At 46.9% G+C, this 72089-nt stretch overlaps 3 protein-coding genes across 3 annotated transcripts; all 3 read left to right on the plus strand.

The window, feature by feature from the left end:
• Positions 1-31679: 31679 nt before the first annotated feature.
• LOC310824597 (uncharacterized protein) lies at positions 31680-32987 on the plus strand (the record flags this gene model as incomplete). The annotated part of the gene is made up of 2 exons (XM_083697862.1): positions 31680-31920; positions 32121-32987. 2 exons carry the CDS (start codon positions 31680-31682, stop codon positions 32555-32557), a joined length of 678 nt encoding a protein of 225 aa, XP_083553988.1. The 3' UTR covers positions 32558-32987.
• A 3517-nt stretch (positions 32988-36504) lies between these two features.
• On the plus strand, positions 36505-37812 carry LOC310824598 (uncharacterized protein; the record flags this gene model as incomplete). The annotated part of the gene is made up of 2 exons (XM_083697863.1): positions 36505-36745; positions 36946-37812. The coding sequence occupies 2 exons, from the start codon at positions 36505-36507 to the stop codon at positions 37380-37382; spliced, it is 678 nt and encodes a 225-aa protein (XP_083553989.1). The 3' UTR covers positions 37383-37812.
• A 3517-nt stretch (positions 37813-41329) lies between these two features.
• LOC310824599 (uncharacterized protein) lies at positions 41330-42637 on the plus strand (the record flags this gene model as incomplete). Its single annotated transcript, XM_083697864.1, has 2 exons — positions 41330-41570; positions 41771-42637. 2 exons carry the CDS (start codon positions 41330-41332, stop codon positions 42205-42207), a joined length of 678 nt encoding a protein of 225 aa, XP_083553990.1. The 3' UTR covers positions 42208-42637.
• Between the last annotated feature and the right edge of the window lie 29452 nt (positions 42638-72089).

Genomic DNA, 72089 nt, shown 5'->3' on the forward strand with positions numbered 1-72089 from the left:
AGAAGGCAGGGAGTTATCTGGGGGGGAAAAAAAACCAAAACTGGAGCTGTGTTCACACTACAGCACTGTTCAAACTACAGTGGTGATACAATAGTACACCCTACTGGTCGAAATAAGGAAATGCTTACTGCACCGGGTATTCCCAGGCGGTCTCCCATCCAAGTACTAGCCCGGCCCGACTCTGCTTAGCTTCCGAGATCGGACGAGATCGGGCGCGCTCAGCGTGGTATGGCCGTAAGCGAAGGAACCAGCCCTCTGCACTGTATATAAAGTCGAGGAAAGGAGACGCCCGCCACTTGACAACACAAACAATACTGCAGTTGATACGCAGAAGGCAGGGAGTTATCTGGGGGGGAAAAAAAACCAAAACTGGAGCTGTGTTCACACTACAGCACTGTTCAAACTACAGTGGTGATACAATAGTACACCCTACTGGTCGAAATAAGGAAAAGCTTACTGCACCGGGTATTCCCAGGCGGTCTCCCATCCAAGTACTAGCCCGGCCCGACTCTGCTTAGCCTCCGAGATCGGACGAGATCGGGCGCGCTCAGCGTGGTATGGCCGTAAGCGAAGGAACCAGCCCTCTGCACTGTATATAAAGTCGAGGAAAGGAGACGCCCGCCACTTGACAACACAAACAATACTGCAGTTGATACGCAGAAGGCAGGGAGTTATCTGGGGGGGAAAAAAAACCAAAACTGGAGCTGTGTTCACACTACAGCACTGTTCAAACTACAGTGGTGATACAATAGTACACCCTACTGGTCGAAATAAGGAAAAGCTTACTGCACCGGGTATTCCCAGGCGGTCTCCCATCCAAGTACTAGCCCGGCCCGACTCTGCTTAGCCTCCGAGATCGGACGAGATCGGGCGCGCTCAGCGTGGTATGGCCGTAAGCGAAGGAACCAGCCCTCTGCACTGTATATAAAGTCGAGGAAAGGAGACGCCCGCCACTTGACAACACAAACAATACTGCAGTTGATACGCAGAAGGCAGGGAGTTATCTGGGGGGGAAAAAAAACCAAAACTGGAGCTGTGTTCACACTACAGCACTGTTCAAACTACAGTGGTGATACAATAGTACACCCTACTGGTCGAAATAAGGAAAAGCTTACTGCACCGGGTATTCCCAGGCGGTCTCCCATCCAAGTACTAGCCCGGCCCGACTCTGCTTAGCTTCCGAGATCGGACGAGATCGGGCGCGCTCAGCGTGGTATGGCCGTAAGCGAAGGAACCAGCCCTCTGCACTGTATATAAAGTCGAGGAAAGGAGACGCCCGCCACTTGACAACACAAACAATACTGCAGTTGATACGCAGAAGGCAGGGAGTTATCTGGGGGGGAAAAAAAACCAAAACTGGAGCTGTGTTCACACTACAGCACTGTTCAAACTACAGTGGTGATACAATAGTACACCCTACTGGTCGAAATAAGGAAAAGCTTACTGCACCGGGTATTCCCAGGCGGTCTCCCATCCAAGTACTAGCCCGGCCCGACTCTGCTTAGCTTCCGAGATCTGACGAGATCGGGCGCGCTCAGCGTGGTATGGCCGTAAGCGAAGGAACCAGCCCTCTGCACTGTATATAAAGTCGAGGAAAGGAGACGCCCGCCACTTGACAACACAAACAATACTGCAGTTGATACGCAGAAGGCAGGGAGTTATCTGGGGGGGAAAAAAAACCAAAACTGGAGCTGTGTTCACACTACAGCACTGTTCAAACTACAGTGGTGATACAATAGTACACCCTACTGGTCGAAATAAGGAAAAGCTTACTGCACCGGGTATTCCCAGGCGGTCTCCCATCCAAGTACTAGCCCGGCCCGACTCTGCTTAGCTTCCGAGATCGGACGAGATCGGGCGCGCTCAGCGTGGTATGGCCGTAAGCGAAGGAACCAGCCCTCTGCACTGTATATAAAGTCGAGGAAAGGAGACGCCCGCCACTTGACAACACAAACAATACTGCAGTTGATACGCAGAAGGCAGGGAGTTATCTGGGGGGGAAAAAAAACCAAAACTGGAGCTGTGTTCACACTACAGCACTGTTCAAACTACAGTGGTGATACAATAGTACACCCTACTGGTCGAAATAAGGAAAAGCTTACTGCACCGGGTATTCCCAGGCGGTCTCCCATCCAAGTACTAGCCCGGCCCGACTCTGCTTAGCTTCCGAGATCGGACGAGATCGGGCGCGCTCAGCGTGGTATGGCCGTAAGCGAAGGAACCAGCCCTCTGCACTGTATATAAAGTCGAGGAAAGGAGACGCCCGCCACTTGACAACACAAACAATACTGCAGTTGATACGCAGAAGGCAGGGAGTTATCTGGGGGGGAAAAAAAACCAAAACTGGAGCTGTGTTCACACTACAGCACTGTTCAAACTACAGTGGTGATACAATAGTACACCCTACTGGTCGAAATAAGGAAAAGCTTACTGCACCGGGTATTCCCAGGCGGTCTCCCATCCAAGTACTAGCCCGGCCCGACTCTGCTTAGCTTCCGAGATCGGACGAGATCGGGCGCGCTCAGCGTGGTATGGCCGTAAGCGAAGGAACCAGCCCTCTGCACTGTATATAAAGTCGAGGAAAGGAGACGCCCGCCACTTGACAACACAAACAATACTGCAGTTGATACGCAGAAGGCAGGGAGTTATCTGGGGGGGAAAAAAAACCAAAACTGGAGCTGTGTTCACACTACAGCACTGTTCAAACTACAGTGGTGATACAATAGTACACCCTACTGGTCGAAATAAGGAAAAGCTTACTGCACCGGGTATTCCCAGGCGGTCTCCCATCCAAGTACTAGCCCGGCCCGACTCTGCTTAGCTTCCGAGATCGGACGAGATCGGGCGCGCTCAGCGTGGTATGGCCGTAAGCGAAGGAACCAGCCCTCTGCACTGTATATAAAGTCGAGGAAAGGAGACGCCCGCCACTTGACAACACAAACAATACTGCAGTTGATACGCAGAAGGCAGGGAGTTATCTGGGGGGGAAAAAAAACCAAAACTGGAGCTGTGTTCACACTACAGCACTGTTCAAACTACAGTGGTGATACAATAGTACACCCTACTGGTCGAAATAAGGAAAAGCTTACTGCACCGGGTATTCCCAGGCGGTCTCCCATCCAAGTACTAGCCCGGCCCGACTCTGCTTAGCTTCCGAGATCGGACGAGATCGGGCGCGCTCAGCGTGGTATGGCCGTAAGCGAAGGAACCAGCCCTCTGCACTGTATATAAAGTCGAGGAAAGGAGACGCCCGCCACTTGACAACACAAACAATACTGCAGTTGATACGCAGAAGGCAGGGAGTTATCTGGGGGGGAAAAAAAACCAAAACTGGAGCTGTGTTCACACTACAGCACTGTTCAAACTACAGTGGTGATACAATAGTACACCCTACTGGTCGAAATAAGGAAAAGCTTACTGCACCGGGTATTCCCAGGCGGTCTCCCATCCAAGTACTAGCCCGGCCCGACTCTGCTTAGCTTCCGAGATCGGACGAGATCGGGCGCGCTCAGCGTGGTATGGCCGTAAGCGAAGGAACCAGCCCTCTGCACTGTATATAAAGTCGAGGAAAGGAGACGCCCGCCACTTGACAACACAAACAATACTGCAGTTGATACGCAGAAGGCAGGGAGTTATCTGGGGGGGAAAAAAACCCAAAACTGGAGCTGTGTTCACACTACAGCACTGTTCAAACTACAGTGGTGATACAATAGTACACCCTACTGGTCGAAATAAGGAAAAGCTTACTGCACCGGGTATTCCCAGGCGGTCTCCCATCCAAGTACTAGCCCGGCCCGACTCTGCTTAGCTTCCGAGATCGGACGAGATCGGGCGCGCTCAGCGTGGTATGGCCGTAAGCGAAGGAACCAGCCCTCTGCACTGTATATAAAGTCGAGGAAAGGAGACGCCCGCCACTTGACAACACAAACAATACTGCAGTTGATACGCAGAAGGCAGGGAGTTATCTGGGGGGGAAAAAAAACCAAAACTGGAGCTGTGTTCACACTACAGCACTGTTCAAACTACAGTGGTGATACAATAGTACACCCTACTGGTCGAAATAAGGAAAAGCTTACTGCACCGGGTATTCCCAGGCGGTCTCCCATCCAAGTACTAGCCCGGCCCGACTCTGCTTAGCTTCCGATATCGGACGAGATCGGGCGCGCTCAGCGTGGTATGGCCGTAAGCGAAGGAACCAGCCCTCTGCACTGTATATAAAGTCGAGGAAAGGAGACGCCCGCCACTTGACAACACAAACAATACTGCAGTTGATACGCAGAAGGCAGGGAGTTATCTGGGGGGGAAAAAAAACCAAAACTGGAGCTGTGTTCACACTACAGCACTGTTCAAACTACAGTGGTGATACAATAGTACACCCTACTGGTCGAAATAAGGAAAAGCTTACTGCACCGGGTATTCCCAGGCGGTCTCCCATCCAAGTACTAGCCCGGCCCGACTCTGCTTAGCTTCCGAGATCGGACGAGATCGGGCGCGCTCAGCGTGGTATGGCCGTAAGCGAAGGAACCAGCCCTCTGCACTGTATATAAAGTCGAGGAAAGGAGACGCCCGCCACTTGACAACACAAACAATACTGCAGTTGATACGCAGAAGGCAGGGAGTTATCTGGGGGGGAAAAAAAACCAAAACTGGAGCTGTGTTCACACTACAGCACTGTTCAAACTACAGTGGTGATACAATAGTACACCCTACTGGTCGAAATAAGGAAAATCTTACTGCACCGGGTATTCCCAGGCGGTCTCCCATCCAAGTACTAGCCCGGCCCGACTCTGCTTAGCTTCCGAGATCGGACGAGATCGGGCGCGCTCAGCGTGGTATGGCCGTAAGCGAAGGAACCAGCCCTCTGCACTGTATATAAAGTCGAGGAAAGGAGACGCCCGCCACTTGACAACACAAACAATACTGCAGTTGATACGCAGAAGGCAGGGAGTTATCTGGGGGGGAAAAAAAACCAAAACTGGAGCTGTGTTCACACTACAGCACTGTTCAAACTACAGTGGTGATACAATAGTACACCCTACTGGTCGAAATAAGGAAAAGCTTACGGCACCGGGTATTCCCAGGCGGTCTCCCATCCAAGTACTAGCCCGGCCCGACTCTGCTTAGCTTCCGAGATCGGACGAGATCGGGCGCGCTCAGCGTGGTATGGCCGTAAGCGAAGGAACCAGCCCTCTGCACTGTATATAAAGTCGAGGAAAGGAGACGCCCGCCACTTGACAACACAAACAATACTGCAGTTGATACGCAGAAGGCAGGGAGTTATCTGGGGGGGAAAAAAAACCAAAACTGGAGCTGTGTTCACACTACAGCACTGTTCAAACTACAGTGGTGATACAATAGTACACCCTACTGGTCGAAATAAGGAAAAGCTTACTGCACCGGGTATTCCCAGGCGGTCTCCCATCCAAGTACTAGCCCGGCCCGACTCTGCTTAGCTTCCGAGATCGGACGAGATCGGGCGCGCTCAGCATGGTATGGCCGTAAGCGAAGGAACCAGCCCTCTGCACTGTATATAAAGTCGAGGAAAGGAGACGCCCGCCACTTGACAACACAAACAATACTGCAGTTGATACGCAGAAGGCAGGGAGTTATCTGGGGGGGAAAAAAAACCAAAACTGGAGCTGTGTTCACACTACAGCACTGTTCAAACTACAGTGGTGATACAATAGTACACCCTACTGGTCGAAATAAGGAAAAGCTTACTGCACCGGGTATTCCCAGGCGGTCTCCCATCCAAGTACTAGCCCAGCCCGACTCTGCTTAGCTTCCGAGATCGGACGAGATCGGGCGCGCTCAGCGTGGTATGGCCGTAAGCGAAGGAACCAGCCCTCTGCACTGTATATAAAGTCGAGGAAAGGAGACGCCCGCCACTTGACAACACAAACAATACTGCAGTTGATACGCAGAAGGCAGGGAGTTATCTGGGGGGGAAAAAAACCAAAACTGGAGCTGTGTTCACACTACAGCACTGTTCAAACTACAGTGGTGATACAATAGTACACCCTACTGGTCGAAATAAGGAAAAGCTTACTGCACCGGGTATTCCCAGGCGGTCTCCCATCCAAGTACTAGCCCGGCCCGACTCTGCTTAGCTTCCGAGATCGGACGAGATCGGGCGCGCTCAGCGTGGTATGGCCGTAAGCGAAGGAACCAGCCCTCTGCACTGTATATAAAGTCGAGGAAAGGAGACGCCCGCCACTTGACAACACAAACAATACTGCAGTTGATACGCAGAAGGCAGGGAGTTATCTGGGGGGGAAAAAAAACCAAAACTGGAGCTGTGTTCACACTACAGCACTGTTCAAACTACAGTGGTGATACAATAGTACACCCTACTGGTCGAAATAAGGAAAAGCTTACTGCACCGGGTATTCCCAGGCGGTCTACCATCCAAGTACTAGCCCGGCCCGACTCTGCTTAGCTTCCGAGATCGGACGAGATCGGGCGCGCTCAGCGTGGTATGGCCGTAAGCGAAGGAACCAGCCCTCTGCACTGTATATAAAGTCGAGGAAAGGAGACGCCCGCCACTTGACAACACAAACAATACTGCAGTTGATACGCAGAAGGCAGGGAGTTATCTGGGGGGGAAAAAAAACCAAAACTGGAGCTGTGTTCACACTACAGCACTGTTCAAACTACAGTGGTGATACAATAGTACACCCTACTGGTCGAAATAAGGAAAAGCTTACTGCACCGGGTATTCCCAGGCGGTCTCCCATCCAAGTACTAGCCCGGCCCGACTCTGCTTAGCTTCCGAGATCGGACGAGATCGGGCGCGCTCAGCGTGGTATGGCCGTAAGCGAAGGAACCAGCCCTCTGCACTGTATATAAAGTCGAGGAAAGGAGACGCCCGCCACTTGACAACACAAACAATACTGCAGTTGATACGCAGAAGGCAGGGAGTTATCTGGGGGGGAAAAAAAACCAAAACTGGAGCTGTGTTCACACTACAGCACTGTTCAAACTACAGTGGTGATACAATAGTACACCCTACTGGTCGAAATAAGGAAAAGCTTACTGCACCGGGTATTCCCAGGCGGTCTCCCATCCAAGTACTAGCCCGGCCCGACTCTGCTTAGCTTCCAAGATCGGACGAGATCGGGCGCGCTCAGCGTGGTATGGCCGTAAGCGAAGGAACCAGCCCTCTGCACTGTATATAAAGTCGAGGAAAGGAGACGCCCGCCACTTGACAACACAAACAATACTGCAGTTGATACGCAGAAGGCAGGGAGTTATCTGGGGGGGAAAAAAAACCAAAACTGGAGCTGTGTTCACACTACAGCACTGTTCAAACTACAGTGGTGATACAATAGTACACCCTACTGGTCGAAATAAGGAAAAGCTTACTGCACCGGGTATTCCCAGGCGGTCTCCCATCCAAGTACTAGCCCGGCCCGACTCTGCTTAGCTTCCGAGATCGGACGAGATCGGGCGCGCTCAGCGTGGTATGGCCGTAAGCGAAGGAACCAGCCCTCTGCACTGTATATAAAGTCGAGGAAAGGAGACGCCCGCCACTTGACAACACAAACAATACTGCAGTTGATACGCAGAAGGCAGGGAGTTATCTGGGGGGGAAAAAAAACCAAAACTGGAGCTGTGTTCACACTACAGCACTGTTCAAACTACAGTGGTGATACAATAGTACACCCTACTGGTCGAAATAAGGAAAAGCTTACTGCACCGGGTATTCCCAGGCGGTCTCCCATCCAAGTACTAGCCCGGCCCGACTCTGCTTAGCTTCCGAGATCGGACGAGATCGGGCGCGCTCAGCGTGGTATGGCCGTAAGCGAAGGAACCAGCCCTCTGCACTGTATATAAAGTCGAGGAAAGGAGACGCCCGCCACTTGACAACACAAACAATACTGCAGTTGATACGCAGAAGGCAGGGAGTTATCTGGGGGGGAAAAAAAACCAAAACTGGAGCTGTGTTCACACTACAGCACTGTTCAAACTACAGCACTGTTCAAACTACAGTGGTGATACAATAGTACACCCTACTGGTCGAAATAAGGAAAAGCTTACTGCACCGGGTATTCCCAGGCGGTCTCCCATCCAAGTACTAGCCCGGCCCGACTCTGCTTAGCTTCCGAGATCGGACGAGATCGGGCGCGCTCAGCGTGGTATGGCCGTAAGCGAAGGAACCAGCCCTCTGCACTGTATATAAAGTCGAGGAAAGGAGACGCCCGCCACTTGACAACACAAACAATACTGCAGTTGATACGCAGAAGGCAGGGAGTTATCTGGGGGGGAAAAAAACCCAAAACTGGAGCTGTGTTCACACTACAGCACTGTTCAAACTACAGTGGTGATACAATAGTACACCCTACTGGTCGAAATAAGGAAAAGCTTACTGCACCGGGTATTCCCAGGCGGTCTCCCATCCAAGTACTAGCCCGGCCCGACTCTGCTTAGCTTCCGAGATCGGACGAGATCGGGCGCGCTCAGCGTGGTATGGCCGTAAGCGAAGGAACCAGCCCTCTGCACTGTATATAAAGTCGAGGAAAGGAGACGCCCGCCACTTGACAACACAAACAATACTGCAGTTGATACGCAGAAGGCAGGGAGTTATCTGGGGGGGAAAAAAAACCAAAACTGGAGCTGTGTTCACACTACAGCACTGTTCAAACTACAGTGGTGATACAATAGTACACCCTACTGGTCGAAATAAGGAAAAGCTTACTGCACCGGGTATTCCCAGGCGGTCTCCCATCCAAGTACTAGCCCGGCCCGACTCTGCTTAGCTTCCGAGATCGGACGAGATCGGGCGCGCTCAGCGTGGTATGGCCGTAAGCGAAGGAACCAGCCCTCTGCACTGTATATAAAGTCGAGGAAAGGAGACGCCCGCCACTTGACAACACAAACAATACTGCAGTTGATACGCAGAAGGCAGGGAGTTATCTGGGGGGGAAAAAAAACCAAAACTGGAGCTGTGTTCACACTACAGCACTGTTCAAACTACAGTGGTGATACAATAGTACACCCTACTGGTCGAAATAAGGAAAAGCTTACTGCACCGGGTATTCCCAGGCGGTCTCCCATCCAAGTACTAGCCCGGCCCGACTCTGCTTAGCTTCCGAGATCGGACGAGATCGGGCGCGCTCAGCGTGGTATGGCCGTAAGCGAAGGAACCAGCCCTCTGCACTGTATATAAAGTCGAGGAAAGGAGACGCCCGCCACTTGACAACACAAACAATACTGCAGTTGATACGCAGAAGGCAGGGAGTTATCTGGGGGGGAAAAAAAACCAAAACTGGAGCTGTGTTCACACTACAGCACTGTTCAAACTACAGTGGTGATACAATAGTACACCCTACTGGTCGAAATAAGGAAAAGCTTACTGCACCGGGTATTCCCAGGCGGTCTCCCATCCAAGTACTAGCCCGGCCCGACTCTGCTTAGCTTCCGAGATCGGATGAGATCGGGCGCGCTCAGCGTGGCATGGCCGTAAGCGAAGGAACCAGCCCTCTGCACTGTATATAAAGTCGAGGAAAGGAGACGCCCGCCACTTGACAACACAAACAATACTGCAGTTGATACGCAGAAGGCAGGGAGTTATCTGGGGGGGAAAAAAACCCAAAACTGGAGCTGTGTTCACACTACAGCACTGTTCAAACTACAGTGGTGATACAATAGTACACCCTACTGGTCGAAATAAGGAAAAGCTTACTGCACCGGGTATTCCCAGGCGGTCTCCCATCCAAGTACTAGCCCGGCCCGACTCTGCTTAGCTTCCGAGATCGGACGAGATCGGGCGCGCTCAGCGTGGTATGGCCGTAAGCGAAGGAACCAGCCCTCTGCACTGTATATAAAGTCGAGGAAAGGAGACGCCCGCCACTTGACAACACAAACAATACTGCAGTTGATACGCAGAAGGCAGGGAGTTATCTGGGGGGGAAAAAAAACCAAAACTGGAGCTGTGTTCACACTACAGCACTGTTCAAACTACAGTGGTGATACAATAGTACACCCTACTGGTCGAAATAAGGAAAAGCTTACTGCACCGGGTATTCCCAGGCGGTCTCCCATCCAAGTACTAGCCCGGCCCGACTCTGCTTAGCTTCCGAGATCGGACGAGATCGGGCGCGCTCAGCGTGGTATGGCCGTAAGCGAAGGAACCAGCCCTCTGCACTGTATATAAAGTCGAGGAAAGGAGACGCCCGCCACTTGACAACACAAACTTGATACGCAGAAGGCAGGGAGTTATCTGGGGGGGAAAAAACACCAAAACTGGAGCTGTGTTCACACTACAGCACTGTTCAAACTACAGTGGTGATACAATAGTACACCCTACTGGTCGAAATAAGGAAAAGCTTACTGCACCGGGTATTCCCAGGCGGTCTCCCATCCAAGTACTAGCCCGGCCCGACTCTGCTTAGCTTCCGAGATCGGACGAGATCGGGCGCGCTCAGCGTGGTATGGCCGTAAGCGAAGGAACCAGCCCTCTGCACTGTATATAAAGTCGAGGAAAGGAGACGCCCGCCACTTGACAACACAAACAATACTGCAGTTGATACGCAGAAGGCAGGGAGTTATCTGGGGGGGAAAAAACACCAAAACTGGAGCTGTGTTCACACTACAGCACTGTTCAAACTACAGTGGTGATACAATAGTACACCCTACTGGTCGAAATAAGGAAAAGCTTACTGCACCGGGTATTCCCAGGCGGTCTCCCATCCAAGTACTAGCCCGGCCCGACTCTGCTTAGCTTCCGAGATCGGACGAGATCGGGCGCGCTCAGCGTGGTATGGCCGTAAGCGAAGGAACCAGCCCTCTGCACTGTATATAAAGTCGAGGAAAGGAGACGCCCGCCACTTGACAACACAAACAATACTGCAGTTGATACGCAGAAGGCAGGGAGTTATCTGGGGGGGAAAAAACACCAAAACTGGAGCTGTGTTCACACTACAGCACTGTTCAAACTACAGTGGTGATACAATAGTACACCCTACTGGTCGAAATAAGGAAAAGCTTACTGCACCGGGTATTCCCAGGCGGTCTCCCATCCAAGTACTAGCCCGGCCCGACTCTGCTTAGCTTCCGAGATCGGACGAGATCGGGCGCGCTTTTTTTTTTTTTTTAACTTTTTATTATCAAAAATACATATTACAAAGCATATTTTACATTATTTACAAAAGGTGTTCAATACATCTAACATGGACATGACATAAACACACTACATTAAACGTGACGGACATAACACACACAGAACATTTGTGAAAATGTATTCAAAACCCCAAAACCAAATCAAAGAACTAAAGAAAAGTGCCCAATGCTACACATTAAAAACTAAATCCCCAAATCCGGTTGCTGTTATCAGAGTGCTGTTTTTTACAAAGTGTTTTTCAAAATCCACCCTCCCAAAAGTGTACACTAATCTAATATTCTTTTTAAAAAGTGACACAAACAGATCCCACACCCTCATAACTCTCACCTCATAATGTGCTACATTCCTCCTACATACAATAGCATACCTTACATTACTCATTATTACATTCACCAAATTAACATTAACATTTTTCTTTATTCCACACATTCCAAACAACAATAGTTTCTTCCATTCCTTTTCATTTCCGACTTTCACCCCACAGTGTACATTCAACAAATTTTTCACATTCTCAAACAGTACAGACAACATTGAACATTCAAAAAATAAGTGATTAAAATTTTCATCTTCTCTTTTACATACATCACATTCCCTACATACATTCTTGTCAATTTGGTGCAAAACAACATTTGTGTAAACCCTATTGTGCCTAATTTTAAAATCATTGTGCTCACAGTCAATACTATTATATTTTACATTCAAATTTCCCCATACCTCTTTGACATTTAACCCCTCAAAAACCTTTTCCCACACCTTTTCCGACGCTGGCCTCTCCATCCCATCACCCAGTAAATCCGTGTATATACATTTAGTTGTGACATTTTCAAATTTAACCCTAAAACCCTTCCTCTCTACACTCAACTCTACCATCCTGTTTGATTCACCTACCTCTCCCTGTCCTAACATTAATATTTTCCACCCATTACTAATGCTGTCCCTAATTCTCTTGTACATCCCTATAATAACCTGCCTTCTTACATCCCTATCTACTCTTCTTATTCCCTGTATGATTTCCTGTTCTGATTTGAAATTGTTATTGCTTTTGGATATTAAATGTTTGACCTGTTTTATTCCTGCTTTTTCAAAATGTTTATTTACCAGAATTGCATTGTTGTGAGTTATTTTTGTGTTGTGAAAGATTGGTTGATTTAACACCTCCCCCTTGTCCACACACTCATACTTTACATGTTTTAAATATTTCCCCCACGCTTCAAAAACCTCCTTATAAAAATCTGATACTCCCTCACACCTTGGTTTGTTAAAAATCATACAAAGACCATTCACACCACATCCACCACACCTGTGCAAGTAATCCTCAAAAAAACCCATCCAACAATACTCATCCCTACTATATAAATATTTTTTAATCGTTTTAACCCTCAAAGCCCTTTTTTTCACCTCTACATCTATCAATTTTAACCCTCCATCCTTAAACCCATTCATTAATACCCTGTGCCTAATCTTTGCCTGCTTCCCATCCCACAAAAAACTATTAATGGCCCTATTTAACTCATTTACAACCCACAACGGCAGCTCTAGTGCACTCAACACGTGATTCACCCGTGATAAAATTAAACAATTTACTACTATCACCCTGCCCCTCAACTTTAACTTCCTCATTTTCCATAAATTCAAATTCTGCTTTACCTTATTCACTACCCCTGCCCATGTAACATCCCTTGCTTCCTTTTCATTCTCACCTACATTCACTCCTAACACTTTTATCATCCCTTTCGCAACTTTCATTGGTACCTTAAATTCCCTCATATCTACCTTCCCTACACACATAATTTCTGACTTCTCTATGTTCATTCTCGCCCCTGATGCTTTCCCATATTTCTCTAATAAATACATAACCCTATTTAAACTGCCTACATTTTTCACTGTTATGTTTGTATCGTCTGCATATTGATGAATTAAACTCCTCCCTCCCCCTGGAATATTGATGCTTTGTATGTGTTGATCTTTTTTTAACATGGTGGCTAATGGTTCTGCTGTTATGCTGTATAATAAAGATGATAATGGACACCCCTGCCTAACTGATCTTTCTAAACTAAAACTATCTGTCACTACCCCATTACACTTCACCCTACTCTTTGCGCTACTATACAATAATCTAATCCAGTTCACTAATCTATTTCCAAACCCAAATCTCTCTAATGTCCTAAACATAAACTCGTGTTCTACTCTATCAAATGCCTTGTTGAAATCTACACTCAAAACTATACCTCCCTCTTCCTTCATATGCCTCACTACATCCCTGACTGACCCTATCGTATCTGCTATATCTCTCCCTGGAATACTGTATGCTTGTGTTGATGAGACTATGGACCCTACTACTGACTTAATTCTATTTGCTAATACTTTTGCTAATATTTTGTAATCCGTATTTAATAAGCTAATCCCTCTGTAATTCCCTAACTGCAACTTGCTACCCTTATTCTTATATAATACTGTAATTAAACCTGTTGACATTGTTTCACTAACCTTCCCTATCCTTTCCATTTCCCTATATACCTTTAACAAAATTGGACTAAATAACTCGCTAAAACATTTATAAAACTCACCTGGCAGGCCATCAGAGCCTGGGCTTTTGTTGTTAGATAGACTTCTGATGGCCGCATTCACTTCAAATTCTGATAACTCACTCTCACACACTCCCCTATCACTATCTGATAACCTATGCTCAACTGTCCCTAATACCTCATCTACACTATCTTTATCTACACTACCTTTCTTAAATAAATCGCTATAAAACCCCTGTACTGTTTCCAATATCCCTACATAATCATTCACTATCTCTCCTCTTTCATTCTCTATTTCTTCTATATAACTCCTACACTGTGTCCGTTTCTCTAACCTCAAAAAAAAAGATGTGCATTTTTCCCCTTCCACCGCATATTGTGCCCTACTCCTAACTATTGCTCCTTTACATTTTTCTTTTTCATGTGCTTCTAATTCTCCTTTGATACCTATATATTCTGCTATGTTTCTATTCGGATTCCTATCTATTTGTCTTAGTTCTTCAGCCATTCTTTCTCTCAATACCCCTTCTTTTCTCTTTCTTGCTTGATTCCTTTTCCTACAATACCTCATACTTAAACTTTTCACTTGCTTTTTTACACATTCCCACCATTCACACACATCCTCCTCATATTTTTCACACATACTTTGCTCCACAACACACTTCATCACCATCTCTCTATACTCCTTTTCTGCTAACACACTCGCATTCAAACACCACACTCCCCCCCCTTTCCCTTTCTGCCTGTTTCCAAATTGAAATGTGATTGCTGCATGATCGCTATATCCTGTAAATGTGTACTGTATATTAGTTATTTCCCTTGTGATTTCTTGAAAAGCTAAAACTAAATCTATCCTACTCTGTTTCAAAACCCCATTAACTATCTGCCTCCTTGAAAATTCCCTTTTACTTGCATTTCCCTCCCTCCATACATCTATCAAATTCCTAACCTCAATCATTTCTAATAAGCCCCTCCTCCCTGAATCTTGCTTAAAACTATCTACCCTATATGTATCTAACTTGGTGCAACATACATTGAAATCCCCCACCAGAATACAATTTCCCTTACAGTGCACACCCAGTGAAACAAAAAACTCTCTCTTTTCAATCTCCCTATTTGGTGCATACACATTTATCAATCTATACTTTACATTATTGACATCAAACTCTACACCTAGCACTCTCCCTTTCCCATCATTCAAAACCTCTGTTATATTTTGCACCACATTTTCTTTTACAAATATTGCAACCCCACATGATTTCCCCAATCCACAATTTACAAACAACAAACCCCTCCATTTTCCCTTGACTTCTGTGATTTTATCCGTTGACCACTTCGTTTCTTGTATTAGTAATATGTCTGTTGTAAATCTTACCAGGACTTCCTCTAATTTCTCCATGTCATTTAGACCATTGACATTAAGCGAGGCAATCGTGACCATTATAAACAAGTTAAATAGAGTGTATGTCATTTTCAATATCATTTTTTCTTTTTCCCTTTCCTCCTTTCTTTGATTTTCTGCCAGCTGGCCAATTTGTTCGGTTGTCCTGCATATGCCCTCTTTCTCATTCCTTTTCCCATCAACATTTCCTCCTCAGACCCACTGTCACTCTTCTCCTCCTCAGTTACCATTGACACCATCGAGTCAGACATTTGGGGTGGGGGAGTTTTAGGTATTCCACCTCGCCAGCTAGCCGTTTCGTCTAGCGTGGGTGTATGGGTCGCCTCTCTAGACTCCATAGCTGCTTTCTTCCCTTCATTCGGGCGCACAGTTCTCGGAGGCAAAGGCTCCCATTGAGATCCTCTCCCTCCGGTCTTCTGTCCGCCCCCTTCACCCCCTGTTGCCGGGTCCACCAATGCAGCTACTTCCTCATCTAGGCTCGACCCTATACCCCACTTCTCCCCCGTCTGCTCCTCCATCTGGGTGTCTGGCACACCTATCACCCCTTCATTAATTGAGTCCTCTACCACTGCCCCTTCCTCATCCTCCTCACTCCCCGATTTACCTTCCTCCTCCGTCTCTACCGCGAGAGCGCTTCCCTCCTCCTCCCCTGCTTTACATACACAACCCGCTTCCCTATTTCCACACACTCCACACTTGTTTATAATGGTCACGCATTCCCTCGCATAGTGTCCCTGGTCCCCACATTTCCTACATAGGAAGTCCGGACACTCACGTACAATGTGTCCTGGTTGTAGGCACATCCTACAAACTTTGACCTGTCTATCATGAATAACGCGGAAAAACTCCGCTCCCTTTTCTGTATCGAATCTTGTTGAATACGGTAAAGACCTAACTACGTCGTTGAATTTTACTTTGACAAACCTTGTTCCTTCACATATCCTCGTCCCCGGCCACATTCTCCTTTTTATCGGCGACACTGCCATCACTCCCCAGTCCATAAGCTTCTTTAAGATTTCTTCGTCCGTTGTGTATACAGGCAGCCCCAGGAACGATACCACCATCTCATCGCTCGTTAGCTCCTTAGCCATGATCCTGGTCTCGCGGATTTTGAAGCCGTCCATCAGGCGCCTCTTCCCATTAGGGTGACTCATAGTCAGTTCGTATTTATTTATTCCAATGAACCGACATCCAACCACCAGCCCACATAAATCCTTCGTCGTTTTCAGCATCTCCATCATCGTAATTTTCTCTTCTCCTACTAATTCCAACAACACCGTTAAATCTTTGCTGTAGCTTGGCTCGTCCGCCGCCTTTCCGTTCTCTCTTACTCTCTCTCCTTTCTCCGCATTCACCGTCTGTCTCGCCTCCACTCCAGCTTTCTCCACCACTCTCGCCTTCTCTATGTTTTCGCCATTCGTCTTGCCGTCATCCGTGTTCTTAGCCATGTCGTCTGTCGTTGTCCTGTTCGTATCCATTTATCCAATCCGAAAACAAAACTACACTCAAACTGAAACAGATATCCCCCCAAACAGCAAGCTGTTGGGGGAATACACAAAACAAAACAAAACTCACTTCTTTTTTTCTTTTTTTCACTATTTTTCACATAAACAAACAGAAAACACTAATCTCCACAAACGCTGTTTCAAATTCTCCCGCTTCCAAACGCTCTCGACTTCCCAGAATCCTTTGCACTGTGACGTGTTCAGGGTGGTATGGCCGTAAGCGAAGGAACCAGCCCTCTGCACTGTATATAAAGTCGAGGAAAGGAGACGCCCGCCACTTGACAACACAAACAATACTGCAGTTGATACGCAGAAGGCAGGGAGTTATCTGGGGGGGAAAAAACACCAAAACTGGAGCTGTGTTCACACTACAGCACTGTTCAAACTACAGTGGTGATACAATAGTACACCCTACTGGTCGAAATAAGGAAAAGCTTACTGCACCGGGTATTCCCAGGCGGTCTCCCATCCAAGTACTAGCCCGGCCCGACTCTGCTTAGCTTCCGAGATCGGACGAGATCGGGCGCGCTCAGCGTGGTATGGCCGTAAGCAAAGGAACCAGCCCTCTGCACTGTATATAAAGTCGAGGAAAGGAGACGCCCGCCACTTGACAACACAAACAATACTGCAGTTGATACGCAGAAGGCAGGGAGTTATCTGGGGGGGAAAAAACACCAAAACTGGAGCTGTGTTCACACTACAGCACTGTTCAAACTACAGTGGTGATACAATAGTACACCCTACTGGTCGAAATAAGGAAAAGCTTACTGCACCGGGTATTCCCAGGCGGTCTCCCATCCAAGTACTAGCCCGGCCCGACTCTGCTTAGCTTCCGAGATCGGACGAGATCGGGCGCGCTCAGCGTGGTATGGCCGTAAGCGAAGGAACCAGCCCTCTGCACTGTATATAAAGTCGAGGAAAGGAGACGCCCGCCACTTGACAACACAAACAATACTGCAGTTGATACGCAGAAGGCAGGGAGTTATCTGGGGGGGAAAAAACACCAAAACTGGAGCTGTGTTCACACTACAGCACTGTTCAAACTACAGTGGTGATACAATAGTACACCCTACTGGTCGAAATAAGGAAAAGCTTACTGCACCGGGTATTCCCAGGCGGTCTCCCATCCAAGTACTAGCCCGGCCCGACTCTGCTTAGCTTCCGAGATCGGACGAGATCGGGCGCGCTCAGCGTGGTATGGCCATAAGCGAAGGAACCAGCCCTCTGCACTGTATATAAAGTCGAGGAAAGGAGACGCCCGCCACTTGACAACACAAACAATACTGCAGTTGATACGCAGAAGGCAGGGAGTTATCTGGGGGGGAAAAAACACCAAAACTGGAGCTGTGTTCACACTACAGCACTGTTCAAACTACAGTGGTGATACAATAGTACACCCTACTGGTCGAAATAAGGAAAAGCTTACTGCACCGGGTATTCCCAGGCGGTCTCCCATCCAAGTACTAGCCCGGCCCGACTCTGCTTAGCTTCCGAGATCGGACGAGATCGGGCGCGCTCAGCGTGGTATGGCCGTAAGCGAAGGAACCAGCCCTCTGCACTGTATATAAAGTCGAGGAAAGGAGACGCCCGCCACTTGACAACACAAACAATACTGCAGTTGATACGCAGAAGGCAGGGAGTTATCTGGGGGGGAAAAAACACCAAAACTGGAGCTGTGTTCACACTACAGCACTGTTCAAACTACAGTGGTGATACAATAGTACACCCTACTGGTCGAAATAAGGAAAAGCTTACTGCACCGGGTATTCCCAGGCGGTCTCCCATCCAAGTACTAGCCCGGCCCGACTCTGCTTAGCTTCCGAGATCGGACGAGATCGGGCGCGCTCAGCGTGGTATGGCCGTAAGCGAAGGAACCAGCCCTCTGCACTGTATATAAAGTCGAGGAAAGGAGACGCCCGCCACTTGACAACACAAACAATACTGCAGTTGATACGCAGAAGGCAGGGAGTTATCTGGGGGGGAAAAAACACCAAAACTGGAGCTGTGTTCACACTACAGCACTGTTCAAACTACAGTGGTGATACAATAGTACACCCTACTGGTCGAAATAAGGAAAAGCTTACTGCACCGGGTATTCCCAGGCGGTCTCCCATCCAAGTACTAGCCCGGCCCGACTCTGCTTAGCTTCCGAGATCGGACGAGATCGGGCGCGCTCAGCGTGGTATGGCCGTAAGCGAAGGAACCAGCCCTCTGCACTGTATATAAAGTCGAGGAAAGGAGACGCCCGCCACTTGACAACACAAACAATACTGCAGTTGATACGCAGAAGGCAGGGAGTTATCTGGGGGGGAAAAAACACCAAAACTGGAGCTGTGTTCACACTACAGCACTGTTCAAACTACAGTGGTGATACAATAGTACACCCTACTGGTCGAAATAAGGAAAAGCTTACTGCACCGGGTATTCCCAGGCGGTCTCCCATCCAAGTACTAGCCCGGCCCGACTCTGCTTAGCTTCCGAGATCGGACGAGATCGGGCGCGCTCAGCATGGTATGGCCGTAAGCGAAGGAACCAGCCCTCTGCACTGTATATAAAGTCGAGGAAAGGAGACGCCCGCCACTTGACAACACAAACAATACTGCAGTTGATACGCAGAAGGCAGGGAGTTATCTGGGGGGGAAAAAACACCAAAACTGGAGCTGTGTTCACACTACAGCACTGTTCAAACTACAGTGGTGATACAATAGTACACCCTACTGGTCGAAATAAGGAAAAGCTTACTGCACCGGGTATTCCCAGGCGGTCTCCCATCCAAGTACTAGCCCGGCCCGACTCTGCTTAGCTTCCGAGATCGGACGAGATCGGGCGCGCTCAGCGTGGTATGGCCGTAAGCGAAGGAACCAGCCCTCTGCACTGTATATAAAGTCGAGGAAAGGAGACGCCCGCCACTTGACAACACAAACAATACTGCAGTTGATACGCAGAAGGCAGGGAGTTATCTGGGGGGGAAAAAACACCAAAACTGGAGCTGTGTTCACACTACAGCACTGTTCAAACTACAGTGGTGATACAATAGTACACCCTACTGGTCGAAATAAGGAAAAGCTTACTGCACCGGGTATTCCCAGGCGGTCTCCCATCCAAGTACTAGCCCGGCCCGACTCTGCTTAGCTTCCGAGATCGGACGAGATCGGGCGCGCTCAGCGTGGTATGGCCGTAAGCGAAGGAACCAGCCCTCTGCACTGTATATAAAGTCGAGGAAAGGAGACGCCCGCCACTTGACAACACAAACAATACTGCAGTTGATACGCAGAAGGCAGGGAGTTATCTGGGGGGGAAAAAACACCAAAACTGGAGCTGTGTTCACACTACAGCACTGTTCAAACTACAGTGGTGATACAATAGTACACCCTACTGGTCGAAATAAGGAAAAGCTTACTGCACCGGGTATTCCCAGGCGGTCTCCCATCCAAGTACTAGCCCGGCCCGACTCTGCTTAGCTTCCGAGATCGGACGAGATCGGGCGCGCTCAGCGTGGTATGGCCGTAAGCGAAGGAACCAGCCCTCTGCACTGTATATAAAGTCGAGGAAAGGAGACGCCCGCCACTTGACAACACAAACAATACTGCAGTTGATACGCAGAAGGCAGGGAGTTATCTGGGGGGGAAAAAACACCAAAACTGGAGCTGTGTTCACACTACAGCACTGTTCAAACTACAGTGGTGATACAATAGTACACCCTACTGGTCGAAATAAGGAAAAGCTTACTGCACCGGGTATTCCCAGGCGGTCTCCCATCCAAGTACTAGCCCGGCCCGACTCTGCTTAGCTTCCGAGATCGGACGAGATCGGGCGCGCTCAGCGTGGTATGGCCGTAAGCGAAGGAACCAGCCCTCTGCACTGTATATAAAGTCGAGGAAAGGAGACGCCCGCCACTTGACAACACAAACAATACTGCAGTTGATACGCAGAAGGCAGGGAGTTATCTGGGGGGGAAAAAACACCAAAACTGGAGCTGTGTTCACACTACAGCACTGTTCAAACTACAGTGGTGATACAATAGTACACCCTACTGGTCGAAATAAGGAAAAGCTTACTGCACCGGGTATTCCCAGGCGGTCTCCCATCCAAGTACTAGCCCGGCCCGACTCTGCTTAGCTTCCGAGATCGGACGAGATCGGGCGCGCTCAGCGTGGTATGGCCGTAAGCGAAGGAACCAGCCCTCTGCACTGTATATAAAGTCGAGGAAAGGAGACGCCCGCCACTTGACAACACAAACAATACTGCAGTTGATACGCAGAAGGCAGGGAGTTATCTGGGGGGGAAAAAACACCAAAACTGGAGCTGTGTTCACACTACAGCACTGTTCAAACTACAGTGGTGATACAATAGTACACCCTACTGGTCGAAATAAGGAAAAGCTTACTGCACCGGGTATTCCCAGGCGGTCTCCCATCCAAGTACTAGCCCGGCCCGACTCTGCTTAGTTTCCGAGATCGGACGAGATCGGGCGCGCTCAGCGTGGTATGGCCGTAAGCGAAGGAACCAGCCCTCTGCACTGTATATAAAGTCGAGGAAAGGAGACGCCCGCCACTTGACAACACAAACAATACTGCAGTTGATACGCAGAAGGCAGGGAGTTATCTGGGGGGGAAAAAACACCAAAACTGGAGCTGTGTTCACACTACAGCACTGTTCAAACTACAGTGGTGATACAATAGTACACCCTACTGGTCGAAATAAGGAAAAGCTTACTGCACCGGGTATTCCCAGGCGGTCTCCCATCCAAGTACTAGCCCGGCCCGACTCTGCTTAGCTCCCGAGATCGGACGAGATCGGGCGCGCTCAGCGTGGTATGGCCGTAAGCGAAGGAACCAGCCCTCTGCACTGTATATAAAGTCGAGGAAAGGAGACGCCCGCCACTTGACAACACAAACAATACTGCAGTTGATACGCAGAAGGCAGGGAGTTATCTGGGGGGGAAAAAACACCAAAACTGGAGCTGTGTTCACACTACAGCACTGTTCAAACTACAGTGGTGATACAATAGTACACCCTACTGGTCGAAATAAGGAAAAGCTTACTGCACCGGGTATTCCCAGGCGGTCTCCCATCCAAGTACTAGCCCGGCCCGACTCTGCTTAGCTTCCGAGATCGGACGAGATCGGGCGCGCTCAGCGTGGTATGGCCGTAAGCGAAGGAACCAGCCCTCTGCACTGTATATAAAGTCGAGGAAAGGAGACGCCCGCCACTTGACAACACAAACAATACTGCAGTTGATACGCAGAAGGCAGGGAGTTATCTGGGGGGGAAAAAACACCAAAACTGGAGCTGTGTTCACACTACAGCACTGTTCAAACTACAGTGGTGATACAATAGTACACCCTACTGGTCGAAATAAGGAAAAGCTTACTGCACCGGGTATTCCCAGGCGGTCTCCCATCCAAGTACTAGCCCGGCCCGACTCTGCTTAGCTTCCGAGATCGGACGAGATCGGGCGCGCTCAGCGTGGTATGGCCGTAAGCGAAGGAACCAGCCCTCTGCACTGTATATAAAGTCGAGGAAAGGAGACGCCCGCCACTTGACAACACAAACAATACTGCAGTTGATACGCAGAAGGCAGGGAGTTATCTGGGGGGGAAAAAACACCAAAACTGGAGCTGTGTTCACACTACAGCACTGTTCAAACTACAGTGGTGATACAATAGTACACCCTACTGGTCGAAATAAGGAAAAGCTTACTGCACCGGGTATTCCCAGGCGGTCTCCCATCCAAGTACTAGCCCGGCCCGACTCTGCTTAGCTTCCGAGATCGGACGAGATCGGGCGCGCTCAGCGTGGTATGGCCGTAAGCGAAGGAACCAGCCCTCTGCACTGTATATAAAGTCGAGGAAAGGAGACGCCCGCCACTTGACAACACAAACAATACTGCAGTTGATACGCAGAAGGCAGGGAGTTATCTGGGGGGGAAAAAACACCAAAACTGGAGCTGTGTTCACACTACAGCACTGTTCAAACTACAGTGGTGATACAATAGTACACCCTACTGGTCGAAATAAGGAAAAGCTTACTGCACCGGGTATTCCCAGGCGGTCTCCCATCCAAGTACTAGCCCGGCCCGACTCTGCTTAGCTTCCGAGATCGGACGAGATCGGGCGCGCTCAGCGTGGTATGGCCGTAAGCGAAGGAACCAGCCCTCTGCACTGTATATAAAGTCGAGGAAAGGAGACGCCCGCCACTTGACAACACAAACAATACTGCAGTTGATACGCAGAAGGCAGGGAGTTATCTGGGGGGGAAAAAACACCAAAACTGGAGCTGTGTTCACACTACAGCACTGTTCAAACTACAGTGGTGATACAATAGTACACCCTACTGGTCGAAATAAGGAAAAGCTTACTGCACCGGGTATTCCCAGGCGGTCTCCCATCCAAGTACTAGCCCGGCCCGACTCTGCTTAGCTTCCGAGATCGGACGAGATCGGGCGCGCTCAGCGTGGTATGGCCGTAAGCGAAGGAACCAGCCCTCTGCACTGTATATAAAGTCGAGGAAAGGAGACGCCCGCCACTTGACAACACAAACAATACTGCAGTTGATACGCAGAAGGCAGGGAGTTATCTGGGGGGGAAAAAACACCAAAACTGGAGCTGTGTTCACACTACAGCACTGTTCAAACTACAGTGGTGATACAATAGTACACCCTACTGGTCGAAATAAGGAAAAGCTTACTGCACCGGGTATTCCGAGGCGGTCTCCCATCCAAGTACTAGCCCGGCCCGACTCTGCTTAGCTTCCGAGATCGGACGAGATCGGGCGCGCTCAGCGTGGTATGGCCGTAAGCGAAGGAACCAGCCCTCTGCACTGTATATAAAGTCGAGGAAAGGAGACGCCCGCCACTTGACAACACAAACAATACTGCAGTTGATACGCAGAAGGCAGGGAGTTATCTGGGGGGGAAAAAACACCAAAACTGGAGCTGTGTTCACACTACAGCACTGTTCAAACTACAGTGGTGATACAATAGTACACCCTACTGGTCGAAATAAGGAAAAGCTTACTGCACCGGGTATTCCCAGGCGGTCTCCCATCCAAGTACTAGCCCGGCCCGACTCTGCTTAGCTTCCGAGATCGGACGAGATCGGGCGCGCTCAGCGTGGTATGGCCGTAAGCGAAGGAACCAGCCCTCTGCACTGTATATAAAGTCGAGGAAAGGAGACGCCCGCCACTTGACAACACAAACAATACTGCAGTTGATACGCAGAAGGCAGGGAGTTATCTGGGGGGGAAAAAACACCAAAACTGGAGCTGTGTTCACACTACAGCACTGTTCAAACTACAGTGGTGATACAATAGTACACCCTACTGGTCGAAATAAGGAAAAGCTTACTGCACCGGGTATTCCCAGGCGGTCTCCCATCCAAGTACTAGCCCGGCCCGACTCTGCTTAGCTTCCGAGATCGGACGAGATCGGGCGCGCTCAGCGTGGTATGGCCGTAAGCGAAGGAACCAGCCCTCTGCACTGTATATAAAGTCGAGGAAAGGAGACGCCCGCCACTTGACAACACAAACAATACTGCAGTTGATACGCAAAAGGCAGGGAGTTATCTGGGGGGGAAAAAACACCAAAACTGGAGCTGTGTTCACACTACAGCACTGTTCAAACTACAGTGGTGATACAATAGTACACCCTACTGGTCGAAATAAGGAAAAGCTTACTGCACCGGGTATTCCCAGGCGGTCTCCCATCCAAGTACTAGCCCGGCCCGACTCTGCTTAGCTTCCGAGATCGGACGAGATCGGGCGCGCTCAGCGTGGTATGGCCGTAAGCGAAGGAACCAGCCCTCTGCACTGTATATAAAGTCGAGGAAAGGAGACGCCCGCCACTTGACAACACAAACAATACTGCAGTTGATACGCAGAAGGCAGGGAGTTATCTGGGGGGGAAAAAACACCAAAACTGGAGCTGTGTTCACACTACAGCACTGTTCAAACTACAGTGGTGATACAATAGTACACCCTACTGGTCGAAATAAGGAAAAGCTTACTGCACCGGGTATTCCCAGGCAAATGCTCCTCCAAGTCCCTATCCGATCCTCAACCGACCAATGGTTATGCGCCGTTTAGTAAAGTTGATGCAGTGGTTATGCGCCGTTTAGTAAAAATGATCTCTAACCCACCAATCATTATGCGAGGAATTTCAAACGTCATCTAATTTATACGGCTCCGGCGGCCACTATCGGTGAATCTCATTTACGACGTCCCTGTTACTCAGGTAAGTTTCATCCTCTTCATCCTTTGCTAGTTAGACATTTGTTAGGCATGTATAAAGCTGTGCCGATTTTGTCAAAAGATAAAATATTGTCTGGAAATCAGCAACTGACCATACCATCGTTTGCGGGATTTGGCTTGTTAATGTGTAATGACAACGTATTGACAACCTGTCAGTAGGCTAGCTGGCTAGCGCTAACAGCTAACGGGTCCCATAAAAAGTGTACCCACACACTTAGAACAACGCTTTCTTAAAGGAATAATCCATAATACGTTGCAATTATTTTGAGTTGGGGGCTATCAACAAAGTTTTCTGTCATGGTTCATCCGCCCCCCCAAGCCGTGTCATCCGCCCCCCTCCCCGCCACCAGTGTGCTGAACGAGCGGGGCCAGTTCTTGACGACAGTGGTGGTGGCAGCTGAGTCCGAGGGGTGCTACGCGCGCATGGCGAGAGGTCTCATTGCCCGGTTTCGACGTGCCAATGCTCCTGCGCCAAAAGTCTTGCAGACAACTGCTGTCGGTAAGTTTAATAACAATTCCATTGAAACCTATGATGAAATTGATAATCCAAGTGATGTACATATCAGTTAACTTCATATAATTTTTTTGCAAGACACACATGGATAACACAGTTATAAAAACATGTAACACATGTACACAAAATGTTGATATAATTTCATTGACAGCGGTTCATCCTTCCTGGAGAATCTGTTTGGTGACTGGGTTGCAGAGGGGTACTGTGGTCAGACTGGACATCCGACACCGGCTGCACCGCTGGGATGCTGTTGTCATCAAACAGAGCCACGCCAAGTATGGGGTGTTCATGAGTGCCTTGGCAGGTGCGGTGCTCGCCTACAACAAGGCGGACATGATGCTCCTAGTCCAGGCGGTCAGGAGTGGCAACCAAGAGCTGTACGCCAGGTATTCGGACGAAGAGATGATGGCGTTCCTCAAGCCTCACCAGGTCAGGTTGTATGTCAGGCGCATTACCCGTGGGGTTGTGGTAAGTGTGATATTGATCCATGTTTGAATTTCATGAATAAGAAGCAAACATACTTGCTTATTTGTCAATATGGATTCAACTGTACTGGACTAAGGTGTCACTCAGATCTAGTTTTGAAAATACATGTAAGATCATTAGGAGTAACGACTGATTTAACACTGTGACGGCCCGCTGGCCTGTGCCTTTCCCTTCACCATATTTAACCCTCTGTTTGCCCTCGTTGTTTCTGTGAGTGTTCCAGGTGTGCAGACTCTACCTGTGTCATGCTGTTTCCTTTGTTTTGCCTTTGCTATCTTTTGTCTTTGTCATTTGGTTTTGGTGCAGACGTTTCGCACATTTGTTTGTTTGATAATTGCACCATATGGGAAAATAAAGCCAGTTTTGTTATTGGTAAAACCTACTCCGTCCATCAGTTGTGTTACACTCATTCTAGTTGTGACAACACTCAAAGCTGAGAATATATATGTTACAGGAGACCGCTTTGGTGATTGAGTCCATCATTGCAGAGTTCAGGGGACCAGCAGGCCTTGACATTGACGGAATCCACCTGTTCAAGTCGACAGAGGCAGTTGATGCTCACTGGGCAACTGCAAGCAAGCATCTCCGTTGCATGCAGGTGGGTTCATGTCTTTGCAGTCATCGTGTGTCATTATAAAACCATTCAAACTTGTATGGCAAAAATTTCAAAGGACACCAGAATAAATAAGGAACTTGCAATTCGTTGTGCTTTACAGTATCCCCCTGGCATACAGCTCTATGTTTCTGTGAAGGTGGTGGTGCTGAATGGCGTTCGGCTGAACAAGCACAGGTGCCGGCGAGGCAGTAACTCTTTGGAGGGGTTGCACGCACACCTGTACAATGCCATTCCTTCACAGAGATGTGGGATTATGCCATTCCAAGTGAGTAATTAAAAAAAAAAAAAAAAAAACACTTCGATATAGCGTAGTTTCAATGATGCATTTTATTTCACAGTTTTAGTCATCACTTCTAAGCATATACAATAACAGTCAAAATGGTCATGTGTTTCAGGTATACCTGATGGCCTTTGCTGTGCAGTGGAACAACCGCATGGCATCACTCCGGGTTGCTGGTGGTCAGACGTCGTGCATGGACGTGCGACAGATCCAGCGCATCAATCAGCAGGCCGAGGTTCTCTTCGGCAAGGATCACGTCCTGGAGCCCAACTTTGCTGCTCCAATGCCCGTCCCTGATGCGTACGAGCACCCAGACGAGGAGGAGCTCCTTGGCGTGGAGGATGCCATGTGCCAGTCCACCAGCTTCACTGCTAGGGACTACTATGTCCAGAAAGGTACAGTACTTAATCACACACTTACGCAAGGTTATCCATAGTTTTTCATGCATATTCTAGCAATGACGACAAACATGGTATAAAGTTAAGTTTTAAAAAGCAAAGAAGCAAAGAAACCGTGCATATTATTGAATGAATCCACAAGTGGTTGTTGTAACTACGCAGACACATTTGTGATTAGTACAATTACATATTTGCAGTTGAGGAAGAGCAGTCTCGTGAGGAGTCGGAGTCGGAGTCGGTTGAACAGGAACAAGGTGAAGATGAGGAGATGGCAGACGAGGGTCTTGGCATGTCTGCAGAGTCAGAGGAGGATCCTATCGACAGCGTCTGTAGGAAGCATGCCGTCCTAACCCAGGCAGAACAGGTGGAGGAGGAGGATAGTCCTGCTCTGCAAGATGTGCTTATGAGCCAGAGACATCTGCATCTGCCAGGAATAGAGGAAGTGGAGGCACTGGCCTTGCTGCTTCTAGAACTGGCAGACAACAGCGACCTCCACCTAGTGCCAGCCGACCTCAGGCAGAAGATCGCCACCGCCGCCAGCTCTCTTCACGAGCACGACAAGACCGCCGCCCTATTCGTCAAACAGTATGAGTCCAGGTGGGGCTACACCTTGTTTGGTCGGTGCCTTGTTTGAGTCAAAGTGTTTCAAAGTGTTTTAGCAAGTAGAGCAATACAGTCAGCCTATTTATTTATATTGTAGTTAAAAATGCACTTTGTTGTATCTTTTTTATACAAACATGTTCTGGTCTATGTCCAATATCCGGTCCAATCTAACCTCTGTTTCAATCTAACACAATTCATTTACATACCCTTTATTGTTAGTTTATGTTCAATTAATCTGTGTTTTTGTCATGCGTGTCCTCGTGCCGTTTTTTTGCGTGCATGTCCTTGTGATGTTTGTATGTCTTTGTCAGCTCCATGTTTAACTAAATGTTTGCAAATGTTTGTAAATGTTTGTCTCTCATCATCTCACTCATGGCCTGTACCTTGACGTGGTGAGTGGGCTTTCAACTAAACAGGTCTGCCTACTTGTGTTTGTGTGTCATAAAAATAATATATCTGTGCCCCATACATGGAATCTGAGTGCATATGTAGTAAATGGAAAAATGTGCATGTTGAAACCTTTACATTGGGTTCTTTGTAAATTTTGAATGCATTTTCGTTTCACAAAATGCACTGTTCTCATGTCTTATTCAGTAACTGTTGGTGACCATCTGCGGCATTTTAGCAACCACACTCTCGCAGTTCGTTGGGACGAAACACATTCTAGTTAAAGAATAAAACTGTAATACTATTTGGTAATTTGTGAATAACACTTTTAAGTAATAGTATAAATAAAAGTATTATAAAAGTATTTCAAGTATTTTGGAGTCTCTGTATGCTTGGGTTTCAGAAAAAAAGAGGAGGGTGGGACATGTCAAAAATGATTGTAGGTCAAACACCTAGAGTATAAGCTCTAATAAAATACTTTTACCAACACCCAGTTTATTAATTATGGGCTGTATGGTGAGTAGGATGGTGGGGCATATCTCATGTCACACATCATAACACGAGGTGCAAGCATTCATAAATGGTATGGTTTGTATGATCAGTTTCCCCTTATAAAGGGGAAATACACTATGCTATTTTTTGGTCAAAGCAATGCATCAATGGTGATCAAGTATTATAGACTACAATTTAATCTGACTCCAATAAGATTAGTAGGTTGACCTCGAATGTAGTTTATCAACTAATAACACATGAGTAAGGCTAAGAAGGGCTACGGAGGAAAGAGATATGAATGGTGGTTTATTTAACAGTTACCAATAACCATAAATGTAACCAAGTAAACCAAATGAAAGAAATCAAGTTACATAGGTTAAAACCGGATAAAACAGAGAAGTTGTCTTTGTGTCTTCTCCCAGACTCAGAAGTGTCAATATGCATTGCTAATTAGATTGTGCTGACTGCACCCCCTGGGTGGTCATTACAATGAGTCGTGTGAATGGCTCAGATGTCTTCCAGACAAAGTGAGAGTGCATTAAATACATTCTTACACCCTTTATAGTTCAGGCCAAAAATGTAATAATTGTACACTTTTCCACCTAAATATATAAATCTCATCAATCTACATCAACTCAAACTATACAAATAATGCAAACAACATTCAGCAGCCAAGTGGATTTCAATCAATTCTTATACATGACATTTCTGTAAATAGAACTTCAGGCCAGTGAACACCAGGGGGCATCCTTCTTTCTGATCATTTTTGATCCGATCCCAGGTTGAGCAATAGGGACTTGGGGGGGTCATGGGCCATTCCCAGGCAAATGCTCCTCCAAGTCCCTATCCGATCCTCAACCGACCAATGGTTATGCGCCGTTTAGTAAAGTTGATGCAGTGGTTATGCGCCGTTTAGTAAAAATGATCTCTAACCCACCAATCATTATGCGAGGAATTTCAAACGTCATCTAATTTATACGGCTCCGGCGGCCACTATCGGTGAATCTCATTTACGACGTCCCTGTTACTCAGGTAAGTTTCATCCTCTTCATCCTTTGCTAGTTAGACATTTGTTAGGCATGTATAAAGCTGTGCCGATTTTGTCAAAAGATAAAATATTGTCTGGAAATCAGCAACTGACCATACCATCGTTTGCGGGATTTGGCTTGTTAATGTGTAATGACAACGTATTGACAACCTGTCAGTAGGCTAGCTGGCTAGCGCTAACAGCTAACGGGTCCCATAAAAAGTGTACCCACACACTTAGAACAACGCTTTCTTAAAGGAATAATCCATAATACGTTGCAATTATTTTGAGTTGGGGGCTATCAACAAAGTTTTCTGTCATGGTTCATCCGCCCCCCCAAGCCGTGTCATCCGCCCCCCTCCCCGCCACCAGTGTGCTGAACGAGCGGGGCCAGTTCTTGACGACAGTGGTGGTGGCAGCTGAGTCCGAGGGGTGCTACGCGCGCATGGCGAGAGGTCTCATTGCCCGGTTTCGACGTGCCAATGCTCCTGCGCCAAAAGTCTTGCAGACAACTGCTGTCGGTAAGTTTAATAACAATTCCATTGAAACCTATGATGAAATTGATAATCCAAGTGATGTACATATCAGTTAACTTCATATAATTTTTTTGCAAGACACACATGGATAACACAGTTATAAAAACATGTAACACATGTACACAAAATGTTGATATAATTTCATTGACAGCGGTTCATCCTTCCTGGAGAATCTGTTTGGTGACTGGGTTGCAGAGGGGTACTGTGGTCAGACTGGACATCCGACACCGGCTGCACCGCTGGGATGCTGTTGTCATCAAACAGAGCCACGCCAAGTATGGGGTGTTCATGAGTGCCTTGGCAGGTGCGGTGCTCGCCTACAACAAGGCGGACATGATGCTCCTAGTCCAGGCGGTCAGGAGTGGCAACCAAGAGCTGTACGCCAGGTATTCGGACGAAGAGATGATGGCGTTCCTCAAGCCTCACCAGGTCAGGTTGTATGTCAGGCGCATTACCCGTGGGGTTGTGGTAAGTGTGATATTGATCCATGTTTGAATTTCATGAATAAGAAGCAAACATACTTGCTTATTTGTCAATATGGATTCAACTGTACTGGACTAAGGTGTCACTCAGATCTAGTTTTGAAAATACATGTAAGATCATTAGGAGTAACGACTGATTTAACACTGTGACGGCCCGCTGGCCTGTGCCTTTCCCTTCACCATATTTAACCCTCTGTTTGCCCTCGTTGTTTCTGTGAGTGTTCCAGGTGTGCAGACTCTACCTGTGTCATGCTGTTTCCTTTGTTTTGCCTTTGCTATCTTTTGTCTTTGTCATTTGGTTTTGGTGCAGACGTTTCGCACATTTGTTTGTTTGATAATTGCACCATATGGGAAAATAAAGCCAGTTTTGTTATTGGTAAAACCTACTCCGTCCATCAGTTGTGTTACACTCATTCTAGTTGTGACAACACTCAAAGCTGAGAATATATATGTTACAGGAGACCGCTTTGGTGATTGAGTCCATCATTGCAGAGTTCAGGGGACCAGCAGGCCTTGACATTGACGGAATCCACCTGTTCAAGTCGACAGAGGCAGTTGATGCTCACTGGGCAACTGCAAGCAAGCATCTCAGTTGCATGCAGGTGGGTTCATGTCTTTGCAGTCATCGTGTGTCATTATAAAACCATTCAAACTTGTATGGCAAAAATTTCAAAGGACACCAGAATAAATAAGGAACTTGCAATTCGTTGTGCTTTACAGTATCCCCCTGGCATACAGCTCTATGTTTCTGTGAAGGTGGTGGTGCTGAATGGCGTTCGGCTGAACAAGCACAGGTGCCGGCGAGGCAGTAACTCTTTGGAGGGGTTGCACGCACACCTGTACAATGCCATTCCTTCACAGAGATGTGGGATTATGCCATTCCAAGTGAGTAATTAAAAAAAAAAAAAAAAAAACACTTCGATATAGCGTAGTTTCAATGATGCATTTTATTTCACAGTTTTAGTCATCACTTCTAAGCATATACAATAACAGTCAAAATGGTCATGTGTTTCAGGTATACCTGATGGCCTTTGCTGTGCAGTGGAACAACCGCATGGCATCACTCCGGGTTGCTGGTGGTCAGACGTCGTGCATGGACGTGCGACAGATCCAGCGCATCAATCAGCAGGCCGAGGTTCTCTTCGGCAAGGATCACGTCCTGGAGCCCAACTTTGCTGCTCCAATGCCCGTCCCTGATGCGTACGAGCACCCAGACGAGGAGGAGCTCCTTGGCGTGGAGGATGCCATGTGCCAGTCCACCAGCTTCACTGCTAGGGACTACTATGTCCAGAAAGGTACAGTACTTAATCACACACTTACGCAAGGTTATCCATAGTTTTTCATGCATATTCTAGCAATGACGACAAACATGGTATAAAGTTAAGTTTTAAAAAGCAAAGAAGCAAAGAAACCGTGCATATTATTGAATGAATCCACAAGTGGTTGTTGTAACTACGCAGACACATTTGTGATTAGTACAATTACATATTTGCAGTTGAGGAAGAGCAGTCTCGTGAGGAGTCGGAGTCGGAGTCGGTTGAACAGGAACAAGGTGAAGATGAGGAGATGGCAGACGAGGGTCTTGGCATGTCTGCAGAGTCAGAGGAGGATCCTATCCACAGCGTCTGTAGGAAGCATGCCGTCCTAACCCAGGCAGAACAGGTGGAGGAGGAGGATAGTCCTGCTCTGCAAGATGTGCTTATGAGCCAGAGACATCTGCATCTGCCAGGAATAGAGGAAGTGGAGGCACTGGCCTTGCTGCTTCTAGAACTGGCAGACAACAGCGACCTCCACCTAGTGCCAGCCGACCTCAGGCAGAAGATCGCCACCGCCGCCAGCTCTCTTCACGAGCACGACAAGACCGCCGCCCTATTCGTCAAACAGTATGAGTCCAGGTGGGGCTACACCTTGTTTGGTCGGTGCCTTGTTTGAGTCAAAGTGTTTCAAAGTGTTTTAGCAAGTAGAGCAATACAGTCAGCCTATTTATTTATATTGTAGTTAAAAATGCACTTTGTTGTATCTTTTTTATACAAACATGTTCTGGTCTATGTCCAATATCCGGTCCAATCTAACCTCTGTTTCAATCTAACACAATTCATTTACATACCCTTTATTGTTAGTTTATGTTCAATTAATCTGTGTTTTTGTCATGCGTGTCCTCGTGCCGTTTTTTTGCGTGCATGTCCTTGTGATGTTTGTATGTCTTTGTCAGCTCCATGTTTAACTAAATGTTTGCAAATGTTTGTAAATGTTTGTCTCTCATCATCTCACTCATGGCCTGTACCTTGACGTGGTGAGTGGGCTTTCAACTAAACAGGTCTGCCTACTTGTGTTTGTGTGTCATAAAAATAATATATCTGTGCCCCATACATGGAATCTGAGTGCATATGTAGTAAATGGAAAAATGTGCATGTTGAAACCTTTACATTGGGTTCTTTGTAAATTTTGAATGCATTTTCGTTTCACAAAATGCACTGTTCTCATGTCTTATTCAGTAACTGTTGGTGACCATCTGCGGCATTTTAGCAACCACACTCTCGCAGTTCGTTGGGACGAAACACATTCTAGTTAAAGAATAAAACTGTAATACTATTTGGTAATTTGTGAATAACACTTTTAAGTAATAGTATAAATAAAAGTATTATAAAAGTATTTCAAGTATTTTGGAGTCTCTGTATGCTTGGGTTTCAGAAAAAAAGAGGAGGGTGGGACATGTCAAAAATGATTGTAGGTCAAACACCTAGAGTATAAGCTCTAATAAAATACTTTTACCAACACCCAGTTTATTAATTATGGGCTGTATGGTGAGTAGGATGGTGGGGCATATCTCATGTCACACATCATAACACGAGGTGCAAGCATTCATAAATGGTATGGTTTGTATGATCAGTTTCCCCTTATAAAGGGGAAATACACTATGCTATTTTTTGGTCAAAGCAATGCATCAATGGTGATCAAGTATTATAGACTACAATTTAATCTGACTCCAATAAGATTAGTAGGTTGACCTCGAATGTAGTTTATCAACTAATAACACATGAGTAAGGCTAAGAAGGGCTACGGAGGAAAGAGATATGAATGGTGGTTTATTTAACAGTTACCAATAACCATAAATGTAACCAAGTAAACCAAATGAAAGAAATCAAGTTACATAGGTTAAAACCGGATAAAACAGAGAAGTTGTCTTTGTGTCTTCTCCCAGACTCAGAAGTGTCAATATGCATTGCTAATTAGATTGTGCTGACTGCACCCCCTGGGTGGTCATTACAATGAGTCGTGTGAATGGCTCAGATGTCTTCCAGACAAAGTGAGAGTGCATTAAATACATTCTTACACCCTTTATAGTTCAGGCCAAAAATGTAATAATTGTACACTTTTCCACCTAAATATATAAATCTCATCAATCTACATCAACTCAAACTATACAAATAATGCAAACAACATTCAGCAGCCAAGTGGATTTCAATCAATTCTTATACATGACATTTCTGTAAATAGAACTTCAGGCCAGTGAACACCAGGGGGCATCCTTCTTTCTGATCATTTTTGATCCGATCCCAGGTTGAGCAATAGGGACTTGGGGGGGTCATGGGCCGGGAATGGCCCATGACCCCCCCAAGTCCCTATCCGATCCTCAACCGACCAATGGTTATGCGCCGTTTAGTAAAGTTGATGCAGTGGTTATGCGCCGTTTAGTAAAAATGATCTCTAACCCACCAATCATTATGCGAGGAATTTCAAACGTCATCTAATTTATACGGCTCCGGCGGCCACTATCGGTGAATCTCATTTACGACGTCCCTGTTACTCAGGTAAGTTTCATCCTCTTCATCCTTTGCTAGTTAGACATTTGTTAGGCATGTATAAAGCTGTGCCGATTTTGTCAAAAGATAAAATATTGTCTGGAAATCAGCAACTGACCATACCATCGTTTGCGGGATTTGGCTTGTTAATGTGTAATGACAACGTATTGACAACCTGTCAGTAGGCTAGCTGGCTAGCGCTAACAGCTAACGGGTCCCATAAAAAGTGTACCCACACACTTAGAACAACGCTTTCTTAAAGGAATAATCCATAATACGTTGCAATTATTTTGAGTTGGGGGCTATCAACAAAGTTTTCTGTCATGGTTCATCCGCCCCCCCAAGCCGTGTCATCCGCCCCCCTCCCCGCCACCAGTGTGCTGAACGAGCGGGGCCAGTTCTTGACGACAGTGGTGGTGGCAGCTGAGTCCGAGGGGTGCTACGCGCGCATGGCGAGAGGTCTCATTGCCCGGTTTCGACGTGCCAATGCTCCTGCGCCAAAAGTCTTGCAGACAACTGCTGTCGGTAAGTTTAATAACAATTCCATTGAAACCTATGATGAAATTGATAATCCAAGTGATGTACATATCAGTTAACTTCATATAATTTTTTTGCAAGACACACATGGATAACACAGTTATAAAAACATGTAACACATGTACACAAAATGTTGATATAATTTCATTGACAGCGGTTCATCCTTCCTGGAGAATCTGTTTGGTGACTGGGTTGCAGAGGGGTACTGTGGTCAGACTGGACATCCGACACCGGCTGCACCGCTGGGATGCTGTTGTCATCAAACAGAGCCACGCCAAGTATGGGGTGTTCATGAGTGCCTTGGCAGGTGCGGTGCTCGCCTACAACAAGGCGGACATGATGCTCCTAGTCCAGGCGGTCAGGAGTGGCAACCAAGAGCTGTACGCCAGGTATTCGGACGAAGAGATGATGGCGTTCCTCAAGCCTCACCAGGTCAGGTTGTATGTCAGGCGCATTACCCGTGGGGTTGTGGTAAGTGTGATATTGATCCATGTTTGAATTTCATGAATAAGAAGCAAACATACTTGCTTATTTGTCAATATGGATTCAACTGTACTGGACTAAGGTGTCACTCAGATCTAGTTTTGAAAATACATGTAAGATCATTAGGAGTAACGACTGATTTAACACTGTGACGGCCCGCTGGCCTGTGCCTTTCCCTTCACCATATTTAACCCTCTGTTTGCCCTCGTTGTTTCTGTGAGTGTTCCAGGTGTGCAGACTCTACCTGTGTCATGCTGTTTCCTTTGTTTTGCCTTTGCTATCTTTTGTCTTTGTCATTTGGTTTTGGTGCAGACGTTTCGCACATTTGTTTGTTTGATAATTGCACCATATGGGAAAATAAAGCCAGTTTTGTTATTGGTAAAACCTACTCCGTCCATCAGTTGTGTTACACTCATTCTAGTTGTGACAACACTCAAAGCTGAGAATATATATGTTACAGGAGACCGCTTTGGTGATTGAGTCCATCATTGCAGAGTTCAGGGGACCAGCAGGCCTTGACATTGACGGAATCCACCTGTTCAAGTCGACAGAGGCAGTTGATGCTCACTGGGCAACTGCAAGCAAGCATCTCAGTTGCATGCAGGTGGGTTCATGTCTTTGCAGTCATCGTGTGTCATTATAAAACCATTCAAACTTGTATGGCAAAAATTTCAAAGGACACCAGAATAAATAAGGAACTTGCAATTCGTTGTGCTTTACAGTATCCCCCTGGCATACAGCTCTATGTTTCTGTGAAGGTGGTGGTGCTGAATGGCGTTCGGCTGAACAAGCACAGGTGCCGGCGAGGCAGTAACTCTTTGGAGGGGTTGCACGCACACCTGTACAATGCCATTCCTTCACAGAGATGTGGGATTATGCCATTCCAAGTGAGTAATTAAAAAAAAAAAAAAAAAAACACTTCGATATAGCGTAGTTTCAATGATGCATTTTATTTCACAGTTTTAGTCATCACTTCTAAGCATATACAATAACAGTCAAAATGGTCATGTGTTTCAGGTATACCTGATGGCCTTTGCTGTGCAGTGGAACAACCGCATGGCATCACTCCGGGTTGCTGGTGGTCAGACGTCGTGCATGGACGTGCGACAGATCCAGCGCATCAATCAGCAGGCCGAGGTTCTCTTCGGCAAGGATCACGTCCTGGAGCCCAACTTTGCTGCTCCAATGCCCGTCCCTGATGCGTACGAGCACCCAGACGAGGAGGAGCTCCTTGGCGTGGAGGATGCCATGTGCCAGTCCACCAGCTTCACTGCTAGGGACTACTATGTCCAGAAAGGTACAGTACTTAATCACACACTTACGCAAGGTTATCCATAGTTTTTCATGCATATTCTAGCAATGACGACAAACATGGTATAAAGTTAAGTTTTAAAAAGCAAAGAAGCAAAGAAACCGTGCATATTATTGAATGAATCCACAAGTGGTTGTTGTAACTACGCAGACACATTTGTGATTAGTACAATTACATATTTGCAGTTGAGGAAGAGCAGTCTCGTGAGGAGTCGGAGTCGGAGTCGGTTGAACAGGAACAAGGTGAAGATGAGGAGATGGCAGACGAGGGTCTTGGCATGTCTGCAGAGTCAGAGGAGGATCCTATCCACAGCGTCTGTAGGAAGCATGCCGTCCTAACCCAGGCAGAACAGGTGGAGGAGGAGGATAGTCCTGCTCTGCAAGATGTGCTTATGAGCCAGAGACATCTGCATCTGCCAGGAATAGAGGAAGTGGAGGCACTGGCCTTGCTGCTTCTAGAACTGGCAGACAACAGCGACCTCCACCTAGTGCCAGCCGACCTCAGGCAGAAGATCGCCACCGCCGCCAGCTCTCTTCACGAGCACGACAAGACCGCCGCCCTATTCGTCAAACAGTATGAGTCCAGGTGGGGCTACACCTTGTTTGGTCGGTGCCTTGTTTGAGTCAAAGTGTTTCAAAGTGTTTTAGCAAGTAGAGCAATACAGTCAGCCTATTTATTTATATTGTAGTTAAAAATGCACTTTGTTGTATCTTTTTTATACAAACATGTTCTGGTCTATGTCCAATATCCGGTCCAATCTAACCTCTGTTTCAATCTAACACAATTCATTTACATACCCTTTATTGTTAGTTTATGTTCAATTAATCTGTGTTTTTGTCATGCGTGTCCTCGTGCCGTTTTTTTGCGTGCATGTCCTTGTGATGTTTGTATGTCTTTGTCAGCTCCATGTTTAACTAAATGTTTGCAAATGTTTGTAAATGTTTGTCTCTCATCATCTCACTCATGGCCTGTACCTTGACGTGGTGAGTGGGCTTTCAACTAAACAGGTCTGCCTACTTGTGTTTGTGTGTCATAAAAATAATATATCTGTGCCCCATACATGGAATCTGAGTGCATATGTAGTAAATGGAAAAATGTGCATGTTGAAACCTTTACATTGGGTTCTTTGTAAATTTTGAATGCATTTTCGTTTCACAAAATGCACTGTTCTCATGTCTTATTCAGTAACTGTTGGTGACCATCTGCGGCATTTTAGCAACCACACTCTCGCAGTTCGTTGGGACGAAACACATTCTAGTTAAAGAATAAAACTGTAATACTATTTGGTAATTTGTGAATAACACTTTTAAGTAATAGTATAAATAAAAGTATTATAAAAGTATTTCAAGTATTTTGGAGTCTCTGTATGCTTGGGTTTCAGAAAAAAAGAGGAGGGTGGGACATGTCAAAAATGATTGTAGGTCAAACACCTAGAGTATAAGCTCTAATAAAATACTTTTACCAACACCCAGTTTATTAATTATGGGCTGTATGGTGAGTAGGATGGTGGGGCATATCTCATGTCACACATCATAACACGAGGTGCAAGCATTCATAAATGGTATGGTTTGTATGATCAGTTTCCCCTTATAAAGGGGAAATACACTATGCTATTTTTTGGTCAAAGCAATGCATCAATGGTGATCAAGTATTATAGACTACAATTTAATCTGACTCCAATAAGATTAGTAGGTTGACCTCGAATGTAGTTTATCAACTAATAACACATGAGTAAGGCTAAGAAGGGCTACGGAGGAAAGAGATATGAATGGTGGTTTATTTAACAGTTACCAATAACCATAAATGTAACCAAGTAAACCAAATGAAAGAAATCAAGTTACATAGGTTAAAACCGGATAAAACAGAGAAGTTGTCTTTGTGTCTTCTCCCAGACTCAGAAGTGTCAATATGCATTGCTAATTAGATTGTGCTGACTGCACCCCCTGGGTGGTCATTACAATGAGTCGTGTGAATGGCTCAGATGTCTTCCAGACAAAGTGAGAGTGCATTAAATACATTCTTACACCCTTTATAGTTCAGGCCAAAAATGTAATAATTGTACACTTTTCCACCTAAATATATAAATCTCATCAATCTACATCAACTCAAACTATACAAATAATGCAAACAACATTCAGCAGCCAAGTGGATTTCAATCAATTCTTATACATGACATTTCTGTAAATAGAACTTCAGGCCAGTGAACACCAGGGGGCATCCTTCTTTCTGATCATTTTTGATCCGATCCCAGGTTGAGCAATAGGGACTTGGGGGGGTCATGGGCCGGGAATGGCCCATGACCCCCCCAAGTCCCTATCCGATCCTCAACCGACCAATGGTTATGCGCCGTTTAGTAAAGTTGATGCAGTGGTTATGCGCCGTTTAGTAAAAATGATCTCTAACCCACCAATCATTATGCGAGGAATTTCAAACGTCATCTAATTTATACGGCTCCGGCGGCCACTATCGGTGAATCTCATTTACGACGTCCCTGTTACTCAGGTAAGTTTCATCCTCTTCATCCTTTGCTAGTTAGACATTTGTTAGGCATGTATAAAGCTGTGCCGATTTTGTCAAAAGATAAAATATTGTCTGGAAATCAGCAACTGACCATACCATCGTTTGCGGGATTTGGCTTGTTAATGTGTAATGACAACGTATTGACAACCTGTCAGTAGGCTAGCTGGCTAGCGCTAACAGCTAACGGGTCCCATAAAAAGTGTACCCACACACTTAGAACAACGCTTTCTTAAAGGAATAATCCATAATACGTTGCAATTATTTTGAGTTGGGGGCTATCAACAAAGTTTTCTGTCATGGTTCATCCGCCCCCCCAAGCCGTGTCATCCGCCCCCCTCCCCGCCACCAGTGTGCTGAACGAGCGGGGCCAGTTCTTGACGACAGTGGTGGTGGCAGCTGAGTCCGAGGGGTGCTACGCGCGCATGGCGAGAGGTCTCATTGCCCGGTTTCGACGTGCCAATGCTCCTGCGCCAAAAGTCTTGCAGACAACTGCTGTCGGTAAGTTTAATAACAATTCCATTGAAACCTATGATGAAATTGATAATCCAAGTGATGTACATATCAGTTAACTTCATATAATTTTTTTGCAAGACACACATGGATAACACAGTTATAAAAACATGTAACACATGTACACAAAATGTTGATATAATTTCATTGACAGCGGTTCATCCTTCCTGGAGAATCTGTTTGGTGACTGGGTTGCAGAGGGGTACTGTGGTCAGACTGGACATCCGACACCGGCTGCACCGCTGGGATGCTGTTGTCATCAAACAGAGCCACGCCAAGTATGGGGTGTTCATGAGTGCCTTGGCAGGTGCGGTGCTCGCCTACAACAAGGCGGACATGATGCTCCTAGTCCAGGCGGTCAGGAGTGGCAACCAAGAGCTGTACGCCAGGTATTCGGACGAAGAGATGATGGCGTTCCTCAAGCCTCACCAGGTCAGGTTGTATGTCAGGCGCATTACCCGTGGGGTTGTGGTAAGTGTGATATTGATCCATGTTTGAATTTCATGAATAAGAAGCAAACATACTTGCTTATTTGTCAATATGGATTCAACTGTACTGGACTAAGGTGTCACTCAGATCTAGTTTTGAAAATACATGTAAGATCATTAGGAGTAACGACTGATTTAACACTGTGACGGCCCGCTGGCCTGTGCCTTTCCCTTCACCATATTTAACCCTCTGTTTGCCCTCGTTGTTTCTGTGAGTGTTCCAGGTGTGCAGACTCTACCTGTGTCATGCTGTTTCCTTTGTTTTGCCTTTGCTATCTTTTGTCTTTGTCATTTGGTTTTGGTGCAGACGTTTCGCACATTTGTTTGTTTGATAATTGCACCATATGGGAAAATAAAGCCAGTTTTGTTATTGGTAAAACCTACTCCGTCCATCAGTTGTGTTACACTCATTCTAGTTGTGACAACACTCAAAGCTGAGAATATATATGTTACAGGAGACCGCTTTGGTGATTGAGTCCATCATTGCAGAGTTCAGGGGACCAGCAGGCCTTGACATTGACGGAATCCACCTGTTCAAGTCGACAGAGGCAGTTGATGCTCACTGGGCAACTGCAAGCAAGCATCTCAGTTGCATGCAGGTGGGTTCATGTCTTTGCAGTCATCGTGTGTCATTATAAAACCATTCAAACTTGTATGGCAAAAATTTCAAAGGACACCAGAATAAATAAGGAACTTGCAATTCGTTGTGCTTTACAGTATCCCCCTGGCATACAGCTCTATGTTTCTGTGAAGGTGGTGGTGCTGAATGGCGTTCGGCTGAACAAGCACAGGTGCCGGCGAGGCAGTAACTCTTTGGAGGGGTTGCACGCACACCTGTACAATGCCATTCCTTCACAGAGATGTGGGATTATGCCATTCCAAGTGAGTAATTAAAAAAAAAAAAAAAAAAACACTTCGATATAGCGTAGTTTCAATGATGCATTTTATTTCACAGTTTTAGTCATCACTTCTAAGCATATACAATAACAGTCAAAATGGTCATGTGTTTCAGGTATACCTGATGGCCTTTGCTGTGCAGTGGAACAACCGCATGGCATCACTCCGGGTTGCTGGTGGTCAGACGTCGTGCATGGACGTGCGACAGATCCAGCGCATCAATCAGCAGGCCGAGGTTCTCTTCGGCAAGGATCACGTCCTGGAGCCCAACTTTGCTGCTCCAATGCCCGTCCCTGATGCGTACGAGCACCCAGACGAGGAGGAGCTCCTTGGCGTGGAGGATGCCATGTGCCAGTCCACCAGCTTCACTGCTAGGGACTACTATGTCCAGAAAGGTACAGTACTTAATCACACACTTACGCAAGGTTATCCATAGTTTTTCATGCATATTCTAGCAATGACGACAAACATGGTATAAAGTTAAGTTTTAAAAAGCAAAGAAGCAAAGAAACCGTGCATATTATTGAATGAATCCACAAGTGGTTGTTGTAACTACGCAGACACATTTGTGATTAGTACAATTACATATTTGCAGTTGAGGAAGAGCAGTCTCGTGAGGAGTCGGAGTCGGAGTCGGTTGAACAGGAACAAGGTGAAGATGAGGAGATGGCAGACGAGGGTCTTGGCATGTCTGCAGAGTCAGAGGAGGATCCTATCCACAGCGTCTGTAGGAAGCATGCCGTCCTAACCCAGGCAGAACAGGTGGAGGAGGAGGATAGTCCTGCTCTGCAAGATGTGCTTATGAGCCAGAGACATCTGCATCTGCCAGGAATAGAGGAAGTGGAGGCACTGGCCTTGCTGCTTCTAGAACTGGCAGACAACAGCGACCTCCACCTAGTGCCAGCCGACCTCAGGCAGAAGATCGCCACCGCCGCCAGCTCTCTTCACGAGCACGACAAGACCGCCGCCCTATTCGTCAAACAGTATGAGTCCAGGTGGGGCTACACCTTGTTTGGTCGGTGCCTTGTTTGAGTCAAAGTGTTTCAAAGTGTTTTAGCAAGTAGAGCAATACAGTCAGCCTATTTATTTATATTGTAGTTAAAAATGCACTTTGTTGTATCTTTTTTATACAAACATGTTCTGGTCTATGTCCAATATCCGGTCCAATCTAACCTCTGTTTCAATCTAACACAATTCATTTACATACCCTTTATTGTTAGTTTATGTTCAATTAATCTGTGTTTTTGTCATGCGTGTCCTCGTGCCGTTTTTTTGCGTGCATGTCCTTGTGATGTTTGTATGTCTTTGTCAGCTCCATGTTTAACTAAATGTTTGCAAATGTTTGTAAATGTTTGTCTCTCATCATCTCACTCATGGCCTGTACCTTGACGTGGTGAGTGGGCTTTCAACTAAACAGGTCTGCCTACTTGTGTTTGTGTGTCATAAAAATAATATATCTGTGCCCCATACATGGAATCTGAGTGCATATGTAGTAAATGGAAAAATGTGCATGTTGAAACCTTTACATTGGGTTCTTTGTAAATTTTGAATGCATTTTCGTTTCACAAAATGCACTGTTCTCATGTCTTATTCAGTAACTGTTGGTGACCATCTGCGGCATTTTAGCAACCACACTCTCGCAGTTCGTTGGGACGAAACACATTCTAGTTAAAGAATAAAACTGTAATACTATTTGGTAATTTGTGAATAACACTTTTAAGTAATAGTATAAATAAAAGTATTATAAAAGTATTTCAAGTATTTTGGAGTCTCTGTATGCTTGGGTTTCAGAAAAAAAGAGGAGGGTGGGACATGTCAAAAATGATTGTAGGTCAAACACCTAGAGTATAAGCTCTAATAAAATACTTTTACCAACACCCAGTTTATTAATTATGGGCTGTATGGTGAGTAGGATGGTGGGGCATATCTCATGTCACACATCATAACACGAGGTGCAAGCATTCATAAATGGTATGGTTTGTATGATCAGTTTCCCCTTATAAAGGGGAAATACACTATGCTATTTTTTGGTCAAAGCAATGCATCAATGGTGATCAAGTATTATAGACTACAATTTAATCTGACTCCAATAAGATTAGTAGGTTGACCTCGAATGTAGTTTATCAACTAATAACACATGAGTAAGGCTAAGAAGGGCTACGGAGGAAAGAGATATGAATGGTGGTTTATTTAACAGTTACCAATAACCATAAATGTAACCAAGTAAACCAAATGAAAGAAATCAAGTTACATAGGTTAAAACCGGATAAAACAGAGAAGTTGTCTTTGTGTCTTCTCCCAGACTCAGAAGTGTCAATATGCATTGCTAATTAGATTGTGCTGACTGCACCCCCTGGGTGGTCATTACAATGAGTCGTGTGAATGGCTCAGATGTCTTCCAGACAAAGTGAGAGTGCATTAAATACATTCTTACACCCTTTATAGTTCAGGCCAAAAATGTAATAATTGTACACTTTTCCACCTAAATATATAAATCTCATCAATCTACATCAACTCAAACTATACAAATAATGCAAACAACATTCAGCAGCCAAGTGGATTTTGGGGGGGGAAAAACACCAAAACTGGAGCTGTGTTCACACTACAGCACTGTTCAAACTACAGTGGTGATACAATAGTACACCCTACTGGTCGAAATAAGGAAAAGCTTACTGCACCGGGTATTCCCAGGCGGTCTCCCATCCAAGTACTAGCCCGGCCCGACTCTGCTTAGCTTCCGAGATCGGACGAGATCGGGCGTGCTCAGCGTGGTATGGCCGTAAGCGAAGGAACCAGCCCTCTGCACTGTATATAAAGTCGAGGAAAGGAGACGCCCGCCACTTGACAACACAAACAATACTGCAGTTGATACGCAGGAGGCAGGGAGTTATCTGGGGGGGGAAAAACACCAAAACTGGAGCTGTGTTCACACTACAGCACTGTTCAAACTACAGTGGTGATACAATAGTACACCCTACTGGTCGAAATAAGGAAAAGCTTACTGCACCGGGTATTCCCAGGCGGTCTCCCATCCAAGTACTAGCCCGGCCCGACTCTGCTTAGCCTCCGAGATCGGACGAGATCGGGCGTGCTCAGCGTGGTATGGCCGTAAGCGAAGGAACCAGCCCTCTGCACTGTATATAAAGTCGAGGAAAGGAGACGCCCGCCACTTGACAACACAAACAATACTGCAGTTGATACGCAGGAGGCAGGGAGTTATCTGGGGGGGGAAAAACACCAAAACTGGAGCTGTGTTCACACTACAGCACTGTTCAAACTACAGTGGTGATACAATAGTACACCCTACTGGTCGAAATAAGGAAAAGCTTACTGCACCGGGTATTCCCAGGCGGTCTCCCATCCAAGTACTAGCCCGGCCCGACTCTGCTTAGCTTCCGAGATCGGACGAGATCGGGCGTGCTCAGCGTGGTATGGCCGTAAGCGAAGGAACCAGCCCTCTGCACTGTATATAAAGTCGAGGAAAGGAGACGCCCGCCACTTGACAACACAAACAATACTGCAGTTGATACGCAGGAGGCAGGGAGTTATCTGGGGGGGGAAAAACACCAAAACTGGAGCTGTGTTCACACTACAGCACTGTTCAAACTACAGTGGTGATACAATAGTACACCCTACTGGTCGAAATAAGGAAAAGCTTACTGCACCGGGTATTCCCAGGCGGTCTCCCATCCAAGTACTAGCCCGGCCCGACTCTGCTTAGCCTCCGAGATCGGACGAGATCGGGCGTGCTCAGCGTGGTATGGCCGTAAGCGAAGGAACCAGCCCTCTGCACTGTATATAAAGTCGAGGAAAGGAGACGCCCGCCACTTGACAACACAAACAATACTGCAGTTGATACGCAGGAGGCAGGGAGTTATCTGGGGGGGGAAAAACACCAAAACTGGAGCTGTGTTCACACTACAGCACTGTTCAAACTACAGTGGTGATACAATAGTACACCCTACTGGTCGAAATAAGGAAAAGCTTACTGCACCGGGTATTCCCAGGCGGTCTCCCATCCAAGTACTAGCCCGGCCCGACTCTGCTTAGCTTCCGAGATCGGACGAGATCGGGCGTGCTCAGCGTGGTATGGCCGTAAGCGAAGGAACCAGCCCTCTGCACTGTATATAAAGTCGAGGAAAGGAGACGCCCGCCACTTGACAACACAAACAATACTGCAGTTGATACGCAGGAGGCAGGGAGTTATCTGGGGGGGGAAAAACACCAAAACTGGAGCTGTGTTCACACTACAGCACTGTTCAAACTACAGTGGTGATACAATAGTACACCCTACTGGTCGAAATAAGGAAAAGCTTACTGCACCGGGTATTCCCAGGCGGTCTCCCATCCAAGTACTAGCCCGGCCCGACTCTGCTTAGCTTCCGAGATCGGACGAGATCGGGCGTGCTCAGCGTGGTATGGCCGTAAGCGAAGGAACCAGCCCTCTGCACTGTATATAAAGTCGAGGAAAGGAGACGCCCGCCACTTGACAACACAAACAATACTGCAGTTGATACGCAGGAGGCAGGGAGTTATCTGGGGGGGGAAAAACACCAAAACTGGAGCTGTGTTCACACTACAGCACTGTTCAAACTACAGTGGTGATACAATAGTACACCCTACTGGTCGAAATAAGGAAAAGCTTACTGCACCGGGTATTCCCAGGCGGTCTCCCATCCAAGTACTAGCCCGGCCCGACTCTGCTTAGCTTCCGAGATCGGACGAGATCGGGCGTGCTCAGCGTGGTATGGCCGTAAGCGAAGGAACCAGCCCTCTGCACTGTATATAAAGTCGAGGAAAGGAGACGCCCGCCACTTGACAACACAAACAATACTGCAGTTGATACGCAGGAGGCAGGGAGTTATCTGGGGGGGGAAAAACACCAAAACTGGAGCTGTGTTCACACTACAGCACTGTTCAAACTACAGTGGTGATACAATAGTACACCCTACTGGTCGAAATAAGGAAAAGCTTACTGCACCGGGTATTCCCAGGCGGTCTCCCATCCAAGTACTAGCCCGGCCCGACTCTGCTTAGCCTCCGAGATCGGACGAGATCGGGCGTGCTCAGCGTGGTATGGCCGTAAGCGAAGGAACCAGCCCTCTGCACTGTATATAAAGTCGAGGAAAGGAGACGCCCGCCACTTGACAACACAAACAATACTGCAGTTGATACGCAGGAGGCAGGGAGTTATCTGGGGGGGGAAAAACACCAAAACTGGAGCTGTGTTCACACTACAGCACTGTTCAAACTACAGTGGTGATACAATAGTACACCCTACTGGTCGAAATAAGGAAAAGCTTACTGCACCGGGTATTCCCAGGCGGTCTCCCATCCAAGTACTAGCCCGGCCCGACTCTGCTTAGCTTCCGAGATCGGACGAGATCGGGCGTGCTCAGCGTGGTATGGCCGTAAGCGAAGGAACCAGCCCTCTGCACTGTATATAAAGTCGAGGAAAGGAGACGCCCGCCACTTGACAACACAAACAATACTGCAGTTGATACGCAGGAGGCAGGGAGTTATCTGGGGGGGGAAAAACACCAAAACTGGAGCTGTGTTCACACTACAGCACTGTTCAAACTACAGTGGTGATACAATAGTACACCCTACTGGTCGAAATAAGGAAAAGCTTACTGCACCGGGTATTCCCAGGCGGTCTCCCATCCAAGTACTAGCCCGGCCCGACTCTGCTTAGCTTCCGAGATCGGACGAGATCGGGCGTGCTCAGCGTGGTATGGCCGTAAGCGAAGGAACCAGCCCTCTGCACTGTATATAAAGTCGAGGAAAGGAGACGCCCGCCACTTGACAACACAAACAATACTGCAGTTGATACGCAGGAGGCAGGGAGTTATCTGGGGGGGGAAAAACACCAAAACTGGAGCTGTGTTCACACTACAGCACTGTTCAAACTACAGTGGTGATACAATAGTACACCCTACTGGTCGAAATAAGGAAAAGCTTACTGCACCGGGTATTCCCAGGCGGTCTCCCATCCAAGTACTAGCCCGGCCCGACTCTGCTTAGCTTCCGAGATCGGACGAGATCGGGCGTGCTCAGCGTGGTATGGCCGTAAGCGAAGGAACCAGCCCTCTGCACTGTATATAAAGTCGAGGAAAGGAGACGCCCGCCACTTGACAACACAAACAATACTGCAGTTGATACGCAGGAGGCAGGGAGTTATCTGGGGGGGGAAAAACACCAAAACTGGAGCTGTGTTCACACTACAGCACTGTTCAAACTACAGTGGTGATACAATAGTACACCCTACTGGTCGAAATAAGGAAAAGCTTACTGCACCGGGTATTCCCAGGCGGTCTCCCATCCAAGTACTAGCCCGGCCCGACTCTGCTTAGCTTCCGAGATCGGACGAGATCGGGCGTGCTTTTTTTTTTTTTAACTTTTTATTATCAAAAATACATATTACAAAGCATATTTTACATTATTTACAAAAGGTGTTCAATACATCTAACATGGACATGACATAAACACACTACATTATACGTGACGGACATAACACACACAGAACATTTGTGAAATTGTATTCAAAACCCCAAAACCAAATCAAAGAACTAAAAAAAAGTGCCCAATGCTACACATTAAAAACTAAATCCCCAAATCCGGTTGCTGTTATCAGAGTGCTGTTTTTTACAAAGTGTTTTTCAAAATCCACCCTCCCAAAAGTGTACACTAATCTAATATTCTTTTTAAAAAGTGACACAAACAGATCCCACACCCTCATAACTCTCACCTCATAATGTGCTACATTCCTCCTACATACAATAGCATACCTTACATTACTCATTATTACATTCACCAAATTAACATTAACATTTTTCTTTATTCCACACATTCCAAACAACAATAGTTTCTTCCATTCCTTTTCATTTCCGACTTTCACCCCACAGTGTACATTCAACAAATTTTTCACATTCTCAAACAGTACAGACAACATTGAACATTCAAAAAATAAGTGATTAAAATTTTCATCTTCTCTTTTACATACATCACATTCCCTACATACATTCTTGTCAATTTGGTGCAAAACAACATTTGTGTAAACCCTATTGTGCCTAATTTTAAAATCATTGTGCTCACAGTCAATACTATTATATTTTACATTCAAATTTCCCCATACCTCTTTGACATTTAACCCCTCAAAAACCTTTTCCCACACCTTTTCCGACGCTGGCCTCTCCATCCCATCACCCAGTAAATCCGTGTATATACATTTAGTTGTGACATTTTCAAATTTAACCCTAAAACCCTTCCTCTCTACACTCAACTCTACCATCCTGTTTGATTCACCTACCTCTCCCTGTCCTAACATTAATATTTTCCACCCATTACTAATGCTGTCCCTAATTCTCTTGTACATTCCTATAATAACCTGCCTTCTTACATCCTTATCTACTCTTCTTATTCCCTGTATGATTTCCTGTTCTGATTTGAAATTGTTATTGCTTTTGGATATTAAATGTTTGACCTGTTTTATTCCTGCTTTTTCAAAATGTTTATTTACCAGAATTGCATTGTTGTGAGTTATTTTTGTGTTGTGAAAGATTGGTTGATTTAACACCTCCCCCTTGTCCACACACTCATACTTTACATGTTTTAAATATTTCCCCCACGCTTCAAAAACCTCCTTATAAAAATCTGATACTCCCTCACACCTTGGTTTGTTAAAAATCATACAAAGACCATTCACACCACATCCACCACACCTGTGCAAGTAATCCTCAAAAAAACCCATCCAACAATACTCATCCCTACTATATAAATATTTTTTAATCGTTTTAACCCTCAAAGCCCTTTTTTTCACCTCTACATCTATCAATTTTAACCCTCCATCCTTAAACCCATTCATTAATACCCTGTGCCTAATCTTTGCCTGCTTCCCATCCCACAAAAAACTATTAATGGCCCTATTTAACTCATTTACAACCCACAACGGCAGCTCTAGTGCACTCAACACGTGATTCACCCGTGATAAAATTAAACAATTTACTACTATCACCCTGCCCCTCAACTTTAACTTCCTCATTTTCCATAAATTCAAATTCTGCTTTACCTTATTCACTACCCCTGCCCATGTAACATCCCTTGCTTCCTTTTCATTCTCACCTACATTCACTCCTAACACTTTTATCATCCCTTTCGCAACTTTCATTGGTACCTTAAATTCCCTCATATCTACCTTCCCTACACACATAATTTCTGACTTCTCTATGTTCATTCTCGCCCCTGATGCTTTCCCATATTTCTCTAATAAATACATAACCCTATTTAAACTGCCTACATTTTTCACTGTTATGTTTGTATCGTCTGCATATTGATGAATTAAACTCCTCCCTCCCCCTGGAATATTGATGCTTTGTATGTGTTGATCTTTTTTTAACATGGTGGCTAATGGTTCTGCTGTTATGCTGTATAATAAAGATGATAATGGACACCCCTGCCTAACTGATCTTTCTAAACTAAAACTATCTGTCACTACCCCATTACACTTCACCCTACTCTTTGCGCTACTATACAATAATCTAATCCAGTTCACTAATCTATTTCCAAACCCAAATCTCTCTAATGTCCTAAACATAAACTCGTGTTCTACTCTATCAAATGCCTTGTTGAAATCTACACTCAAAACTATACCTCCCTCTTCCTTCATATGCCTCACTACATCCCTGACTGACCCTATCGTATCTGCTATATCTCTCCCTGGAATACTGTATGCTTGTGTTGATGAGACTATGGACCCTACTACTGACTTAATTCTATTTGCTAATACTTTTGCTAATATTTTGTAATCCGTATTTAATAAGCTAATCCCTCTGTAATTCCCTAACTGCAACTTGCTACCCTTATTCTTATATAATACTGTAATTAAACCTGTTGACATTGTTTCACTAACCTTCCCTATCCTTTCCATTTCCCTATATACCTTTAACAAAATTGGACTAAATAACTCGCTAAAACATTTATAAAACTCACCTGGCAGGCCATCAGAGCCTGGGCTTTTGTTGTTAGATAGACTTCTGATGGCCGCATTCACTTCAAATTCTGATAACTCACTCTCACACACTCCCCTATCACTATCTGATAACCTATGCTCAACTGTCCCTAATACCTCATCTACACTATCTTTATCTACACTACCTTTCTTAAATAAATCGCTATAAAACCCCTGTACTGTTTCCAATATCCCTACATAATCATTCACTATCTCTCCTCTTTCATTCTCTATTTCTTCTATATAACTCCTACACTGTGTCCGTTTCTCTAACCTCAAAAAAAAAGATGTGCATTTTTCCCCTTCCACCGCATATTGTGCCCTACTCCTAACTATTGCTCCTTTGCATTTTTCTTTTTCATGTGCTTCTAATTCTCCTTTGATACCTATATATTCTGCTATGTTTCTATTCGGATTCCTATCTATTTGTCTTAGTTCTTCAGCCATTCTTTCTCTCAATACCCCTTCTTTTCTCTTTCTTGCTTGATTCCTTTTCCTACAATACCTCATACTTAAACTTTTCACTTGCTTTTTTACACATTCCCACCATTCACACACATCCTCCTCATATTTTTCACACATACTTTGCTCCACAACACACTTCATCACCATCTCTCTATACTCCTTTTCTACTAACACACTCGCATTCAAACACCACACTCCCCCCCCTTTCCCTTTCTGCCTGTTTCCAAATTGAAATGTGATTGCTGCATGATCGCTATATCCTGTAAATGTGTACTGTATATTAGTTATTTCCCTTGTGATTTCTTGAAAAGCTAAAACTAAATCTATCCTACTCTGTTTCAAAACCCCATTAACTATCTGCCTCCTTGAAAATTCCCTTTTACTTGCATTTCCCTCCCTCCATACATCTATCAAATTCCTAACCTCAATCATTTCTAATAAGCCCCTCCTCCCTGAATCTTGCTTAAAACTATCTACCCTATATGTATCTAACTTGGTGCAACATACATTGAAATCCCCCACCAGAATACAATTTCCCTTACAGTGCACACCCAGTGAAACAAAAAACTCTCTCTTTTCAATCTCCCTATTTGGTGCATACACATTTATCAATCTATACTTTACATTATTGACATCAAACTCTACACCTAGCACTCTCCCTTTCCCATCATTCAAAACCTCTGTTATATTTTGCACCACATTTTCTTTTACAAATATTGCAACCCCACATGATTTCCCCAATCCACAATTTACAAACAACAAACCCCTCCATTTTCCCTTGACTTCTGTGATTTTATCCGTTGACCACTTCGTTTCTTGTATTAGTAATATGTCTGTTGTAAATCTTACCAGGACTTCCTCTAATTTCTCCATGTCATTTAGACCATTGACATTAAGCGAGGCAATCGTGACCATTATAAACAAGTTAAATAGAGTGTATGTCATTTTCAATATCATTTTTTCTTTTTCCCTTTCCTCCTTTCTTTGATTTTCTGCCAGCTGGCCAATTTGTTCGGTTGTCCTGCATATGCCCTCTTTCTCATTCCTTTTCCCATCAACATTTCCTCCTCAGACCCACTGTCACTCTTCTCCTCCTCAGTTACCATTGACACCATCGAGTCAGACATTTGGGGTGGGGGAGTTTTAGGTATTCCACCTCGCCAGCTAGCCGTTTCGTCTAGCGTGGGTGTATGGGTCGCCTCTCTAGACTCCATAGCTGCTTTCTTCCCTTCATTCGGGCGCACAGTTCTCGGAGGCAAAGGCTCCCATTGAGATCCTCTCCCTCCGGTCTTCTGTCCGCCCCCTTCACCCCCTGTTGCCGGGTCCACCAATGCAGCTACTTCCTCATCTAGGCTCGACCCTATACCCCACTTCTCCCCCGTCTGCTCCTCCATCTGGGTGTCTGGCACACCTATCACCCCTTCATTAATTGAGTCCTCTACCACTGCCCCTTCCTCATCCTCCTCACTCCCCGATTTACCTTCCTCCTCCGTCTCTACCGCGAGAGCGCTTCCCTCCTCCTCCCCTGCTTTACATACACAACCCGCTTCCCTATTTCCACACACTCCACACTTGTTTATAATGGTCACGCATTCCCTCGCATAGTGTCCCTGGTCCCCACATTTCCTACATAGAAAGTCCGGACACTCACGTACAATGTGTCCTGGTTGTAGGCACATCCTACAAACTTTGACCTGTCTATCATGAATAACGCGGAAAAACTCCGCTCCCTTTTCTGTATCGAATCTTGTTGAATACGGTAAAGACCTAACTACGTCGTTGAATTTTACTTTGACAAACCTTGTTCCTTCACATATCCTCGTCCCCGGCCACATTCTCCTTTTTATCGGCGACACTGCCATCACTCCCCAGTCCATAAGCTTCTTTAAGATTTCTTCGTCCGTTGTGTATACAGGCAGCCCCAGGAACGATACCACCATCTCATCGCTCGTTAGCTCCTTAGCCATGATCCTGGTCTCGCGGATTTTGAAGCCGTCCATCAGGCGCCTCTTCCCATTAGGGTGACTCATAGTCAGTTCGTATTTATTTATTCCAATGAACCGACATCCAACCACCAGCCCACATAAATCCTTCGTCGTTTTCAGCATCTCCATCATCGTAATTTTCTCTTCTCCTACTAATTCCAACAACACCGTTAAATCTTTGCTGTAGCTTGGCTCGTCCGCCGCCTTTCCGTTCTCTCTTACTCTCTCTCCTTTCTCCGTATTCACCGTCTGTCTCGCCTCCACTCCAGCTTTCTCCACCACTCTCGCCTTCTCTATGTTTTCGCCATTCGTCTTGCCGTCATCCGTGTTCTTAGCCATGTCGTCTGTCGTTGTCCTGTTCGTATCCATTTATCCAATCCGAAAACAAAACTACACTCAAACTGAAACAGATATCCCCCCAAACAGCAAGCTGTTGGGGGAATACACAAAACAAAACAAAACTCACTTCTTTTTTTCTTTTTTTCACTATTTTTCACATAAACAAACAGAAAACACTAATCTCCACAAACGCTGTTTCAAATTCTCCCGCTTCCAAACGCTCTCGACTTCCCAGAATCCTTTGCACTGTGACGTGTTCAGGGTGGTATGGCCGTAAGCGAAGGAACCAGCCCTCTGCACTGTATATAAAGTCGAGGAAAGGAGACGCCCGCCACTTGACAACACAAACAATACTGCAGTTGATACGCAGGAGGCAGGGAGTTATCTGGGGGGGGAAAAACACCAAAACTGGAGCTGTGTTCACACTACAGCACTGTTCAAACTACAGTGGTGATACAATAGTACACCCTACTGGTCGAAATAAGGAAAAGCTTACTGCACCGGGTATTCCCAGGCGGTCTCCCATCCAAGTACTAGCCCGGCCCGACTCTGCTTAGCCTCCGAGATCGGACGAGATCGGGCGTGCTCAGCGTGGTATGGCCGTAAGCGAAGGAACCAGCCCTCTGCACTGTATATAAAGTCGAGGAAAGGAGACGCCCGCCACTTGACAACACAAACAATACTGCAGTTGATACGCAGGAGGCAGGGAGTTATCTGGGGGGGGAAAAACACCAAAACTGGAGCTGTGTTCACACTACAGCACTGTTCAAACTACAGTGGTGATACAATAGTACACCCTACTGGTCGAAATAAGGAAAAGCTTACTGCACCGGGTATTCCCAGGCGGTCTCCCATCCAAGTACTAGCCCGGCCCGACTCTGCTTAGCTTCCGAGATCGGACGAGATCGGGCGTGCTCAGCGTGGTATGGCCGTAAGCGAAGGAACCAGCCCTCTGCACTGTATATAAAGTCGAGGAAAGGAGACGCCCGCCACTTGACAACACAAACAATACTGCAGTTGATACGCAGGAGGCAGGGAGTTATCTGGGGGGGGAAAAACACCAAAACTGGAGCTGTGTTCACACTACAGCACTGTTCAAACTACAGTGGTGATACAATAGTACACCCTACTGGTCGAAATAAGGAAAAGCTTACTGCACCGGGTATTCCCAGGCGGTCTCCCATCCAAGTACTAGCCCGGCCCGACTCTGCTTAGCTTCCGAGATCGGACGAGATCGGGCGTGCTCAGCGTGGTATGGCCGTAAGCGAAGGAACCAGCCCTCTGCACTGTATATAAAGTCGAGGAAAGGAGACGCCCGCCACTTGACAACACAAACAATACTGCAGTTGATACGCAGGAGGCAGGGAGTTATCTGGGGGGGGAAAAACACCAAAACTGGAGCTGTGTTCACACTACAGCACTGTTCAAACTACAGTGGTGATACAATAGTACACCCTACTGGTCGAAATAAGGAAAAGCTTACTGCACCGGGTATTCCCAGGCGGTCTCCCATCCAAGTACTAGCCCGGCCCGACTCTGCTTAGCTTCCGAGATCGGACGAGATCGGGCGTGCTCAGCGTGGTATGGCCGTAAGCGAAGGAACCAGCCCTCTGCACTGTATATAAAGTCGAGGAAAGGAGACGCCCGCCACTTGACAACACAAACAATACTGCAGTTGATACGCAGGAGGCAGGGAGTTATCTGGGGGGGGAAAAACACCAAAACTGGAGCTGTGTTCACACTACAGCACTGTTCAAACTACAGTGGTGATACAATAGTACACCCTACTGGTCGAAATAAGGAAAAGCTTACTGCACCGGGTATTCCCAGGCGGTCTCCCATCCAAGTACTAGCCCGGCCCGACTCTGCTTAGCCTCCGAGATCGGACGAGATCGGGCGTGCTCAGCGTGGTATGGCCGTAAGCGAAGGAACCAGCCCTCTGCACTGTATATAAAGTCGAGGAAAGGAGACGCCCGCCACTTGACAACACAAACAATACTGCAGTTGATACGCAGGAGGCAGGGAGTTATCTGGGGGGGGAAAAACACCAAAACTGGAGCTGTGTTCACACTACAGCACTGTTCAAACTACAGTGGTGATACAATAGTACACCCTACTGGTCGAAATAAGGAAAAGCTTACTGCACCGGGTATTCCCAGGCGGTCTCCCATCCAAGTACTAGCCCGGCCCGACTCTGCTTAGCTTCCGAGATCGGACGAGATCGGGCGTGCTCAGCGTGGTATGGCCGTAAGCGAAGGAACCAGCCCTCTGCACTGTATATAAAGTCGAGGAAAGGAGACGCCCGCCACTTGACAACACAAACAATACTGCAGTTGATACGCAGGAGGCAGGGAGTTATCTGGGGGGGGAAAAACACCAAAACTGGAGCTGTGTTCACACTACAGCACTGTTCAAACTACAGTGGTGATACAATAGTACACCCTACTGGTCGAAATAAGGAAAAGCTTACTGCACCGGGTATTCCCAGGCGGTCTCCCATCCAAGTACTAGCCCGGCCCGACTCTGCTTAGCTTCCGAGATCGGACGAGATCGGGCGTGCTCAGCGTGGTATGGCCGTAAGCGAAGGAACCAGCCCTCTGCACTGTATATAAAGTCGAGGAAAGGAGACGCCCGCCACTTGACAACACAAACAATACTGCAGTTGATACGCAGGAGGCAGGGAGTTATCTGGGGGGGGAAAAACACCAAAACTGGAGCTGTGTTCACACTACAGCACTGTTCAAACTACAGTGGTGATACAATAGTACACCCTACTGGTCGAAATAAGGAAAAGCTTACTGCACCGGGTATTCCCAGGCGGTCTCCCATCCAAGTACTAGCCCGGCCCGACTCTGCTTAGCTTCCGAGATCGGACGAGATCGGGCGTGCTCAGCGTGGTATGGCCGTAAGCGAAGGAACCAGCCCTCTGCACTGTATATAAAGTCGAGGAAAGGAGACGCCCGCCACTTGACAACACAAACAATACTGCAGTTGATACGCAGGAGGCAGGGAGTTATCTGGGGGGGGAAAAACACCAAAACTGGAGCTGTGTTCACACTACAGCACTGTTCAAACTACAGTGGTGATACAATAGTACACCCTACTGGTCGAAATAAGGAAAAGCTTACTGCACCGGGTATTCCCAGGCGGTCTCCCATCCAAGTACTAGCCCGGCCCGACTCTGCTTAGCCTCCGAGATCGGACGAGATCGGGCGTGCTCAGCGTGGTATGGCCGTAAGCGAAGGAACCAGCCCTCTGCACTGTATATAAAGTCGAGGAAAGGAGACGCCCGCCACTTGACAACACAAACAATACTGCAGTTGATACGCAGGAGGCAGGGAGTTATCTGGGGGGGGAAAAACACCAAAACTGGAGCTGTGTTCACACTACAGCACTGTTCAAACTACAGTGGTGATACAATAGTACACCCTACTGGTCGAAATAAGGAAAAGCTTACTGCACCGGGTATTCCCAGGCGGTCTCCCATCCAAGTACTAGCCCGGCCCGACTCTGCTTAGCTTCCGAGATCGGACGAGATCGGGCGTGCTTTTTTTTTTTTTAACTTTTTATTATCAAAAATACATATTACAAAGCATATTTTACATTATTTACAAAAGGTGTTCAATACATCTAACATGGACATGACATAAACACACTACATTAAACGTGACGGACATAACACACACAGAACATTTGTGAAAATGTATTCAAAACCCCAAAACCAAATCAAAGAACTAAAAAAAAGTGCCCAATGCTACACATTAAAAACTAAATCCCCAAATCCGGTTGCTGTTATCAGAGTGCTGTTTTTTACAAAGTGTTTTTCAAAATCCACCCTCCCAAAAGTGTACACTAATCTAATATTCTTTTTAAAAAGTGACACAAACAGATCCCACACCCTCATAACTCTCACCTCATAATGTGCTACATTCCTCCTACATACAATAGCATACCTTACATTACTCATTATTACATTCACCAAATTAACATTAACATTTTTCTTTATTCCACACATTCCAAACAACAATAGTTTCTTCCATTCCTTTTCATTTCCGACTTTCACCCCACAGTGTACATTCAACAAATTTTTCACATTCTCAAACAGTACAGACAACATTGAACATTCAAAAAATAAGTGATTAAAATTTTCATCTTCTCTTTTACATACATCACATTCCCTACATACATTCTTGTCAATTTGGTGCAAAACAACATTTGTGTAAACCCTATTGTGCCTAATTTTAAAATCATTGTGCTCACAGTCAATACTATTATATTTTACATTCAAATTTCCCCATACCTCTTTGACATTTAACCCCTCAAAAACCTTTTCCCACACCTTTTCCGACGCTGGCCTCTCCATCCCATCACCCAGTAAATCCGTGTATATACATTTAGTTGTGACATTTTCAAATTTAACCCTAAAACCCTTCCTCTCTACACTCAACTCTACCATCCTGTTTGATTCACCTACCTCTCCCTGTCCTAACATTAATATTTTCCACCCATTACTAATGCTGTCCCTAATTCTCTTGTACATTCCTATAATAACCTGCCTTCTTACATCCTTATCTACTCTTCTTATTCCCTGTATGATTTCCTGTTCTGATTTGAAATTGTTATTGCTTTTGGATATTAAATGTTTGACCTGTTTTATTCCTGCTTTTTCAAAATGTTTATTTACCAGAATTGCATTGTTGTGAGTTATTTTTGTGTTGTGAAAGATTGGTTGATTTAACACCTCCCCCTTGTCCACACACTCATACTTTACATGTTTTAAATATTTCCCCCACGCTTCAAAAACCTCCTTATAAAAATCTGATACTCCCTCACACCTTGGTTTGTTAAAAATCATACAAAGACCATTCACACCACATCCACCACACCTGTGCAAGTAATCCTCAAAAAAACCCATCCAACAATACTCATCCCTACTATATAAATATTTTTTAATCGTTTTAACCCTCAAAGCCCTTTTTTTCACCTCTACATCTATCAATTTTAACCCTCCATCCTTAAACCCATTCATTAATACCCTGTGCCTAATCTTTGCCTGCTTCCCATCCCACAAAAAACTATTAATGGCCCTATTTAACTCATTTACAACCCACAACGGCAGCTCTAGTGCACTCAACACGTGATTCACCCGTGATAAAATTAAACAATTTACTACTATCACCCTGCCCCTCAACTTTAACTTCCTCATTTTCCATAAATTCAAATTCTGCTTTACCTTATTCACTACCCCTGCCCATGTAACATCCCTTGCTTCCTTTTCATTCTCACCTACATTCACTCCTAACACTTTTATCATCCCTTTCGCAACTTTCATTGGTACCTTAAATTCCCTCATATCTACCTTCCCTACACACATAATTTCTGACTTCTCTATGTTCATTCTCGCCCCTGATGCTTTCCCATATTTCTCTAATAAATACATAACCCTATTTAAACTGCCTACATTTTTCACTGTTATGTTTGTATCGTCTGCATATTGATGAATTAAACTCCTCCCTCCCCCTGGAATATTGATGCTTTGTATGTGTTGATCTTTTTTTAACATGGTGGCTAATGGTTCTGCTGTTATGCTGTATAATAAAGATGATAATGGACACCCCTGCCTAACTGATCTTTCTAAACTAAAACTATCTGTCACTACCCCATTACACTTCACCCTACTCTTTGCGCTACTATACAATAATCTAATCCAGTTCACTAATCTATTTCCAAACCCAAATCTCTCTAATGTCCTAAACATAAACTCGTGTTCTACTCTATCAAATGCCTTGTTGAAATCTACACTCAAAACTATACCTCCCTCTTCCTTCATATGCCTCACTACATCCCTGACTGACCCTATCGTATCTGCTATATCTCTCCCTGGAATACTGTATGCTTGTGTTGATGAGACTATGGACCCTACTACTGACTTAATTCTATTTGCTAATACTTTTGCTAATATTTTGTAATCCGTATTTAATAAGCTAATCCCTCTGTAATTCCCTAACTGCAACTTGCTACCCTTATTCTTATATAATACTGTAATTAAACCTGTTGACATTGTTTCACTAACCTTCCCTATCCTTTCCATTTCCCTATATACCTTTAACAAAATTGGACTAAATAACTCGCTAAAACATTTATAAAACTCACCTGGCAGGCCATCAGAGCCTGGGCTTTTGTTGTTAGATAGACTTCTGATGGCCGCATTCACTTCAAATTCTGATAACTCACTCTCACACACTCCCCTATCACTATCTGATAACCTATGCTCAACTGTCCCTAATACCTCATCTACACTATCTTTATCTACACTACCTTTCTTAAATAAATCGCTATAAAACCCCTGTACTGTTTCCAATATCCCTACATAATCATTCACTATCTCTCCTCTTTCATTCTCTATTTCTTCTATATAACTCCTACACTGTGTCCGTTTCTCTAACCTCAAAAAAAAAGATGTGCATTTTTCCCCTTCCACCGCATATTGTGCCCTACTCCTAACTATTGCTCCTTTACATTTTTCTTTTTCATGTGCTTCTAATTCTCCTTTGATACCTATATATTCTGCTATGTTTCTATTCGGATTCCTATCTATTTGTCTTAGTTCTTCAGCCATTCTTTCTCTCAATACCCCTTCTTTTCTCTTTCTTGCTTGATTCCTTTTCCTACAATACCTCATACTTAAACTTTTCACTTGCTTTTTTACACATTCCCACCATTCACACACATCCTCCTCATATTTTTCACACATACTTTGCTCCACAACACACTTCATCACCATCTCTCTATACTCCTTTTCTGCTAACACACTCGCATTCAAACACCACACTCCCCCCCCTTTCCCTTTCTGCCTGTTTCCAAATTGAAATGTGATTGCTGCATGATCGCTATATCCTGTAAATGTGTACTGTATATTAGTTATTTCCCTTGTGATTTCTTGAAAAGCTAAAACTAAATCTATCCTACTCTGTTTCAAAACCCCATTAACTATCTGCCTCCTTGAAAATTCCCTTTTACTTGCATTTCCCTCCCTCCATACATCTATCAAATTCCTAACCTCAATCATTTCTAATAAGCCCCTCCTCCCTGAATCTTGCTTAAAACTATCTACCCTATATGTATCTAACTTGGTGCAACATACATTGAAATCCCCCACCAGAATACAATTTCCCTTACAGTGCACACCCAGTGAAACAAAAAACTCTCTCTTTTCAATCTCCCTATTTGGTGCATACACATTTATCAATCTATACTTTACATTATTGACATCAAACTCTACACCTAGCACTCTCCCTTTCCCATCATTCAAAACCTCTGTTATATTTTGCACCACATTTTCTTTTACAAATATTGCAACCCCACATGATTTCCCCAATCCACAATTTACAAACAACAAACCCCTCCATTTTCCCTTGACTTCTATGATTTTTTCTGTTGACCACTTTGTTTCTTGTATTAGCAATATGTCTGTTGTGAATCTTGCCAGGACTTCCTCTAATTTCTCCATGTCATTTAAACCATTGACATTAAGCGAGGCAATCGTGACCATTATAAACAAGTTAAATAGAGTGTATGTCATTTTCAATATCATTTTTTCTTTTTCCCTTTCCTCCTTTCTTTGATTTTCTGCCAGCTGGCCAATTTGTCCGGTTGTCCTGCATATGCCCTCTTTCTCATTCCCTTTCCCATCAACATTTCCTCCTCAGACCCACTGTCACTCTTCTCCTCCTCAGTTACCATTAACACCATCGAGTCAGACATTTTTGGTGGGGGAGTTTTAGGTATTCCACCTCGCCAGCTAGCCGTTTCGTCTAGCGCGGGTGTATGGGTCGCCTCTCTAGACTCCATAGCTGCTTTCTTCCCTTCATTCGGGCGCACAGTTCTCGGAGGCAAAGGCTCCCATTGAGATCCTCTCCCTCCGGTCTTCTGTCCGCCCCCTTCACCCCCTGTTGCTGGGTCCACCAATGCAGCTACTTCCTCATCTAGGCTCGACCCTATACCCCACTTCTCCCCCGTCTGCTCCTCCATCTGGGTGTCTGGCACACCTATCACCCCTTCATTAATTGAGTCCTCTACCACTGCCCCTTCCTCATCCTCCTCACTCCCCGATTTACCTTCCTCCTCCGTCTCTACCGCGAGAGCGCTTCCCTCCTCCTCCCCTGCTTTACATACACAACCCGCTTCCCTATTTCCACACACTCCACACTTGTTTATAATGGTCACGCATTCCCTCGCATAGTGTCCCTGGTCCCCACATTTCCTACATAGGAAGTCCGGACACTCACGTACAATGTGTCCTGGTTGTAGGCACATCCTACAAACTTTGACCTGTCTATCATGAATAACGCGGAAAAACTCCGCTCCCTTTTCTGTATCGAATCTTGTTGAATACGGTAAAGACCTAACTACGTCGTTGAATTTTACTTTGACAAACCTTGTTCCTTCACATATCCTCGTCCCCGGCCACATTCTCCTTTTTATCGGCGACACTGCCATCACTCCCCAGTCCATAAGCTTCTTTAAGATTTCTTCGTCCGTTGTGTATACAGGCAGCCCCAGGAACGATACCACCATCTCATCGCTCGTTAGCTCCTTAGCCATGATCCTGGTCTCGCGGATTTTGAAGCCGTCCATCAGGCGCCTCTTCCCATTAGGGTGACTCATAGTCAGTTCGTATTTATTTATTCCAATGAACCGACATCCAACCACCAGCCCACATAAATCCTTCGTCGTTTTCAGCATCTCCATCATCGTAATTTTCTCTTCTCCTACTAATTCCAACAACACCGTTAAATCTTTGCTGTAGCTTGGCTCGTCCGCCGCCTTTCCGTTCTCTCTTACTCTCTCTCCTTTCTCCGCATTCACCGTCTGTCTCGCCTCCACTCCAGCTTTCTCCACCACTCTCGCCTTCTCTATGTTTTCGCCATTCGTCTTGCCGTCATCCGTGTTCTTAGCCATGTCGTCTGTCGTTGTCCTGTTCGTATCCATTTATCCAATCCGAAAACAAAACTACACTCAAACTGAAACAGATATCCCCCCAAACAGCAAGCTGTTGGGGGAATACACAAAACAAAACAAAACTCACTTCTTTTTTTCTTTTTTTCACTATTTTTCACATAAACAAACAGAAAACACTAATCTCCACAGACGCTGTTTCAAATTCTCCCGCTTCCAAACGCTCTCGACTTCCCAGAATCCTTTGCACTGTGACGTGTTCAGGGTGGTATGGCCGTAAGCGAAGGAACCAGCCCTCTGCACTGTATATAAAGTCGAGGAAAGGAGACGCCCGCCACTTGACAACACAAACAATACTGCAGTTGATACGCAGGAGGCAGGGAGTTATCTGGGGGGGGAAAAACACCAAAACTGGAGCTGTGTTCACACTACAGCACTGTTCAAACTACAGTGGTGATACAATAGTACACCCTACTGGTCGAAATAAGGAAAAGCTTACTGCACCGGGTATTCCCAGGCGGTCTCCCATCCAAGTACTAGCCCGGCCCGACTCTGCTTAGCTTCCGAGATCGGACGAGATCGGGCGTGCTCAGCGTGGTATGGCCGTAAGCGAAGGAACCAGCCCTCTGCACTGTATATAAAGTCGAGGAAAGGAGACGCCCGCCACTTGACAACACAAACAATACTGCAGTTGATACGCAGGAGGCAGGGAGTTATCTGGGGGGGGAAAAACACCAAAACTGGAGCTGTGTTCACACTACAGCACTGTTCAAACTACAGTGGTGATACAATAGTACACCCTACTGGTCGAAATAAGGAAAAGCTTACTGCACCGGGTATTCCCAGGCGGTCTCCCATCCAAGTACTAGCCCGGCCCGACTCTGCTTAGCTTCCGAGATCGGACGAGATCGGGCGTGCTCAGCGTGGTATGGCCGTAAGCGAAGGAACCAGCCCTCTGCACTGTATATAAAGTCGAGGAAAGGAGACGCCCGCCACTTGACAACACAAACAATACTGCAGTTGATACGCAGGAGGCAGGGAGTTATCTGGGGGGGGAAAAACACCAAAACTGGAGCTGTGTTCACACTACAGCACTGTTCAAACTACAGTGGTGATACAATAGTACACCCTACTGGTCGAAATAAGGAAAAGCTTACTGCACCGGGTATTCCCAGGCGGTCTCCCATCCAAGTACTAGCCCGGCCCGACTCTGCTTAGCTTCCGAGATCGGACGAGATCGGGCGTGCTCAGCGTGGTATGGCCGTAAGCGAAGGAACCAGCCCTCTGCACTGTATATAAAGTCGAGGAAAGGAGACGCCCGCCACTTGACAACACAAACAATACTGCAGTTGATACGCAGGAGGCAGGGAGTTATCTGGGGGGGGAAAAACACCAAAACTGGAGCTGTGTTCACACTACAGCACTGTTCAAACTACAGTGGTGATACAATAGTACACCCTACTGGTCGAAATAAGGAAAAGCTTACTGCACCGGGTATTCCCAGGCGGTCTCCCATCCAAGTACTAGCCCGGCCCGACTCTGCTTAGCTTCCGAGATCGGACGAGATCGGGCGTGCTCAGCGTGGTATGGCCGTAAGCGAAGGAACCAGCCCTCTGCACTGTATATAAAGTCGAGGAAAGGAGACGCCCGCCACTTGACAACACAAACAATACTGCAGTTGATACGCAGGAGGCAGGGAGTTATCTGGGGGGGGAAAAACACCAAAACTGGAGCTGTGTTCACACTACAGCACTGTTCAAACTACAGTGGTGATACAATAGTACACCCTACTGGTCGAAATAAGGAAAAGCTTACTGCACCGGGTATTCCCAGGCGGTCTCCCATCCAAGTACTAGCCCGGCCCGACTCTGCTTAGCTTCCGAGATCGGACGAGATCGGGCGTGCTCAGCGTGGTATGGCCGTAAGCGAAGGAACCAGCCCTCTGCACTGTATATAAAGTCGAGGAAAGGAGACGCCCGCCACTTGACAACACAAACAATACTGCAGTTGATACGCAGGAGGCAGGGAGTTATCTGGGGGGGGAAAAACACCAAAACTGGAGCTGTGTTCACACTACAGCACTGTTCAAACTACAGTGGTGATACAATAGTACACCCTACTGGTCGAAATAAGGAAAAGCTTACTGCACCGGGTATTCCCAGGCGGTCTCCCATCCAAGTACTAGCCCGGCCCGACTCTGCTTAGCTTCCGAGATCGGACGAGATCGGGCGTGCTCAGCGTGGTATGGCCGTAAGCGAAGGAACCAGCCCTCTGCACTGTATATAAAGTCGAGGAAAGGAGACGCCCGCCACTTGACAACACAAACAATACTGCAGTTGATACGCAGGAGGCAGGGAGTTATCTGGGGGGGGAAAAACACCAAAACTGGAGCTGTGTTCACACTACAGCACTGTTCAAACTACAGTGGTGATACAATAGTACACCCTACTGGTCGAAATAAGGAAAAGCTTACTGCACCGGGTATTCCCAGGCGGTCTCCCATCCAAGTACTAGCCCGGCCCGACTCTGCTTAGCTTCCGAGATCGGACGAGATCGGGCGTGCTCAGCGTGGTATGGCCGTAAGCGAAGGAACCAGCCCTCTGCACTGTATATAAAGTCGAGGAAAGGAGACGCCCGCCACTTGACAACACAAACAATACTGCAGTTGATACGCAGGAGGCAGGGAGTTATCTGGGGGGGGAAAAACACCAAAACTGGAGCTGTGTTCACACTACAGCACTGTTCAAACTACAGTGGTGATACAATAGTACACCCTACTGGTCGAAATAAGGAAAAGCTTACTGCACCGGGTATTCCCAGGCGGTCTCCCATCCAAGTACTAGCCCGGCCCGACTCTGCTTAGCTTCCGAGATCGGACGAGATCGGGCGTGCTCAGCGTGGTATGGCCGTAAGCGAAGGAACCAGCCCTCTGCACTGTATATAAAGTCGAGGAAAGGAGACGCCCGCCACTTGACAACACAAACAATACTGCAGTTGATACGCAGGAGGCAGGGAGTTATCTGGGGGGGGAAAAACACCAAAACTGGAGCTGTGTTCACACTACAGCACTGTTCAAACTACAGTGGTGATACAATAGTACACCCTACTGGTCGAAATAAGGAAAAGCTTACTGCACCGGGTATTCCCAGGCGGTCTCCCATCCAAGTACTAGCCCGGCCCGACTCTGCTTAGCTTCCGAGATCGGACGAGATCGGGCGTGCTCAGCGTGGTATGGCCGTAAGCGAAGGAACCAGCCCTCTGCACTGTATATAAAGTCGAGGAAAGGAGACGCCCGCCACTTGACAACACAAACAATACTGCAGTTGATACGCAGGAGGCAGGGAGTTATCTGGGGGGGGAAAAACACCAAAACTGGAGCTGTGTTCACACTACAGCACTGTTCAAACTACAGTGGTGATACAATAGTACACCCTACTGGTCGAAATAAGGAAAAGCTTACTGCACCGGGTATTCCCAGGCGGTCTCCCATCCAAGTACTAGCCCGGCCCGACTCTGCTTAGCTTCCGAGATCGGACGAGATCGGGCGTGCTCAGCGTGGTATGGCCGTAAGCGAAGGAACCAGCCCTCTGCACTGTATATAAAGTCGAGGAAAGGAGACGCCCGCCACTTGACAACACAAACAATACTGCAGTTGATACGCAGGAGGCAGGGAGTTATCTGGGGGGGGAAAAACACCAAAACTGGAGCTGTGTTCACACTACAGCACTGTTCAAACTACAGTGGTGATACAATAGTACACCCTACTGGTCGAAATAAGGAAAAGCTTACTGCACCGGGTATTCCCAGGCGGTCTCCCATCCAAGTACTAGCCCGGCCCGACTCTGCTTAGCTTCCGAGATCGGACGAGATCGGGCGTGCTCAGCGTGGTATGGCCGTAAGCGAAGGAACCAGCCCTCTGCACTGTATATAAAGTCGAGGAAAGGAGACGCCCGCCACTTGACAACACAAACAATACTGCAGTTGATACGCAGGAGGCAGGGAGTTATCTGGGGGGGGAAAAACACCAAAACTGGAGCTGTGTTCACACTACAGCACTGTTCAAACTACAGTGGTGATACAATAGTACACCCTACTGGTCGAAATAAGGAAAAGCTTACTGCACCGGGTATTCCCAGGCGGTCTCCCATCCAAGTACTAGCCCGGCCCGACTCTGCTTAGCTTCCGAGATCGGACGAGATCGGGCGTGCTCAGCGTGGTATGGCCGTAAGCGAAGGAACCAGCCCTCTGCACTGTATATAAAGTCGAGGAAAGGAGACGCCCGCCACTTGACAACACAAACAATACTGCAGTTGATACGCAGGAGGCAGGGAGTTATCTGGGGGGGGAAAAACACCAAAACTGGAGCTGTGTTCACACTACAGCACTGTTCAAACTACAGTGGTGATACAATAGTACACCCTACTGGTCGAAATAAGGAAAAGCTTACTGCACCGGGTATTCCCAGGCGGTCTCCCATCCAAGTACTAGCCCGGCCCGACTCTGCTTAGCTTCCGAGATCGGACGAGATCGGGCGTGCTCAGCGTGGTATGGCCGTAAGCGAAGGAACCAGCCCTCTGCACTGTATATAAAGTCGAGGAAAGGAGACGCCCGCCACTTGACAACACAAACAATACTGCAGTTGATACGCAGGAGGCAGGGAGTTATCTGGGGGGGGAAAAACACCAAAACTGGAGCTGTGTTCACACTACAGCACTGTTCAAACTACAGTGGTGATACAATAGTACACCCTACTGGTCGAAATAAGGAAAAGCTTACTGCACCGGGTATTCCCAGGCGGTCTCCCATCCAAGTACTAGCCCGGCCCGACTCTGCTTAGCTTCCGAGATCGGACGAGATCGGGCGTGCTCAGCGTGGTATGGCCGTAAGCGAAGGAACCAGCCCTCTGCACTGTATATAAAGTCGAGGAAAGGAGACGCCCGCCACTTGACAACACAAACAATACTGCAGTTGATACGCAGGAGGCAGGGAGTTATCTGGGGGGGGAAAAACACCAAAACTGGAGCTGTGTTCACACTACAGCACTGTTCAAACTACAGTGGTGATACAATAGTACACCCTACTGGTCGAAATAAGGAAAAGCTTACTGCACCGGGTATTCCCAGGCGGTCTCCCATCCAAGTACTAGCCCGGCCCGACTCTGCTTAGCTTCCGAGATCGGACGAGATCGGGCGTGCTCAGCGTGGTATGGCCGTAAGCGAAGGAACCAGCCCTCTGCACTGTATATAAAGTCGAGGAAAGGAGACGCCCGCCACTTGACAACACAAACAATACTGCAGTTGATACGCAGGAGGCAGGGAGTTATCTGGGGGGGGAAAAACACCAAAACTGGAGCTGTGTTCACACTACAGCACTGTTCAAACTACAGTGGTGATACAATAGTACACCCTACTGGTCGAAATAAGGAAAAGCTTACTGCACCGGGTATTCCCAGGCGGTCTCCCATCCAAGTACTAGCCCGGCCCGACTCTGCTTAGCTTCCGAGATCGGACGAGATCGGGCGTGCTCAGCGTGGTATGGCCGTAAGCGAAGGAACCAGCCCTCTGCACTGTATATAAAGTCGAGGAAAGGAGACGCCCGCCACTTGACAACACAAACAATACTGCAGTTGATACGCAGGAGGCAGGGAGTTATCTGGGGGGGGAAAAACACCAAAACTGGAGCTGTGTTCACACTACAGCACTGTTCAAACTACAGTGGTGATACAATAGTACACCCTACTGGTCGAAATAAGGAAAAGCTTACTGCACCGGGTATTCCCAGGCGGTCTCCCATCCAAGTACTAGCCCGGCCCGACTCTGCTTAGCTTCCGAGATCGGACGAGATCGGGCGTGCTCAGCGTGGTATGGCCGTAAGCGAAGGAACCAGCCCTCTGCACTGTATATAAAGTCGAGGAAAGGAGACGCCCGCCACTTGACAACACAAACAATACTGCAGTTGATACGCAGGAGGCAGGGAGTTATCTGGGGGGGGAAAAACACCAAAACTGGAGCTGTGTTCACACTACAGCACTGTTCAAACTACAGTGGTGATACAATAGTACACCCTACTGGTCGAAATAAGGAAAAGCTTACTGCACCGGGTATTCCCAGGCGGTCTCCCATCCAAGTACTAGCCCGGCCCGACTCTGCTTAGCTTCCGAGATCGGACGAGATCGGGCGTGCTCAGCGTGGTATGGCCGTAAGCGAAGGAACCAGCCCTCTGCACTGTATATAAAGTCGAGGAAAGGAGACGCCCGCCACTTGACAACACAAACAATACTGCAGTTGATACGCAGGAGGCAGGGAGTTATCTGGGGGGGGAAAAACACCAAAACTGGAGCTGTGTTCACACTACAGCACTGTTCAAACTACAGTGGTGATACAATAGTACACCCTACTGGTCGAAATAAGGAAAAGCTTACTGCACCGGGTATTCCCAGGCGGTCTCCCATCCAAGTACTAGCCCGGCCCGACTCTGCTTAGCTTCCGAGATCGGACGAGATCGGGCGTGCTCAGCGTGGTATGGCCGTAAGCGAAGGAACCAGCCCTCTGCACTGTATATAAAGTCGAGGAAAGGAGACGCCCGCCACTTGACAACACAAACAATACTGCAGTTGATACGCAGGAGGCAGGGAGTTATCTGGGGGGGGAAAAACACCAAAACTGGAGCTGTGTTCACACTACAGCACTGTTCAAACTACAGTGGTGATACAATAGTACACCCTACTGGTCGAAATAAGGAAAAGCTTACTGCACCGGGTATTCCCAGGCGGTCTCCCATCCAAGTACTAGCCCGGCCCGACTCTGCTTAGCTTCCGAGATCGGACGAGATCGGGCGTGCTCAGCGTGGTATGGCCGTAAGCGAAGGAACCAGCCCTCTGCACTGTATATAAAGTCGAGGAAAGGAGACGCCCGCCACTTGACAACACAAACAATACTGCAGTTGATACGCAGGAGGCAGGGAGTTATCTGGGGGGGGAAAAACACCAAAACTGGAGCTGTGTTCACACTACAGCACTGTTCAAACTACAGTGGTGATACAATAGTACACCCTACTGGTCGAAATAAGGAAAAGCTTACTGCACCGGGTATTCCCAGGCGGTCTCCCATCCAAGTACTAGCCCGGCCCGACTCTGCTTAGCTTCCGAGATCGGACGAGATCGGGCGTGCTCAGCGTGGTATGGCCGTAAGCGAAGGAACCAGCCCTCTGCACTGTATATAAAGTCGAGGAAAGGAGACGCCCGCCACTTGACAACACAAACAATACTGCAGTTGATACGCAGGAGGCAGGGAGTTATCTGGGGGGGGAAAAACACCAAAACTGGAGCTGTGTTCACACTACAGCACTGTTCAAACTACAGTGGTGATACAATAGTACACCCTACTGGTCGAAATAAGGAAAAGCTTACTGCACCGGGTATTCCCAGGCGGTCTCCCATCCAAGTACTAGCCCGGCCCGACTCTGCTTAGCTTCCGAGATCGGACGAGATCGGGCGTGCTCAGCGTGGTATGGCCGTAAGCGAAGGAACCAGCCCTCTGCACTGTATATAAAGTCGAGGAAAGGAGACGCCCGCCACTTGACAACACAAACAATACTGCAGTTGATACGCAGGAGGCAGGGAGTTATCTGGGGGGGGAAAAACACCAAAACTGGAGCTGTGTTCACACTACAGCACTGTTCAAACTACAGTGGTGATACAATAGTACACCCTACTGGTCGAAATAAGGAAAAGCTTACTGCACCGGGTATTCCCAGGCGGTCTCCCATCCAAGTACTAGCCCGGCCCGACTCTGCTTAGCTTCCGAGATCGGACGAGATCGGGCGTGCTCAGCGTGGTATGGCCGTAAGCGAAGGAACCAGCCCTCTGCACTGTATATAAAGTCGAGGAAAGGAGACGCCCGCCACTTGACAACACAAACAATACTGCAGTTGATACGCAGGAGGCAGGGAGTTATCTGGGGGGGGAAAAACACCAAAACTGGAGCTGTGTTCACACTACAGCACTGTTCAAACTACAGTGGTGATACAATAGTACACCCTACTGGTCGAAATAAGGAAAAGCTTACTGCACCGGGTATTCCCAGGCGGTCTCCCATCCAAGTACTAGCCCGGCCCGACTCTGCTTAGCTTCCGAGATCGGACGAGATCGGGCGTGCTCAGCGTGGTATGGCCGTAAGCGAAGGAACCAGCCCTCTGCACTGTATATAAAGTCGAGGAAAGGAGACGCCCGCCACTTGACAACACAAACAATACTGCAGTTGATACGCAGGAGGCAGGGAGTTATCTGGGGGGGGAAAAACACCAAAACTGGAGCTGTGTTCACACTACAGCACTGTTCAAACTACAGTGGTGATACAATAGTACACCCTACTGGTCGAAATAAGGAAAAGCTTACTGCACCGGGTATTCCCAGGCGGTCTCCCATCCAAGTACTAGCCCGGCCCGACTCTGCTTAGCTTCCGAGATCGGACGAGATCGGGCGTGCTCAGCGTGGTATGGCCGTAAGCGAAGGAACCAGCCCTCTGCACTGTATATAAAGTCGAGGAAAGGAGACGCCCGCCACTTGACAACACAAACAATACTGCAGTTGATACGCAGGAGGCAGGGAGTTATCTGGGGGGGGAAAAACACCAAAACTGGAGCTGTGTTCACACTACAGCACTGTTCAAACTACAGTGGTGATACAATAGTACACCCTACTGGTCGAAATAAGGAAAAGCTTACTGCACCGGGTATTCCCAGGCGGTCTCCCATCCAAGTACTAGCCCGGCCCGACTCTGCTTAGCTTCCGAGATCGGACGAGATCGGGCGTGCTCAGCGTGGTATGGCCGTAAGCGAAGGAACCAGCCCTCTGCACTGTATATAAAGTCGAGGAAAGGAGACGCCCGCCACTTGACAACACAAACAATACTGCAGTTGATACGCAGGAGGCAGGGAGTTATCTGGGGGGGGAAAAACACCAAAACTGGAGCTGTGTTCACACTACAGCACTGTTCAAACTACAGTGGTGATACAATAGTACACCCTACTGGTCGAAATAAGGAAAAGCTTACTGCACCGGGTATTCCCAGGCGGTCTCCCATCCAAGTACTAGCCCGGCCCGACTCTGCTTAGCTTCCGAGATCGGACGAGATCGGGCGTGCTCAGCGTGGTATGGCCGTAAGCGAAGGAACCAGCCCTCTGCACTGTATATAAAGTCGAGGAAAGGAGACGCCCGCCACTTGACAACACAAACAATACTGCAGTTGATACGCAGGAGGCAGGGAGTTATCTGGGGGGGGAAAAACACCAAAACTGGAGCTGTGTTCACACTACAGCACTGTTCAAACTACAGTGGTGATACAATAGTACACCCTACTGGTCGAAATAAGGAAAAGCTTACTGCACCGGGTATTCCCAGGCGGTCTCCCATCCAAGTACTAGCCCGGCCCGACTCTGCTTAGCTTCCGAGATCGGACGAGATCGGGCGTGCTCAGCGTGGTATGGCCGTAAGCGAAGGAACCAGCCCTCTGCACTGTATATAAAGTCGAGGAAAGGAGACGCCCGCCACTTGACAACACAAACAATACTGCAGTTGATACGCAGGAGGCAGGGAGTTATCTGGGGGGGGAAAAACACCAAAACTGGAGCTGTGTTCACACTACAGCACTGTTCAAACTACAGTGGTGATACAATAGTACACCCTACTGGTCGAAATAAGGAAAAGCTTACTGCACCGGGTATTCCCAGGCGGTCTCCCATCCAAGTACTAGCCCGGCCCGACTCTGCTTAGCTTCCGAGATCGGACGAGATCGGGCGTGCTCAGCGTGGTATGGCCGTAAGCGAAGGAACCAGCCCTCTGCACTGTATATAAAGTCGAGGAAAGGAGACGCCCGCCACTTGACAACACAAACAATACTGCAGTTGATACGCAGGAGGCAGGGAGTTATCTGGGGGGGGAAAAACACCAAAACTGGAGCTGTGTTCACACTACAGCACTGTTCAAACTACAGTGGTGATACAATAGTACACCCTACTGGTCGAAATAAGGAAAAGCTTACTGCACCGGGTATTCCCAGGCGGTCTCCCATCCAAGTACTAGCCCGGCCCGACTCTGCTTAGCTTCCGAGATCGGACGAGATCGGGCGTGCTCAGCGTGGTATGGCCGTAAGCGAAGGAAC

Source organism: Argentina silus (assembly GCF_951799395.1).
Source record: "Argentina silus genome assembly, contig: scaffold_70, whole genome shotgun sequence".
NCBI lineage: Eukaryota > Metazoa > Chordata > Actinopteri > Argentiniformes > Argentinidae > Argentina > Argentina silus.